Genomic DNA, 71,549 nt, shown 5'->3' with positions numbered 1-71,549 from the left:
CGTTTGCATCAGCAAGAAATACTTTCACTTGGCCAAACTGTTTACGGATGACAGAATTATCACCTGGTACGATATACGGGAATTTCGTTACAGGAAATCCGTTGACTTCGACGGCCTGACTCTTTAATAGTTTGATAACACCGACGCCCTGAATGCGCACGGCCACTGATCTGGTATACGTAACAGCTCTGCTGCCGCGATGTTCGTTGCGGACATGAATCTCCCACTTACTGTCGTTGCCACAGTCCTTTGCTAAGATATACTCGCAGCGACCTTGAAAGTGATGGCCGGCGTTATCAAAGGTTGTATAATGGGGATCTCCCGACGCTTGACACGTTGCGCTGTTTGGTTCGCATGAAGTTCCGTCTCCGAAACAAACATCGCATTCGTCAATAACCGAACCAAGACCGGTCACATTGCTGCGCGCACAGATGGCCTCGTAAGCTTGAACAGACGCGCATGCGCACTCTTCGATATTATTAGGACACGCACAGCTGTCGAACACACACGACTCGAAATACAGGTCGGGAGGAACGGCGTCGTGGCAAGGTCCGTAAGCACCTTGACGGTTTATAATGAAACGACAATAGTTCTCTGCTTTCCTTCTCAGTGCTGGATCCGGATCGCAGGGGTGAGGTGGTGGTTCAATGGGATCAACGCAAGGATCGTTGGCGCTCAATATCAAACGATCTGTTCCGTTCACAGCCCAACTAATACCAAACCAGTTGTACGCTCTCCTAGTCTGCAACGAGCTCGAATAATATCGATGAGACGGATGGTAAATTGTGCCATCGCTTCCTTCCAGGTCGTCTGAGAAATCTCCATTAAAGTTACCAGCTAATCCTCCCAATTTTTCTTTGTAATCGTCAGGAACAGTCACTTCTATAAAGTGATTTCCGTCAAACTTTACGACAACGCCCGAATTGGCCAGAAACACGCGTATTTTGCCTTGCACACGGCGTATCCAAGTACCGTCAACTGCCACATAATGAGGAAACGACGTTATGGTCTCACCATTAACTTTCACAATTTGGCCCTTAAGAATATGAATGACGGCTCCGCCACGTGACTTTACCGCTACATCGCGCACATACGTAACCCTAGGATTTCCACGGTGTTCGTTGCGAACGTGAACCTGAAAGTCTCCGTTTACGATGTCCTTCATAAAGATATATTCGCACTTTCCTTGAAAATGATGACCCGAGCGATCACATGTCAAGTAGTGTGGATCTCCAGACGCCTGCGCCGCACAACCGACGGACACACAACTGAGCCCGTTTCCAAAACACACACCGCATTCGTCCACAACGGTTCCCAACCCGCTTACTTTGAGATTTCTGCAACGCGACTCATAAGCTCTTACAGACCTGCAAGCGCACGCTGTATCGCCGTTGCACCCGCATGTGTCAAAAACGCAAGATTCATAAGCCTGAGTTGGATCGATAGAGTCATGGCAGGCACTGTAGGGCCCTTGAGGGTCTTGAATTACATTACAATATTTTCGAGCAGCATCTCGTACAGCGTTCGACTTTGAGTCACACGGATGAACAGGAGGAATGGTGCGATCAATGCAAGCGTCATTAGGAAGGAGAAGAAGTCTACTGGTGTTCTTTACAGCCCAGCTAACGCCGAATACGTGATAAGCCCGAATCGAGACTTGCGATGAAGATGCGTACCTATGGCTCGGATAGACAACAGTACCATTTGCAAGCTGCAAATCATTTCTCCACAAGTCGTCATATTGTCCGCAAAGTCCACACGTCTTGTTCTTATACTCCGGAGGAACAGTCACTTCAACTATAGAGTCTCCGTCCCACGTCACCTGAACGCCTGAACTTCCGAGCCGAACTTTCACAACGCGACCAACTTTACGCAGCACGGTTCCGTCTGGAGATAGAGTTCTAGGAAAAGAGGTCACTAAAACCCCGCTGACTTGAACAACCGAGTTTCTAAGGAGTTTGATTACAGGACCTCCTGTTACGCGAACAGCTACAGACTTGGTCCATGTTACAGATTGTGATCCACGGTGCTCGTTTCTTACGTGGACAGCAAAGTCGTTGTTAACGCAATCTTTCACCAACACGTACTCACATTGCCCTTGAAAATGATGGCCAGCGCCATCCAAAGTGTCGTAGTGTGGATCACCTGACGCTTGGCACATCGAACCGCGAGGTGGACACGTACTCCCGTCTCCAAAACAGACACCACATTCGTCGATCACAGAACCCAAGTCGGTTACTCCATTTTCACGACAAGCGTCCTCGTAAGCGTAAACGGCCTCGCAAGCGCACGACGATCCGCCACCGCAAGCGCATGTATCAAATACACAAGATTCGTACTGCATGTTCGGATCCACAGTAGCGTGACACGGAGCGTACGGGCCTTGTTTGTCTTGAATAACCCGACATCTTTGTTCTGCTTGTTGTCGCAGTCCAGCACGTGCGTCGCAAGGATGAGGAGGTGGAATAGGAGAATCAACGCACACGACATTGCGATCCACGAGCAACCTCTCAGAGGCAATAACGGCCCAATCACGACCAAAATCATGATATGCTCTTACTGACTGATCAGATTTCGAGTATGTCAGATGACTTGCACTCAGTACAGTACCATTTCGCAGTTCAAAGTCATTCTGTGCATTGCCGTCAAACGTTCCGCACAACCCGCAAACACGGTCCCTATATTCTCCGGGAACTGTGACCTTGACAAAGTCATTACCGTTCCAATAGATTTCAACTCCAGAACTCGCCAAAATTACTTTTACCAAACCACCTTGTACTTGTATAAGAGAACCGTCGACTCCAATAACATGAGGGTAACGCGTAACTTCAAAATTGTTCACTAGAGTCTTTCTAGAAGGCAAAAGTTTAATAACAGCTACACCTCGTACTTTGATGGCAACAGAACGTGTATAAGTAACGTGGTTATTTCCGTGTCGATGCTCGTTTCGTACGTGTACTTCGAAATCGTTGTGAGCGCAGTCCCGAGCAAGAATATATTCACATTTGCCTTGAAAATGATGTCCAGCTCCATCAAACGTCGTGTAATGAGGGTCACCGGATGCTTGGCATGATGCTGGTGGTTTAGAGCAAGAGCTGCCATCGCCAAAGCAGATTCCGCACTGATCAACAACTGTTCCCAATTTTTCCACACCGGAACGGCGACAGGTCGCTTCATAAGCCTTGACTGCATCACAGCCACAGCTTGTATCTCCAGTACAAGCGCATACGTCAAAGACACATGAGTCAACATGTAACCTTGGGTCTACGACTGAATGGCAGAGGGCATACGGTCCTTGGGGATCAGCAATAATTCCACAATATCGACGAGCATCGGCCGCTATTTCATTCCTGCCTTCACAAGGGTCCGCCGGCGGAGTGTTTGAATCAACGCAAGTATCATTGGCACCGAGCAGTAGACGATCAGTGCCAAGTACTGCCCAACTAACACCAAAATTGTGATAAGCAGTCCTCGATGCCAGAGATCCCGAATATTTGTCGTGACTGGCGGTCACATTTCCACCATCCTTGAGCGAAAGATCGTTGGCAGAAGTATCGTCGTAAATACCGCACAAACCACACGTCCAGTACTTGTAAGCATCCGAAACCGTCACTTCAACTAGATGAGTGCCATCGAATTTCACCAAGACGTCGAGAGCCACAATATCCACCTCCGCGAATTGAGTGTCTCGCCTGATGACGGTGCCATCTCCTGGTAGTCGATGTGGAAATGTCTCAACAACACGAGAGTTGACGGTGACTACCTTGTTGGGAAGTAAGCGAATAACACCGACGTTCTTGATCCAAACTGCTACCGCTTTGGTCCAGCTGACGTCCGTTCTACCTCGCTGATTGTTTTGGACGTGAACAGAAAATGTCTTTCTTCGACAATCCTGTGCAAGAACGTATTCGCATTTACCTTGAAAATGATGACCGAGTCCATCGAATGTTACGTAATGAGGATCACCGGAAGCTTGACATGTCGCACCTGCTTTGCACGTGCTGCCATCTCCGAAACAAATTCCACATCGATCAACCACGGATCCTATGGTAGTTATGCCGCGTCGCTTGCATAGCGTCTCGTAACCTTGGACGACATCGCACGCCACACTCGTGTCTCCGTTGTTTCCACACACATCGAATACACACGACTTGAACGCTTCCTCTGGATCACGAGTCGCGTGACAATCAATGTAAGGACCGTTAGGATCTCTAATCCAGTTGCAGTACTTTTCTGCAGCTGCCTTCACGGCCGCTTTGCCAGAACATGGATCCGGAGGCTCAACCGTGGAATCCTTGCAAGAGTCAGATTCATCAAGAAGAATGCGGTCCGCACCACTGACAGCCCAACTAATACCAAAAGCGTGGTAAGCATGCCTTGAGTTTTGTGACGACGAATAAGTGCGATGACTGGGATAATACACGGTACCATCCTTTGCTTCCAAGTCGTCGCTACTATCACCATTGTATTGACCACATAGTCCACACGTACTGTTAAAGTACTGAGTCGGTACCGTCACTTGGACAAAGTGGGAACCATCCCAGTAAACGTTCACTCCAGAATTCGCGAGGTGGACGCGTATTTTACCATCTACTTTTGTGATACGTGATCCGTCAGCAGGAACGTTGTATGGATATCCGGCAATATTCAACCCGTTGACTGTCGTTGGTTGTCCTTGCCTCATGACAATAACGCCAACGTTGGCAATGCGAATAGCTACAGCTCTTGTCACGGTAACAGTGTTTCCAACGTTACGAACGTTGACTTGAAACTGGTTAGCACCAGAGCAATCTTTCACCAAGATGTACTCACACTTTCCCTATAACAATGGTCAAATCGAACTCAGATAAATAAAATTATTACAAAATAGTTAATAAATAGGTTGTAATAAAAATACTAAAACTGTAAGAAAGCAAAATACAAAAAGTAATATACAGTACTTACTTGAAAGTGATGACCGGCTCCGTCGAACGTCACGTAATGTGGGTCGCCCGAGGCTTGACATGTCGCTCCGACATCTACACACGAGGATCCATCCCCAAAGCATACTCCACACTCGTCTATAACTGTCCCAATCTCAGTTACTTTGTCTTGCGTTCGGCAAATACTCTCGTACGCTTGGGCCGATTCACACGCTATGCTAGTGTTGCCATCATTGGCACAAGTGTCGTATACACAGTCTTTGTAGTAGTCAGACGGATCACGAACTGCATGGCAGTTTGCATACGGGCCTTGCACATTTGTGATGAATCCGCAATATTTTTCTGCTTTGGCTCTAACAGTTGGCTTTTCGTCGCAAGGATGAAATGGTGGTGTTATCACGTCATTGCACACCGTACCCGGTGAGAGAATACATCGATCCTCACCTTCAACAGCCCAACTGACTCCAAAATTGAAGATTCCCGCCGACGTTCTAGACTCAACGACGTCAGCACTTGTCAAAAAGTCATCGGCAGTATCGCCAGTGTAGTCACCACATAAACCACGCATACGTTTCATGTAAGTTTCTGGCACCGTCACTTCCACAACGGTATTGCCGTTCCATTTGATGAGGACATCGGGTCCTAACAACCGAACGTAAACCATCCCACCTTTTCTAAAGATTCGAACCGTACGCGACGAATCAGTTATACCAAACCTCTTTATTACAATACCACCTACTTCCACTACCAGTTGACGAAATAAACGAACAGAAGCACCACCGGGAATCTTAATAGCTACCGCTTTCGTGCACGTGACAGTTGATCCGCATGGCTCGTTTTGAACTCGAATTTCGAAGTCACCCTCTACATCTTTAGCTAAAACGTACTCGCACTTGCCTTGAAAATCGTAAGCTAAACCGTCAAACGTTGTATAGTGAGGATCTCCTTTCGCGGAGCAAGTCGCTCCACTGGGAAAGCACGTCGTGCCGTCTCCAAAGCACAAGCCACACTCGTCAACTACCGAACCTAGATTGGCCACTTTGTTACGCCGGCATACTGTCTCATAAGCTTGGACAGAGTCACACGCACAAGAGGTATCTCCACCACAAGCGCAAGTGTCAAAGAGGCAAGAATCGTAATCACTCTGTGGATCAATGACACCATGACAAGCAGCATATGGTCCGTTGCGATTAATAATAAAGCTGCAATATTCTTCTGCACGGACTTTGATAAACGGATTGTCATCACACGGATGAGGAGGAGGAAGATAATCATCTTCGCAGGTCGCATCAGTGGGTAACAAAAGTCGCTTTGTGGTCGGAACGGACCAACTGACACCAAACGTGTGATAGGCATATCGAGACTGGACTGAGCCGGACCCCAAAACTGAGCTTGGAATGAGTATGGTACCATTCTTCTGTTCCAGGTCATCACTTTGATCGGTATTGTATTGACCACACAAACCGCATACAGTGCCATTAGCAGAAGACGGCACAGTAACAGAAACAAAGTGATTTCCATCCCACGAAACAGACACACCCGATTCAGCTAAGTAAACACGAACCTTGTTCACTTCCTGGCGAATGAATGCACCGCCACTCGGAACGCGATACGGAAAGTGATTGATTCTGACGGTGTTTATTTCCACAATACGATTTGCAAGCAAGCGTATAACGCCTGTGTTGGCCAGCTGAATAGCAACCGCTTTCGTCCAACTGACCGCCCTGTTGTTGTATCTGTTTTCGTTCTGCACTTGAATCTGCCACTCGTTATTAGCACAATCTCGAGACAGAACGTATTCACAGCGTCCTTGAAAGTGATGTACAACGTTATCAAACGTCCTGTAGTGCGGATCCCCCGATGCTTGACACGTTGCTCCAGCGTTAATGCAAGTAGAACCATCTCCGAAACATACGCCGCACTCATCTAATACAGTGCCAAGTCTTCTTACACCCTTCTTCTCACATAAGCTCTCATAAGCGTGAACGGAATCACAAGCACACGTCAAAGGAGAAGCGGCCTCACATGCACACGCATCAAATAAACAAGACTCGTAGTGCTCGGTTGGATTGACTTTGTCATGGCATCCACCGTAAGGACCTTGGCGATTAGAAATAACAGAGCAATATTGTTGAACTTGAGCTCTCTTACGCGCACCAGCAGCAGAATCACAAGGATGAGGTTCGGGTATGGCAGGATCGACGCATGGATCGTTTACTGACAGCAACAATCGGTCAATTCCTGTGACCGCCCAACTTCGACCAAATTCGTGATAAGCATATAAGGACTGAGTGGAACGTGACCCATATCTGTGGCTAGCCAAAAGTATTGTACCATTCAAGGTCTTCAAATCGTCCGTCCATACATCGTTAAATGAGCCGCACAGTCCGCATGTTTTGTTCTTGGCATCCAGAGGTACAGAAATATCGACTCCATACGAGCCATCCCATGTAACACAAACCCTAGCACTTGCTAATACAACTTCGATTTTATTGAAACGTTTCCTAATTGTCGTCCCATCTCCTGCCAACCAGAACGGAAATGACGTCACAGCAATATTGTTTACATAAACCTTTGGACCACGGTAAAGCTTGATGACTCCAGCTCTAGCGGCTCGAATTGCCACCGATTTGGTGCAAGTATACGGGCCATTACATACAGCACTGTGAGCATGTATTTGCCACTCGTCGCCAATGCAGTCCTTGGCGAGCACATACTCACATTTACCCTGGAAATGATGACCGGCTTGGTCGAACGTAGTAAAATGTGGATCTCCTTGAACTTGACATGTAGCAGCAGTATCGAAGTTGCATTTGGTTCCATCCCCAAAGCAGACTCCACATTCGTCCAGTACAGATCCTAATCCCTTGACCCCTAATCGTCGACAAGCAGCTTCGTATGCCCTCGCCACGGTACACCCACCATCATATTCGCCATCAGTAAAGCAAATGTCATTTACGCAGCTTTCATAATAAAACGTCGGATCTAACACACTGTGGCAGTTGTGATAAGGACCACGGACGCTATTGATAACATCACAATATTTCCGGCCTTCTGCTTGAATCTGCTGTTTACCATCACACGGATGAGGCAATAACGTTAGATGCTGGACGCAGCTCTTATTTGCGGGAAGAAGACGTCGATCAACACCCTCTACTGCCCAGCTCTTTCCAAATTCATGAGATGCAAGAAAACTAGCTTCCGAACTCGAATTACTCAACGATTTCCAAGTCGTATCGTTACTGGATGTTAAATCGTTGGTTGAATTGCCATCGCAATTTCCAAACAGACCAGCAATGGGATTGCGATACGCAACGGGAATGCCAACTTCAACCAAATTGTTGTCATGAAACACTATAGTAATTTTCAAGCTGACCAAATGCACTGTCACACTTTTTCCCACGCGACGAACAACAACATTTCCTGAAGGAGATTTGTATGGAAAATCTGCAAGCTGGATATTGTTGGCAAACACGAGTAACTCTTTAGTAATAGTGATAACTGGACCATTAACGACACGTATGGCTAGAGCCTTGTTGGAAGTCAAAGAGTTATTGCCATAATATTCATTCTGCAATTGGACGACAAATTCTGATTTGAGATTGTCCTTTGCTAAAGTGTACTCGCAGTTTCCTTGGAAATGATAACCAAAACCGTCAAATGTTACGTAGTGATCTCCAAACACTTGTGCAAACTTAGTCGGTGGAATGCAATCTCTTCCATTTCCAAAACATTTTCCGCAATCATCTACAACAGAACCGATTTTATTCGCGAGGCCTTGCCGTATACATTGATGCTCATAGGCTTTTACGAGATCGCAAGCGCATGCAATGTCTGCATTACATTCACATACGTCGTAAACACAAGAGTCGTAATGCTCCTGTGGGTCGATGTTTTGATGGCAGGCACGGTACGGTCCCTGAGCATCCGATATCAAACTGCAGTACTCTTCAGCTTTCTGTTTAATACGCGGTTTGCCGTCACAAGGGTGACCTGATGCCATAGCTGGGTCACGACATGAAGTATCTGCAATGGGAATGAGAAGACGATTATGTGGTGTAACTGCCCATCCCAGACCGAAAGTGTGCTCGTTTGAGGTTAGGTTACCATCTGGTAGCTCTAAGTCATCATTGGTTATTCCGGTAAACGTTCCACATAGTCCACAAACCCGACCACGGTATGTTTCTGGTACTACTACTTCTACCATGTGATTGCCATCAAATCTGACAATAACAATCGATCCGTTTCGACCAGCCAAATGAACAACAACATATCCGCCCGTTCGAAATATAGCGGTGCTGCCTACATCAAATCTTAAAGCAACGGTTTTATCACCAACTTTAACCACACCACCTTGGAGAAGTTGTATGACATCACCAGATATAGTGCGGATTGCAATGGATCTAGTGCAAGACCTAGAGCCACAAGGCCGATTACGCTGGTGAATGACAAAGTCTTGATTAACGCAATCGCTTGCAAGAATGTACTCACAGAGACCCTGGAAATGATGCCAACGACCATCAAATGTCCTGTAATGTGGGTCACCTGACGCGGTACAGGTAGCTCCGCCACCTGATCCGCCAGTGTCATATTTGCATGGAGGTCCGGATCCAAAGCATATGCCGCACTCGTCCACAACTGAGCCGAGACCATTCACTCCAGCGTTCTCACAAAGTGTCTCATAAGCCTTAACAACAGTGCAAGCACAGTCTGCATCGCCTCGGCAATAGCAAACGTCGTACAAACAGGCCTCATATTGAGATCTAGGTGGAACTGATTTATGGCATGGTGCATATGGGCCTGTTGGATCGATGACATACTTGCAGTATCGTAAAGCAGCGGCGTTTGCTTGAGGATTAACATCACAAGGATCCCTTGGTGGCTGCGGAGCATCAAGGCAGTTGAAGTCTGGATCAAGAATAAGTCGGTCCGTTCCGGAAACGTTCCAGCTCAGTCCGAAATCATGAGCGGTGGTGTAGACAGTTCCATCTGGACCAGTCCAATCATCAACACCACTTCCATCGTATTGTCCACAGAGACCAACAAGCTTATCTCTGAGAGCAACGGGACTGTGTATATGAACCCACCATCTTTTCTGCCAAACAATTTCTATTCCTGAGTTTCCTAGCGTAACTTTCACGCCACCTGACGACAAGCTGATTGTTGTTCCATCGCTGTTGATGTAGTGTGGAAATGTAGTGAGCTCACGATCATTGACCCAAACGTTCAGCTGATCATCGAGCCTTATTCTGGCAACGCCACGGATGCTGATCCCAATAGCTCGAGTGTAAGTTACTGTTTGCCCAATGTTCCTTCCTGTAACAACAAACGAGTTGCTTTTGTCCTTGACAAGGACGTATTCGCATTTTCCTTGAAAGTCGTAATGAACGCCATCAAATGTTCGATAATGGGGGTCACCATAAGCAATGCATGTGTCTCGTTTATCATAACAACTAGTCCCATCTCCAAAGCAAACACCGCATTTGTCAATTACAGACCCAACACGAAGCACACCACGACGGCGGCATAACGACTCATAAGCTCCAATAGCTTGACAAGCACATTTCGTGTCTCCTTCGCATGCGCAATGATCATACACACAAGAGTGATAGTAAACTTTAGGATCAATAACGGCATGACAGTTAGCATATGGGCCTTGTCGGTCACTAATAAATTTGCAGTACGTCTCTGCTTCTCCCTTCAGGATTGGGTTCCCAGAGCAAGGATCATCTTTGGGTGGCTCTTCTACACATGTTCCGTTTGAATCCAAGGTCAGAAGGGCCTCACCAACAGTAACAGCCCAACTCGTGCCAAATTCATGGTACGATTCTATTGACACTTGAGATCCTGAATACATCAAGTCACTAGCGTAAACGACAGAGCCATTGCGCAGTTCAAGATCATTGCTATTATCATCGTCATAAATACCACACAAGCCACATGTGCGGCTCTTGTATAAAGCAGGCACGCGAACTTCCACTACGTGATCACCGTCCCAAATTATATTCACTCCAGAAGACAAATCCACGTGTGTCTTGCCATTTAATCGCCTTATCGTAGACAAATCACGACCAATTTTGTAGTAATCGGTTTTCATTTCTATGTTATCAATCGTTACTACAGAGTCGGCATATAATCTGATGACGGCAACCCTTGGAATTAATACGGCAACAGACTGTGTCCATGTAACGGCATCATTTCCGCGATGCTCGTTACGCACGTTAACTTGAAAGTCGTTGTCCAGACAATCTTTTGCAAGAATGTATTCACAATTGCCCTGAAAGTGGTGGCCCGCTCCGTCAAATGTGCGATAATGAGGATCCCCTGACACCTGACAGACTGCTCCTTGACGACTACAACTAGTTCCATCAGTGAAACAGTTTCCACAATTATCAATAACGGTACCTATATCCCACACGTTTTGTTTCTTGCAGCTTGTTTCGTAAGCCTGGATTGATGGACAAGCACACGTAGGAAGGTTTGCTTCACTATCACACGCACAAGCATCAAAGAGACATCCTTGGTAATGAAGTAATGGATCAACAGAAGCATGACACTTTGCATAAGGACCTTTCTTGCTGGTGATGACACTGCAATATTCTATTGCTTTAGGCTTTAGCTCAGTGCAAGAATCAGTGGGAAAAGGTAGTGGTTGATCAGGTTCTCGGCATGTCTCATTGTCACTAAGTAGGAGCCTTCCACAACCCTTACCTACTGCCCATGCTTGACCAAAGTCAAGATATGCCTGGCGAGATTGTGCTGATGAGGAGTAATGACGATGACTTGCATTGAGATACTCTTTAGTTTCAAAGTCCGTCATCAGATCATTGCGCCAGTATCCATCGAAATCACCACAAAGACCACATATTCGTTTTTGATATCGATCCGGCACAGTCACCTCAACAAGATGATTGCCATCAAACGTGACCACAACACCAGAGCTAGCCAAACGTACAATTGTTTTGCCCCAACGCTTTAATATAAGTGTACCATCTTTCTTAACCACGTATGTAGATTTTTCAATAGCAGTACCGTTGAGTGTTGCCATTCGACCAGCCAATAATCGAATAGTTCCGACGTCAGGAATTTTGATGGCAACCGCTTTAGTATAGGAAACTGCAGTATTTCCACCTCTGTGCTCGTTATGAACGTGAACAGAAAAGTCGTTATATAAACAGTCTTTAGCCAAGACATACTCGCATATACCCTGAAAATGATGACCAGAATTGTCAAATGTTCTGTAGTGAGGGTCACCAGATACTTGGCACGTGGCGCCGTCTGTAAAACAGCTTGTTCCGTCACCAAAGCAAACTCCGCATTGGTCAATCACTGTACTAATGTCAGTGATCCCAGCATCATGACACTGAGTCTCATAGGCAAGAAGGACGTCACAAGCGCAGCTGGTGTCGCCTTGGCATGCACAAACATCATACAAACAAAACTGGTAGTTGACAGAAGGATCAACAGTATCATGACACTTTCTGTATGGCCCTAGTTTGTCTGTGATAACCGAACAATATGACTGAGCTAAGGAGTATGTTTGACTATTTGAAGTGCAAGGAACTGGCGGAGGGGTGTCGTCATCAAAGCAGACCTCTTTGTGTGAAACAAGAAGTCGCTCACATCCCTCAATAGCCCAACTCCTGCCAAACAAAAGGTAACCTAGTCTAGAACGTGATGACCATGACGGTACTGTTACAGAGCTAGGAGTGTAGACGTGTCCATCAGCGGCCTCCAGATCATCTTCAGAAATTCCATTGAACTGTCCACACAAACCACACGTACGGTTGGCATACTCTGAAGGGACCGATATCTCAGCTAATCTCCCAGAAATCCAACGAACAATTACTCCTGAATATCCCAGCCTTACAGTAATTACATCATGAGATCGGCTGATAGTACTACTGTCTGTCGGTAAAACATACGGAAGAGACTTGACATCAATATGGTTGACAGATATTGTTCCGTTGTTCCAGAGTCTGATAACAAAGTTGTTCCTTGGAACAGATATTGCAATAGCTTTAGGCCAAGTGAAAGAAATGCCTCTAGAATCATCATTTTGTAAGTGAATTCTGAAGTCATCCTTCAAACAGTCCTTAGCCAAAGTATACTCACATTTACCTTGGAAGTCATGAGCAAGATTGTCAAAGGTGATAAAGTGCGGATCAGAGTAACATTTGCATTTAGCTGCAACATGATACACATGACAGCTCTCCCCATTGCCATACATGCCGACTGGACAAGATCCGCATCTGTAATATCTCATGTCAACAGCAGTTCTTAAATCATAACAGTCAACTCCAGGAAAGCAAGGTTCATCCTCACATGCCTTCTTCTTAGGAGTTGGTGCTGCATCACATGAGCAGTTGTCGAGCCGTGCTTTTAAATTAGTTAAATTGATTTCGAGAACTTTAATCTCTGCTTGACTATCAAACCTGACTTTCTGTATCTCTTGACGCAGGGTAACATTCTGTTGCTTAAGACTTTGACTATGTTCTTGATATCGAGCCTCTTCCTTTCTTGTGCTGTCAGCTATTTTCTGAGTGTTGTTATCAACACGTTCTTTCAACAGCTGATCTGCCTGTTGAAGCTTCTTTATGGATGCATTACATTTTCTCTCCAATTCAACCAAATTCGTTGTAAACTTGCTAACAGAGCCTTCTAAACCTGTCAACTTAGCATTCAAAAAGTTAATATCGTCCACAAGTTCATCTTTCAACTGCTCTAAAGATTCATTATGAGCGGCAGCTGTATCAATGAGAGTTTGCGAATGATTCTGAAGTTGAATATCATGGTCTGCCGCTTGCCTTCTCAAGCTATTAATCGTCACGTTAACCAAACTCAACTGAGAACGAGTTTTAGCGAATTCATTACGAAGAGCTTGTAATTTAGCTGAATTAGTGTCTGACGTGGACTCTAATTTCGTCGCCAGTGACACTAGCGATTCATTCTGCGCGCGTAAGTTCTTTTCAAACGTCATCTGCTCTTGTTCTAACTTCATGACACTATCTTGTGTCTTCTGCAGACTACTAGACAAATCCTTCAATGCATCACTACTAGCGAGAGTAAGGTTGCGCATTTTCTCTGTATTCTGGATTAGAGTGTCTATTTCAGCATTCAGTTCATCATCCCTCGTCCGCAGAGCGTTAACGTTGTCTTGGTGTCGTACTTCAACAGCAGCGACTCTCTGATTTGTCATGTTCTGAAGTTTTTGCAACTCTCTGCTTGACTTACTTTCTATAGCTTTTATTGACCTATTCAGTCTTGAGAAATCTTTGTCCTTGTCATTTCTCAGATCAGTCAGTTTCTTGTCAATCTAGAAGGCAAGCCATGGCATCATATTAAAAGAATCTATTAAAACGATATCAACTAAGAATATAATGCATCATTAATGTTAGATAAATGAAACCCTAATCATTTGATATATATAGTAATCTAGTCAAAGTAGTTTGTGATATCAGTTATGAGTACGAGACGCGCACTGCTTCCTACATTTTTACTGATTTCACTCATATCTGGTTCATCCTTCAACGAACCGATGATCGTGTTAAGATCACCAATAAGTTTTAGGGTTTCAATGTTCCCAAAATTGTTGGAAGGCGTTGTCTCTTACAGATAGCAATTTGACTGACTTTTTGCAACTCCTCAAGAAACTCTCTGAGCAAATCTCGATAAAACAGCAGCAGACTTCTTCAAAGTCGAAACGCACAAGGCTGGCACGAGGAGAAGCAAGTACGCCGGAGATCTCCGAAGACGAACAGGACGTCGAACGGCCAGCTCCTCGACACACACAGACAGGTATTACTGATATCAACCACTATCCTAAAAACTGATGAACCCGCAAAGTCTCAAGTTACAAAATTGTAGTCATAACATTAGGATGGCAGAAAAATTACCAAGATTGTAACAAAAAAGTTCTAGTCTAACAACAAGAACAATAGCGAGCTTGAAGAAGCAACTGTCAATGCAAGTTCTTCAACAAGCATACAAATCCTAATCTCAATTTGGCATGTCGAAATGTTGCAGCTTCGGATATAAATACGCTGTCACTGAATCACCTTACACATTGCGGTAAGTTTGTAGTAAAGCCATATAAGATATATATGTGGCAAATAACGTATTAACCATAGTGTCATCTTGGATATGAGCTACTGCGCAAAATACATCTGATGAACAACTACACATTGATCCCCACACTGTACTTTTCGCAGTGAAGACTGCAAGCCTGCCAGTATTTTAGTGTAAAGGGCAATGATATAAAACGATATCACTTATCTTTAATAGAAACAGTCACTGTGACTTGATGCCGTCTTATTCAACAATACCACATTTATACATTTGCATGCTTACCTCGCCTGATAGAACATCAAGTTTTGCATCCAAATCACCTTTGGTAGCTTCACAAGTTGAGTTAATTCGACGCTCTACAACATTTGAGTGCCATATCACATACTCTCTGCATTCAATAGGGCAGACCGCACTCTCGGTTGCAGGCTCAAGAGACGGTGAAGGTACCTGACCCGTTGTTGCTAGTGCTTTAGCTGTTAGAACCGCTGTTGTGTCATGATCAGTTGCTGTTGCCTCTCCAGTTGTTGGAGCTGTAGCTGTTTCTCGATCAGTCGTCGCAGCCACTGTTGTTGCTCCTTGAGTTGTTGGAACCGTTGTTGCTTCTTCAGTTGTTGGAGCTGTTGCTGTTGCAGCCGTTGTTGCTACTTGATCAGTCGTTGAAGCACCTGTTGTTGCTTGATCAGTTGTGGCAGCCGCTGCTTCTTCAGTTGTTGGAGCTGTTGTTGCTGCAGCCGTTGTTGTTGTTACTTCTATTGTTGCTTCCTCGGTTGTTGGAGCCGTTTTTGTTGTATGATCAGTTGTCGCAGCCACGGTTGTTGCTCCTTGAGTTGTTGGAGCTGTTGTTGCTGCTGCCGTTGTTTTTACTTCTGTTGTTGCTTCTTCGGTTGTTGGAGCTGTTGTTGTTGTAATATCAGTTGTCGCAGCCACGGTTGTTGCTCCTTGAGTTGTTGGAGCTGTTGTTGCTGCAGCCGTTGCTTTTACTTCTGTTGTTGCTTCTTCGGTTGTTGGAGCTGTTGTTGTTGTAAGCTCAGTTGTCGCAGCCACGGTTGTTGCTCCTTGAGTTGTTGGAGCTGTTGTTGCTGCAGCCGTTGTTTTTACTTCTGTTGTTGCTTCTTCGGTTGTTGGAGCTGTTGTTGTTGTAAGCTCAGTTGTCGCAGCCACGGTTGTTGCTCCTTGTGTTGTTGGAGCTGTTGTTGCTGCAGCCGTTGTTTTTACTTCTGTTGTTGCTTCTTCGGTTGTTGGAGCTGTTGTTGTTGTAATATCAGTTGTCGCAGCCACGGTTGTTGCTCCTTGAGTTGTTGGAGCTGTTGTTGCTGCAGCCGTTGCTTTTACTTCTGTTGTTGCTTCTTCGGTTGTTGGAGCTGTTGTTGTTGTAAGCTCAGTTGTCGCAGCCACGGTTGTTGCTCCTTGAGTTGTAGGAGCTGTTGTTGCTGCAGCCGTTGTTGTTACTTGATCAGTTGCTGGAGCCATTGTCGTTGGTACTTCAGTTGTTAGTGGTTCCGTAGTAGGGCATAGGCAGCTACCACTCACACAACTACAATCTAGTGCACAGCTGAAGCACATAAATACAGTTATATACCAAATACATGAACGAAAATAGTGCCTCGTACCGAGAGCAATTATCGGACGTGCTGCAAACGCTTCCAGATGAAAGATAAGCTACACATTTCCCAACGACTCTTGTATTTATCATGGCATCGTTATGTATTACAGTAGCATCCTCAGCTGTCAGTTTCCCTTTCAATATTCCAACCAACGCCATTCGGCCTCGAAATATATATCTAGTCGAGCCAAATCGACTACCAATTGTCATTGTGCCTGTCTGCAATACACGTAATCAAAATGTTAGAAACATAACACAATTACATAATACTTGAAATAAAAAATAGAAAACATATTAATCTTGTACTGTAATAGCAATTTCCGTTTAGGATTGCTTCATATGTATGACTGCTAAAAATAACCACCCGCAAACCTATAGTATATCTTGTTGAGTCTTGCTGACTGATAGAAGACGTGAAAACAACACCAAATTGAGATTTATTACTCCAATAGTACAGTTTCAAACAGAAAAATATTGAGAAGTCTACCATACAGTATTACACCTGTTGGCTGCATTGATATCCTTCTATGCTATGCTCAACACTTTTTAGATTGCTGGATCTGTAAACACGATAAACCTACTTTCATCACACGAAGCAGGTCATGTTTGTATCACATGTAAACCTTAATAGTTGTGAAACTCAATACTGACGTTCTGTGTGCAATTTAGTTAATTCTTGAGTCATTATTAATATTAATATAAATTACTGATATAAATTTTTTAAATCTTTCCACCCTATAACTGAACAAGTCATAAAATAGCTTTCAAACAAAGGTGTGCAAACCTTATCTTAATGAAACAGATAGTGAACTGAGAAAGATACCTTTTACCAGTACTTAGATAAAGCAATGAAAAAAGTCTCACTGTTGCCATGAGCCTCTATACAACTGTCTAAAGTTACTGTAGGATTTGAAGCGTCCAACTCAATCAGTGACAATAGAATAGAACTACTGGACTTTGCATATGCCTATAACTGATATTCATCAATGCTCAATTTAAGGACAAAAATATCCACATCATCTCTTGGCTTTATCCAAATGCACTTTAAAAAGACCAATTTTTGGGGGACTATGTTCTTATTAAACAGTTGATGAAGACAATGACTCACAAAACTAAAGAGACAAAGGATTCACAAAGCTAGAGAGCCAAGAAGGATTCTAAACTTTTTGAACTCTTTTTAATCAGATCACAGTCTGGTGTAAGTTAGTTGCCCAGACTAAATGCTGGAAAAGACCCCCTTGTTCTAAAGATCTATATTTTGAGAGCCCTCTCGATCAATGCAACCGCCATTGATCTGCCTTGCCATTAACGTAGAAGCTAATATATGGATTATATTTTAGTCAGCAGTAAGTGTTTCTGTAGAAGAGCAACTACCCCGTGCTCCAATCAAAAACAGCTGGACAACATAGGGTACTATGCAATTGATTGAAAAGAAACGTCTATGTATCGCTTTAATAAGAGCTCACCCAAATATGGAAGTCAATGCACAGTTAAGTCAAATAGTAAAAGCTTGCAGTGAAACAAGACAAAGGAGCACGGCTTGTTCCAAAAACAGGAAGAAAGTGCAAGAGATATAATACAAAACTTTACAAATACATATTTGATTCTAAAAAAATCAGAAAACTGACAGAATTGATGTTCAACTGATTGATGTTCAACTGATTGATATTGTCTTGGATGGCAACGCCCCAAAGTTACTCACAGAAGAAGCAAGCTGAGCTGTTGCACATAAAATACGACTGCACGAGCAGATTTTGATAGTGAGACAGATTATGCAGAAAGTCATAAAACACAGCTCTGTTGGACAATTTTTGTTGAGCTATTGAAGCATTTGATTCAGTTTCCAGGCATCCTTGTTTTCAGTTGCTGAAAGAATAGAGTAGAGGAAAGAGGCGCTAGACTGAAAATTGATTGCTATTCACAACACAAAAAGGTATTGTGAATAGCAAAGCAAGAATTCAGAGAGATGCAGTGACTACACGTCTATGCAGGGCTGTTGCTCCCTTAATATCTACAGCAATACAATAATTAGTACAGATCTTTCTGGTTGATGGGGTGCCATTAAAAAGACAGAAGGCAGTCTGTACAGGAAAATGCAGAGTGACTACAGGTGCAATTAAGGGCTAGTGCTGCTTCTCACTCAATATCCATATCAATACAATAATAAATTAGTAAAGCTTTTTTTCTAATTATTAGGGGTGGCATTCAAATTGAATATGTACATAAATTACTGTATCAGCCAATGGTCACACCAAACTGGAGCAGGAATGTACGCATATAATATTGCCACATCTCAATGTCTCCTACTTGTCTTTAGAAAGCAAAAGCAATGTCCTTCTTTACCGTAAATTGCAATAAAACTCAGAGATGAAAATATTCATCATGGTTTAGTGAGCCAAACACATATTCATTACAGAATTTGGAGAATGGCAAGTGCAGAAGAAGAAGTACTGAATGGTCATGGCCAATTTGCCTATCCAGCATTGCTATGCTAGTATAATGTGCAAATAATCCTAGTTATTTGATGCAGCATGTCAACATTCCACTAATCTAATAACATTTTATGTTTAGCATTACCTCAAAATGCCAACAAGGAAAACACATAGATATACTAAAACTTTGTAATATCAAATGTCTACATAATAAATATGACACCATTGTAGTGCCTTTCAAATACCCTAAAATCACATTAAAGGTGATCTCTCACATGAAAGCTGTCCCTTCATGACACAACCTATATTGCAACCGTTTACTGCAGACGCTTACAGCATTGAAATTACTTGTGTGGGCGAGTATAGTACCCACTCATGCCATCAAAGTAACTCTGACTGCTGGTTAGCAAGGAAGACCGATACCTGTGCACTTTCAAGGTAGGAATTGTGAGACATCTGGTGTCAAGTTGTGGTTTATTGACTAAAACAAACTGAGACCCCAAACTTATCATGCAAGTATCGACTGTCAAAAGGAGACCCTTCTTAGATTAGTTCATAGATCATGTCTCGCTGCATTTAGGTTGCATTAGGAGCACTTGATATGGCTAAACCTAAACTATTTACTTCCAAACGAGGACAGAGACTAACTCTTCGTGCTACATACGGAAAATCATTTGAACAACTTGTGGCCCATTCTCTGCTTCTGTGACTGGCTGGACCGTAAAGCTTCCTGCAAGAAGATAATGGGCCTTGTATCTTTCTTTCAGCAAGTTTTGGCATTTGGTGAGTGTTCTCCTCTAATAGAGCATCTAATTATTATACACATTTTTATGTCTGAAGCTGCACAGAGTTCAAGTTATCCTAAACCTTGCAATGATCTTTAAGCATAAACGTTTGCAGTTCTAGACAGCCTCTGAAGATAGAAGCAAACAGTCAAGCACAACATTAATTAAAGTAATGAAAATGAGGCAATGCTAGCTGATATCACAGCCAACTTCAATCCAAATTGATCGTCAAATTTAAAAATACAACAGTTAAATACATGTACACATTACTTAACAGTTTTACTTATTGTATCAAATAATCTCACCGTAACGTCATCAGTGAAATCATTTTCAGCTGTGCTGTAAGTGCCAGACAGTTGTCCATCGACATAGAAGTATAAAGTCTCAGTTTCCCGATCAAAGACAAGAAGAACTGTATGCCATTTATTGTCGTCTATTGGTGGCTCTGTATCAATCTTTGGTTTGTTAAATGTGCCATTTGACGAGTAGAACATACGAAGTGTGTTATGGCTTCCCTTGAGATAGATGCCATAGTCAGTGCCACCAATGTCTCCTTTAAAAAGGAGATCCCCTTGATTTTTCGGAACCTGTCTGAACTGACCAAAGAAAGCAAAGCTGATGCCATTCAAATTTGGGTGGTAAGTTCGGTCAACATGAAACTGCGTTCGCCCATCAAATTCAACACTGAGTCTGTTTGTTTCATCCAGGGTTGGAGTGATTGGCTCCAAAATGTGGTCTGATGTAAGCAAATTGAGAAAGTCATATCGGCAACAGTATGCCGTCTTAGAGCAATCTGCATCATTGGCACATCCAGTCTGGCCAACTGAAACAATATCACAATATTAGAAAATATAAATTATTCAATTGATATAAGTATTAGATATCATTAAATTGATATAAATATTAAAAATATAAATATGGATAAAAACACTAAATACTAAACGATGGAAATTCTGAAATATGATAACAGTCGACACAGTAAATTGCATGGCTAGAACTATATTATGGCTTACTGTACTTTACAAACTACGCAGACGGACTTGTCCGTAAAGTGTTGACGACGCAGTAAAGGGAATGAATAGTACACGTACGCTGCAGCTGTCCTGCACATGCTCCGCATATTGATTGATCAATGGTGGACGACGTCATCGTTATTTGCTCGCATAGCAATTTATTAAGACCTTGTCAATACTAAGTATCAGGCGTCTATCATATGGAAGTCCGACGTGAGTACACTGTACGTACACAGCAGGATCCTTGCTCATGAATGACGCGGCGGGATCGTGTAGTTGTGTAGTAAAAGTACGGTACTAAAACAATCGACATGCTGGCTGTACTACAATAGTGCGTATGATAAGTAAGAATTCGGTGCCAACAAAGCCAAAGTCGCTAAAAATGGAGTGTCCCATCACGGTCTAGAGGATTGTTAGCTACGAAGATAGTGCTACTGTACACCAGTGTAAGAAGAGGGGAAGCTGGGGTAAAATCCCCCTTGCTCAATGAAGGAATTGAAATTTTCTAAGGCAGTGACTTCTGCAAATCTGTTTATATAATGGTCTGGCAAGCGTAGCAGGAACTTATGTATATACAGACTTGGACAAAATTATAGGGACACCCCTCTGTGGGTATGTAGTAACACAATAATTAGGTCACAATATACCAACTATAAATATTGTTAACAACTTAATAGTTACCGCGTTGATTGTTAGGTTCCTTGAGAATACTGTAGACCCTAAATTGCTTTCTTTACGTTTCGCATTGCAGAAAACGAGACCTAAAAGTGTATGACGTCATGACTGCGTACGCGTCGTAAGTTAGACTCTCTCTGATTTTGTTTAGTGGCTTTCAAAAAAGCCGGATTTAATAACGCGAAGGAAAATTGAAGATCTTCACCAGTTCCTCAGTACCGAGTGACCCACCTCTTGCCCTCCTGATTGCGTCCAAATATCTTCTGCAAAGTTCGGACACGCGCCGCTGGAATCTGCTGCCACGCCTCTTGTAGAGCATTCCAGAGCTCAGCTGCAGTTCTCGGTTCGCGACAATTGGCAGCAGTTTTGAGTTGATGCCTCAAGTTCTAGATTGGATTCGCATTAGGCAATTTTGGCGGCCAGTCCAACAGTGTGACGTCATGCTGGCGTAGCCATTGTCTTGTTAACCGGGACGTGTGGATTGGCGCGTTGTCCTGCTGGAAGACAAAGTCGTCTCCTATTAGTGCCGCTGCGTCTGTAAGCATGTGCTCTTCCAGAAGCTGTTGGTACGCCGTGCTGTCCAAACGACCTTCCAGTTTCACCAGAGACCCCACACCATGCCAACACATCGATCCACACACCATCACACTAGCCGCGTGCTGGACCGTACGATCACAACATTCAGGGAGAAATTCCTCACCTTTGCGACGCCAAACGTACAGAGCACCATCCTTTCCTATGCTGAATTTTGACTCATCTGTAAAAAGAACAGATTTCCAGTCATCCAAAGTCCATTGTGTGTGAGTGGTTGCCCTTCCCAGTCGCAAACGCCGATGGTTTCTGTTAGCAGTGGGTTTTTTCTAGGCCTCCGAGCGTTCACTCCTGTCTCACTGAGACGACGACGGACTGTTCTACTTGACACCTGCTTGCCGGTTTCATCAGCCAGCTGATACGAGAGCAGTCGTGATGGTGCTCGTCGGTTCTGCAGTGCCATTCTCTTCAGTCGATGATCTTCCCGGATTGTCGTTGCATTCCCACGTCCAGATCGTTTTCATAATCGCTGCTGCCATGGGAAAGCCGTTGCAGGCACTGATGAACCGAATTCCTGAAGCGGCGGACAAAAGCTGCGATCTGACGCACAGAATGGCCAACTGAGTGAAGGGCTTCAATTTTCCCTCGCGTTTTTGGACTCAACTGTTTGCCTCGAGGCATCGCTGCAACTCGTGAAATATCGCACGGAACAAGACTCTGCAACTGCGTGCAGCTGAACGTTTCGTTTAAGTTTGGCGGTCTCAAGAGCAGCGGTTTTAGTGCAGCTGACATTTTGACGGTAGCAGTTTGAGATTTTGCTACGTAAAACGTGGACCGGAAGTGGCATGTCAATGTTCTTTTGTTGCTATAACTTTTTTAGTTTTTGTCTTAGCAGGATTTTTTGTAATTAATTAGTGTAGCATGATTTTTGAATACGTCGAAGTTTGTTTATTGATTAAAATGGCAAAACAATTCAAATTGTGATGACATGCGCGAAATCAATGCGCAAAAACAGATGATTCGCCTCTCTTTCATAATGTTGATGAAAGGTCCCACAAAATTGCTTTCACTCTCTACTACAGAGCATTCTTAGATTGTATGCCAAGAATGAGCATCCAAGAGTGATGAACGTGTACAAAGACAAGAAAAGTAGGAATGGCCGTCTTCCTTCTTCAAAGCAACTAGATGCGCAGTAGGTAGTAAGTACAGCTGCAGTCTTGAACACAAGCTATGTTACATACTAACAATGGCGCAATCCATGAAAAAAGAAATTCGAGAAACATTTAGTTTTGGTAAAGAAAAATTCAGTGCCAAAGTTAGACTTGACACAAAAATGCCAGATGTCCCTATAATTTTGTCCAAGTCTGTATATATATATATATATATATATATATATATAAACAGAGAGAAGATTTAGGAATCTTCAAACAGATTTATCAGAAGTGTATACAAAGAGATACACATTTAAAAGTCTGAACACTGTTGTGCTGGAGCACAAAAATTCAAAAGTTTTTCTTCCAAAAATTGGTGCTCAGGAGGCTGAAGCTAGTGTTCCGGCAACGACAAGTTTTTCGACGCCACGTAGGAATCCGCCACGAGTTAGGAAACCTCCAGACCGTTTGGAAATGTAGTGCACGTATAGATGTAGGGACACGGTCTTAGTTAAGGAGAGAGCGATGTAGTCTACTTAGGTAATTAGTGGGTGGAGTCAATTAGAGTGTGGTATACACTGTACTCGTAGTGTATATTTCAGTTATCAATAGCAGTTGTGTTTGGGGTGTACTCGAGTCCACGTGTACGCGTATTCCTCTCTGTCTAAAGGACATTATATTACATTGACGACGAGGATGGCAGGGAATGCTGGAGCAGCCCCTCTACCATGGGGAGCGGCTAAAGTGAAGGAATTTGAGCTTCACCAGCAGCATTGGTCAGCGTATGAGGAACGTCTTACGCAGTATTTGTAGCAAATGGCGCTACAGGCGTGGAAGTGGAAGGTGGCGATCTTCTTGACCACTATTGGTCCCAAGACGTATGGAATTTTGCGAGATCTAGTCGCCCCGGCGAAGCCAGCCGAGAAGTCATATGCACAACTCACAAAGTTGCTTGCGGACCATTTCTCACCAAAGCCAGTGCTTATATTGCTGAACGTTTCAAATTTCAGCAGCGGAATCAGCAATCATGAGAATCTATCTCTGATTACATTGCTCATCTCCGTAAACTGATGGAGCACTGTCGATTTGAAGGGCCGCTGTTGGAGGGCGCTCTGCGAGACGCGTTCGTGGCAGGCATACGCAGTTCGTCCATTCAGCGTAAGCTGTTGTCACAAGTTGAGTTAACACTCAAGGACGCAGTCACGATTGCTCAAGGCATGGAGGCCATTGAAGGCTACGTCGGCGGTGTTGAAGACTGTCATTGGTGAAAAAGTACCAGTATTAGGAGAGTTAGTGATATCAGTTCGACACAACGGCCAGGATCTCGTCTTACCGTTACTTTGTCATTGATGGTAATGGTCCCACGTTGATGGGCAGAAATTGGTTATTAAGTATCAAATTAGATTGGTCGCGTGTCTGTCATATGGCGCAACCACAAAGTGTCAGACAGCTGTTGTCTCAGTATGACGATTTTTTTCCAGCCAGCAATTGGAACGTTACGTAATTATGAAGCCAAATTGGATGTGGATCCAGACTCTACGCCAAAATTCCTTCAAGCCTAGAGCTGTGCCCTACTCATTGAGACCTACAATTGGACAGGAGCTAGACAAAGTGGTGAGCATGGGAATTTTGGAACAAGTGATGACTAGTGAATGGGCATCTCCCATTGTCCCTGTTCCTAAAGCAGACGGGTCAATACGTATTTGTAGTGATCACAAGATCACTATAAACCCAATCCTCAAAGTTGAGCAGCTTCCCTTGCCCAAGCCTGAAGATTTGTTCAGTACACTAGCAGGAGGCCAAAAATTCACTAAGTTGGATTTGCAAATGCATACCAGCAGCTGAAAGTGGATCCCAGCTCCAGAAAATACTTGACTATTAGCACTCACAAGAGTCTCTATCAGTACACCAGGTTACCTTTTGGTGTAGTCAGTGCACCAGCCATTTTTCAACATGTCATGGAGCGAATTCTGGATGGTGTTCCTGGTGTGTGCTGTTATCTCGGTGATAATTTAGTCACACGAGAGTCTGATCAGGATCACTTTCAGAATCTACAGGAAACTTTACAGAGACTGCACCCGTCTGGTCTTCGGTTAAAGAAAGTCAAATGCAAGTTTATGAAGGACTCTGTGCAATATTTAGGCTACCGGATTTCTGCAGCTGGTATTCGAGCTGCCAGGGAAAAGATAGAAGTAGTGCTAAAGGCTGCCACACCTACCAAAACAGGAGAGCTACGATCGTGTTTGGTTTTAGTGAACTATACGGAAGATTCATTGCTAATCTCTCATCGATTTGCAATCCTCTAATTGTCTGTTGAAGAAGTCAGCTGTTTAGAGCTGTTCATCAGTATGTGAGTCCGCATTCCGATGTTTGAAGCAGAGGTTAGTTTCAGCAGAAGTACTTACTCATTATGATTCTTTCATGCCATTCCGCTTGTCTTGCGATGCCTCTTCCATGAGAATTGGTGCTGTAATTGCTCATTGTTTTCCGGATGGGTTGCTGAGGCCTGTTGTGTATGCATCACGATCACTTTCTAAATCTAAGAATAATTATTCACAGATGGAGAAGGAAAGGTTAGCCATAGTGTACTGGTTGAAGAAATTGTCAGTTTTTATATGGCTGGTACTTCACCTTCGTCACTGACCACAAGCCTCTGGTCACTATTTTTGGAGCAAAGCAGGGTATTCCACCCATTGCTGCGGCACGCTTTAGCGTTGGGCTATCATTTTGTCAGGATACCGGTATAATATTCAGTTTCAGAGGACTCAAGACAATGGAAATGTGGATGCTCTCTCTCGTTTACCTTTACTTTCTGGTGTTAGTGGCCCAGAAGTTATGAGCAATGCGGAAGCCAGCTTGTTTGACTTGTGTCAGATAGGGACATTGCCAATTACAGCAAAGGATTTGGCTCCTCATATTCGTAAGGACTCGATGTTAGCCAAAGTTATCTATTATGCAAATGAGGGGTGGCCTAGCAGTATGGATCGCTCAGATCCTTTTTATCCTTATTTCTGCAAGAAAAAGGAACAGTCTGTGGAGTGTGTTTTCTAATGTGGGGGCGGAGAGTTGTAGTGCCCCAAGCACTTCGTCAGCAGATTTTGAGTGCATTACATTCAGGTCACCTTGGAATTGTGAAGATGAAGTCGATTGCTCAGTTACATGTATTGTGGCCAAAGATTGACTCAGATATCGAGACATTAGCAAAGTCGTGTCATTGTTGTCCGCGGGAAGGTATTTCTCTGCCACAGTGCATTGTTCATCCATGGGTTTGGCCAGTCAAGCTAATGCAGCGTGTTCATGTGGACTTTGCAGTTCCGTTCATTGGTCGTATGTTCTTTTTGATGGTCGATGCACATTCTAAATGGGTAGAAATTATTGAAATGAAGTCAGCAACAACGACAGCCACTATTGAGGTACTTAGAGGATTGTTTGCTTCATATGGTCTACCGACTCAATTTGTCGCGGACAATGGGCCACAGTTTTGTCAGGAGAATTTAGCCAGTTTGTAAAAATCAATGGTTTTAAGCACATCAAGTCTGCTACCTACCATCCGGCTAGTAATGGACAGGTTGAGAGAGCTGTGCAGACTTTTATGAGCAAACTCAGATCGATGGAAAAGGAATCAGGAACTCTGTCACATAAACTCTGTAGGTCCATTTTGCACTACAGATACTCACCTCATGCAACTACTGGGATCTCTCCTAGCAAGTTGTCCCTGGGTCGACAGCTAAGGACAAGGCTGTTTTTATTAAACCAGACGTCAAGGAGTCAGTGCGAGAGAAGCAGGCCAAGCAGTTTTTTGAAAGAACCTGCAATTGCACGCACAGTCACAGTTTCGACCAGGAGGTATTGTCTGGGCTCAAGACTACAGGTCTCAATCAAGCAAATGGACAGAGGGCGTTATCGACTCTGTTTTAGGTCCAGTAACCTTCCAAGATCGAGTAGAGAACTACTTCTGGAAACGACACATTGATCAGTTGAAGGCTAGGGTACCTACTGATGTGATAATGGAGGAAATGATTTTCATTCCAGAACCTTCACTCAGAGTCCACCTCCAGTCCAGGAGTCAGTTGTCAGTTCAGGCACAGAAGCTGCACATCCATCCACTACTAAATAGGACAGGAAGTTAGAGCAACCCCAAGAGGTTTCTCAGGAGGCTGAAGCTAGTGTTCCAGCACCGACAAGTTTGTCGACGCCACGTAGGAATTCGCCACGAGTTAGGAAACCTCCAGATCGTTTGGACTTGTAGTGCACGTATAGATGTAGAGACACGGTCTTAGTTAAGGAGGCGGTGATGTAGTGAATTGTGGTAATTAGTGGGTGGAGTCAAGTAGAGTGTGGTATACACTGTACTCGTCGTGTCTATTTCAATTAGCAATAACAGTTGTTTTGGGTGTACTCGAGTCCACGTGTACGCGTATTCCTCTCTGTCTAAAGGACATTATATTACAGTTAGCAGTTTTGATCGTCAAGTTGGGGTCGTTGCCCCCTCTGCAGGCCCCCAAGCTCCGCCGCCAAATTAATGAAACACATCAGCATTTCGGTATGCATGGTGAAGGCTACATGAAGCAACTGTTGAAACGAGTCGCAGTGGGCCAAAGAGGTGCAATGATGTCGTCGGTACCACATGACACTAGGGCTAAGCTGACAGTTTGGTAACATAAGGGAAGCAATCATGGCGCTTTTGCTTGGTAGGCCTACAAAGATTGGAAAGGCTTTAGCCTATCTGACCACAGAGCCGTATATTCACCGGTCACCTTCGGGCGCGACGCTACGCCAGTGGCTAAGTTAGACAACACGTGTACTGTACCGGAGCACGTGAACCTCGAGTCTGCCGCAAATATTAGACGCGACCGCTTTTCGAGTGGGCATGGAAGTGAAACAAAATTACGGCTTCTATTGCATGGCGGCTTTACGGCATGTCATCTCAACCAAACTTCCAGTGCAAAGATAGCGATGCAACATGAATCAAGGAAAGAAGGCTAACAGAATTTCAAAAGAATCGACTCGAATAGCAAGCCAGCATTTTCTAACATGAAAGTTGAACTTGAAACACAAACAGATATGCCAATACAATTTGATATGTTAATAATCCAGAAATTGCATTTACGCCCACTGCATTTGTGTTTGTACAACAATAATGAAAGTAAGTCGGCAAATGCCAACAATCATTAGAAGAAAACGTCAGAGTCAGATTCCAAGGCATTAGAAATAGCTAGCAGCTTGTTCTAATCCTAGGAAATAGCCAAGAACGTGGCAAAAGACGCATTTCATAAGTAAGCAGAGCCAATGCCAATGTAGCTATCAGAGCAACAAGACAAAACAACTCATTTCAACCCGTACACCATACCTGACAAAGCTGCACTCTGTAAATACAACAGAAGCCCAAGAGTGACGCTTCTCCAGCCTCCCATTGCTGGCAAACGCCTATCAGATACCAAATTTTAAACGAAACCAAAGTTAAATAAACAATCTAAATGCAGAACGATACCTCAATTCTACAGACCGTAGCACGAACGTTTCCCAACTGCAGAATGCTCGAAAATCCCGGGAAGAACGGGAGTGAAATCTTTGGGATGCTAGCAGCTTATCAGCTCACGTGCATGTCCAGCTTATCATCACGAGGTCTAAAGTTAGCTCAACATCATATACACTACATTCTGTATACCACAAAGCTGTGCATCTCTTTTGTGCATCACCGGTGTCGTAACGTATGTTCTAGGTAAAGATTTCATCATCAGACTGCTTGCGCTTACTCAACTCGTTATCATACACGAAACACATGACGTGCACATGGCTCCAATTGCCATGCACTCCCACCTGAAACTGCCAGGAGGAGACGTTCCGGTCCAGCAACAGCTATTATGTGAGAGGACAAGTGATAGCAACCAGTATGCGATCGTTCCACAGTCACCGGCAAAGTAAACCTCCCACTACAAGTTGGTAACTAATTGATGCTCACATTAGGTCGACTTTTCGCACTTGACTGGGACTGATTTCACAACCTGCTACATTTTCAACCACCTAGACGAGTGGGTCTACATACTTTGGCTATCGTATCTTATTACGTACGGCACACGCTTAGAGATACGTGCACATGAAGTTGTAACTAACGGTGTTGCGTAACCTAAATTACCTACCGCCGCTGTCAGCAATTACTAATTTATTAACTAACGAATATAGGAGATAAAGTACGATCCTACAGGGCACAACGATACAGTTGTATAATTATTAGATACACGGGGTTCAGGTGAGCGTGAACGAACCAGCGAGCCACTTCAGTAAGAACTCGTATACTTCTGTATAGCTATGACCAATCGGCATACAATGTTTGCAACAATGTAGAAGCTGTAACTGCTGAAGTGTTCCCCCAACGGGTCTCATGCACGTTCCAGATTTCTAGAGGCATGCATGCATGCATGACCGATATCGATCTAAGCAGCTATATTACGACTCCAAGAATTCTTGGCGAAAAGTGTGCAGTACTCCACTTACACTTTTTATTAGCAATGTCTTCCAATAGGTCTAGAGCCTTGTAGATTATGCCTAGCAGTTGTTGTGACGACAGTAGAAACACTACACTTGCGCGCAGATGTTGTGGGAACACGAGGCTAGTAACACACAATTTGAAGTTTGGCTCCCCAGCCTGGATGCCATCCCTACGCCACTGCTAGACGTAATTATTAGCGAACTATAATTATCCAAACACGTGCTTCTGTAACTAGAACAATTTAGACCGGTGTTCTCGACTGTTTACGTCGATTTGAACGACTTGGATTATTCAAGCGGTAACAATTTGCGCTATTTGATCGCGATCATGACAGTCTGAAATCTACCCAGAACTATGCAATGTCTACAATGTATACGGGTATTTCCTTCTTTAAACGATAACCCGGATAGATTAGGAGTGAAAGAAAGAATGCGGTGTTATGACTGAAAGGTGAGCAAAACTACGATAATTTGGTCTCTTCCTCACTTGAATTTCTTTGTTTGTTTATAATGGGTTCTGAGAAGGGTAACTTCGTGTGTATGGTTTAGTTCCAGGCGAGGTAGACGTGTACCTTTGTATTTGTGTTGCAGACGTGAGTGTGGACGTGCAGTCTGACTTGTCTCTTCTACTCGATTGTCTCAAACTTCAAAATACGTCTAGAGACGCGAAGAAACAAGCACTTCAGACCGTGGCAACCATTTGCTCTGACAATGGTAAGTTCTGTAAAGAAGTTGAGTATGCAGACAGACGGTGCCGTGTACATGTACCTTTAAATCCGTTGTCTGTTACATTTCGGTGTAAGAATGATTCTCCTCAATACTTTAGACAGTTTTAGGCCAACGGGTTGTTCTTCAACACACTAAATAATTTTGAAAGCTCAGAACACGGAAGAGAAATACAAACTTACTATACAAACTTACTATAGGTACATTAGTAGCGTATATCTCTTTTAATTAAGTGTGAACTTACTATACAAACCTACTATCACATAGACTTTGGATAACATGCCGCAAAAATACAGTCGAATGGTCGGCTTATTTGGTATTTCTAGAGATATGATGACTTCTTCACTATAGCCAGTTCCATTGATTGTTGAGTTGAAAGCCATACAAGATAGTAAATAAAACGTCTGGCAAGCATTATGATGTTTATTTTTCTATTTTTGTCTTTTGGAATTGAGGCATCAGACAGTGGTAGAGAGTTGGATCATGCGCAGTTGCATTAGAAGAGCCAAATAAGGAAACAATCAGAAGAGAATCCAGCAGAACTTGAGCAGTCATTGAAATGTAGAGATAGCCACTAAAGTGGTAGCTGTTGTATAACAAAATAAGATGGGGAAAGTTGATTTTGCACTTTACCTAACATATCTGTCAATTACATGAGAATGGTCTAGAGCTAACGTGACGTGACTTCTTCTCATTTGCTCTTTCATCTTGTGGCTGGACAAGCCAGAATAGGTATTGTGACTTTTCCAACATTTTCAAAAGAAGGGTAGAAGTAAAGAAACATCTAGAAGGGAGTGTGCGACTGTTTGAGTTTTTCCTATGAGAACGGAAGAGACAAAGATGTATGCCTAGAATGTGCTGTTTGCAACCTTTGTGTATCTGACAGATTCCTGAAACTTTGATATCTTAATCCATTCAACATGGTTATTTTCATTAACTTGGACGTATGTAAGCCCAAATGTAGACTAGAGACTTACACAAATCCATACACAAAGCCACACCTTGGTTTACTGAAACAACTTCAGAAAATTGTCGTATACTCAGTGCTTACAGATTCTGTCTTACTGGGTCCTCTTTATTATTACCAGGTTTAGACATTTTGCTGATCACAACCTAGCTAGTTTGTTGTTAATCACAGTTGGCAAGACATTGAAGAACTTCTGTAACTCATGTTGCCTGTGTGCATTTTCGGTAGCACTGTAGCAGCATGCTGTTAAAGTACAGCAGAGTGAAACACATGCAGTTAGATGCAGCTCCCCATCTGTCTGTCTGAGAAAGTCACGGAAACTAAAAAGAATGGATGTGAAAGGAAAGCATGCTATAGGCTATCATACTAGTTTAAAAACTTGCTGACATCACAGTTGGTCAGGTTACATGAAGTTGACAATTATTTTCAGTGAAGCCTAATGCTTAACTTTAATTTTGCCTGTACAACAGAAATCATGTTAACAGTGAACTACAAACCTGGCGCTACAGCATTTAGCATCTGGCTGAGTTTTGTATTAGAGAAATGCACTAAACTTTCCATTTAAACTATAGAATTGCATTTTGAATCATGTTTATTTGTTCTATTGTTTTGTGTCGAGATTATGTGTACCAAATGTAATTTCTTTATGTAGAAAAGGCAAGAGGTTTTTTCCTGGTTCATGGTGGTCTTCATATCTTGTTGGAGTTGCTCTTTGAGTCTGTTGACTGCTCCATGCAGAGAATCATTATGTTCACTCTGGGATGTGCTACAGACAGCAACAGTAAGATGACATAGTTATCAGTTTATGATATCTAGTTTCTCAGCAAAGCTGTTGGGAAGTTAATGAAAAGGGAAAGTACATTGGAATGCACTTATCTCTAGTAACATGTCAAGATCTGGCAACTACAGAGGTGTATTGATCGCCACGTCCGACCACTCTGAAGTACTAAGAATATGGGATAATCAATTGTTTGTTTGCATTCTGGAATGTCATTTTACTACTATGCCCAAACCACTTTGTTGAACAGTTGACTGTACTAGAGATGTCTTAAAAGCATAGACTGTTAGTTTTGTTTCAATTTCAAACCACTCATGAACAGTACAGTAATTCCTATCAAATTTGCGTGACCCTTTAGCAGGGTTCTCGCTAGAGATTTTGGGAGCGTGTTGGGATGGGCGGGTCCACGACGCATGCAATCTGCCCTACAGTCGGACATGCTAACTGGAGCCGATCTCAAGTGAGGTAGACTGCGTTGTAGCTATTGCGCGTAACATACATTCAAATGCCCTGGCAAGGAAATCAACTTCGATTTCTAGTTACCCCTTTTCAGCAATATTCATAGATTGCGCATGCGCAAGGTTCGTAGACGAAACTACAAAATCGAAAGTCTGTCTCGTCAGGCGTTGATTGACATGGCCACTGTTGTTTCTTCCCATAAAGCCATGACTATAGTCTAGAGTAGATTCTAGGTGCTACGTACTTCTCGGACAAGAAGTGTGCTTTCCGGGTTGTATCCGGGACTAGAATCAGGGGCACCACATCTGGGACTGCAATCAACACTTGTGCATATGTTTGGAACGAGGCCATCATCCCGCGGTGTTTTGTCCTTGGATTTACGGCTATTGTCACCTTTACTAAGTAAGATAGTATTTTGTTTTTAGTAGTATGGAATTCTCAAACATTTCTTAGCTGTAAGACTTTGGACTCCTATCTACCGTATCTGAGCATGGTGCACTTCTACTGGAGCGTGGCACAGCGCCACGTTGCCGCACTGTAGCGAGAACCCTGCTGTAGATAGTGTTATATCCAAGATTCAAGGCATCTGTCACAATGATATTTTTCTAAATTGAAATTATCTAACTCAGGAAGATTTTGAACTATCAACAGTTCAAACACTACACAATAGTCCACACAGAAAAGAGACTTACTCTTTATTTCGAAATGTCGAGGTCGTTCATTTTGGAATGATTATTCTCTCTATTCCAGAATGATAGAAACACGCTAATCAAATGCATTCCAGTTAGCTATGTAATTGGTCACGTTTTGTCAGACCTAACTATGTGCATGAGCCAAGTGTAGCGCATCTGCAGTGTGAAAGAGAACATCATTGATTGTTGACCATATCTATATTTAATTAAGTGAAATGTATTGTGTTTAAGACACAGACAAGAGCAGTGCAGTGCATTATTTTATAACTTTCGAATATTCCCAGTGCCACTGTAGTGAACATTTGATCAGTGACGTGTGTACTTTGTTATATATTTGGATATTTTTGTTTATGCAGCACTATTCTGTGTGTTTGTCTGTCTGTGTTTCTTTGTCTGCATGTCTTTATGTAACAGTATGTATGTTGGATTGTTGGTGTCTGTCTGTCTAATTGTTTGCCTGTCTGTCTCTATGTCTGTCTGTCTGTCTAAATGAAAATATTCAGAAGAGCTTGTTCTAGGAGGATATGTATCAAGACATGTTCCTCTTGTGATAGAACATTTTGGGAGCTCTGGCACAAAGGCAGACAATTTTTGCAGCATTTGTCACAACAGTCAGCAAATCCAGAAGCCAATTTTAATGGTTCTATGGTCATGTCGTATTGGAGAAAAAGATTTTCTACAATTCTACAAATGCAATGCCAAAGTTTTTCTTAGAAACTTTTAAAACTGTCACCTAGTCATGGTGATTTAGATAGATTATTTGAGTTTGACATTCAAAGTCAAGTCCATTAGTTAATGACTTTGTTGTTTGCTAGGACTGATTTGTATTTTAGAAATCCTAGCTTATGTACAATTAGAATCTATATGAGAATATATTATTTGTCTGTCTGTCTGTCTGTCTGTCTGTTTGTCTGTCTATCTGTGTGCCTGTTTCTCTGCTTCTTTATCTTTGTGTCTCTTTTATGTATTTATGTCAGATTGTCGGTTTCTGCCTGTCTAATTGTTTGCCTGTCTGTTTATATGTCTGTCTGTCTGTCTGTTGTCTGTGTCTCAGTGTGTATGTCTGTCTGTCTGTCTGTCTCCGTCTGTCTCCGTCTTTTTCTCTGCTTTTGTATCCTTTGTGTCTTTTTGTTTGTTTGTTCATTAGTCAGATTATCACATGCAGTTATACAGAGATACTAAGGCCGTGTTTCCACTAGCTGCACCTTAAACTAGGGCGCGTTTCCACTAGTGCCTAAACCGGTTTAACAAGTGGTTTAAGCTAAACTGGTTTAAGAATTCACCTGTTTCCACCTGCACTAAACCAGTTCTATTTACAACGTAAACCGCTTTCCTAAGCCCACTTCAAAGTAGGTTTAGCAAAGTGGTTTAGGTTTAACTGTCACATGACAGTAGCGCGCTTGTTTAGATGGCTTCCGACAATGTCGTTTTGATGATACTGACTATTTTGCTGGGATAGGATTGCCCTAAAAGATGTAAGGGTCGTTAACTAGGGGAAAGAAATCAGTAGCTATGGAGAGAGACAAGACGGTGTCCTTGGTCATCGTCATGCAAATTCCTACTAGCAGATGCTGAATCAGAGAAAACCAACAGCTGCTCTGAGTCGGCGACAAAGCAGTCCAATACTTCAAAATAAGGCGTTCCAAGACTGTTTGTTTTGCACATCCCGGCTGTGCAAGTTCCTAGTGGAAACAGTCGCTTTCTTGAACTGGTTTAGTTCTTAAACCTGTTTAAGCTAAACTAGTTTAAGGTGCAGCTAGTAGAGACACGGCCTAAGATTTGTTAGTTGAAAATGGTAAATATACGCTATTTCTTGTGGCTAAACGTTCTCTTGTTTGTCAAGGTTGTTCTCAGTCGGAATTGTGTAGTTCCAAATTATTTCCATTCGTAGAAGGTCTACTTTGTGATGAGAACAGGTCGGCAGACTGTTGCACGGCTGCTGCATACCTTGTTGGAGTGACAGTAGCAAAGAACAGTAAGAAGACATTAAACACTTAGTGTCTATCTGAGCATTGGCTATGTCTTGTCGCATCTTATACAGATTTGGGACAAACACAGGCCAGAGACAGCGGAATACTGAAATCTCTTATTGACATTGCAAGGTCAATTGTTACTGTAGCGGCATTTATCTGTAGCATATATGTGGTACTAAATTTAGGAGCGGTGATGCAGAGCAAGTAGTTGACATACAGTATTCTTAAACAGTAGTATTGTTGTGAAGGGTTTTTGCATATGACCGGTTTTGTACAAGCAAGAGATGCTACTCTTGTATAAACTACTGTCGTCGCTTGATTAGTACCCCACCCGTAATGGTCGGCCAGAGACAAAGGTCAATACGGGACGGAGTCTTTCTAAAAAATAGACACTTATTGTAGTCAATTGGGGATGTGATTAATTTATTAACTTAACTTAAACAGCATGCTGCTACACATTAATTAATACAGTTTCAAACCACTCCCACTACCTAATATACACTGTAACAGAATCTTGTATCCAAGTCTTCAAGACTTTTAGCACACGGTCAACAGTCATGCACAAGCTGCAAAATGTCAGCCTTTATAAAGGCATGAATCAAGCAAACTGTCATTGTGGAAAGCACGAACTAGCATTAAGAGGACTAAGAGGTGTGAAAATCTTACGGGCTTGGCCAAAGTAGGGGCTGGGGCTTACTTGAGCTCTGGAGTAAGAATCAAGCGATTACCGTACTCTTTTCTATACTCATGTTGTAGCAACTGTTAATATTTTTTAATAGAAGGGTATCTTATTGACTTTTAGCTGTAGTTCGTGCCACCAAAACAGGTTGCACTTTGTGAACTTAATTTTTTCTTTTCTCTGTGTCAGTACATTTGTGTAGCATTTCTGTATGTTAATGCCAAACTCGGATGTCTGACTGTGACAGGCAGAGAATCTGGTTGAAAAGATAAAGAAAGACATCGGAAATGGCTAACTGTGAATGCAAAGCTGACACTTGTCTGGGGTTGTTTGTTAGCTATTACAGTAGCTTATCAAACAAAGTTCTGTTCAAATATTTTATGCTCATTGCATGGTGATTTAGGTGGCGATTTATGAGTTATTATCATGTGCTGTGTGCATAATACTGGCAACTGGTAAACAGAGCCTATGTGTTCAATGATTTATAGAGTTAATAGTTAATGCAGTAATCTATTGAGTTAACAGTAGTGGCCATGTGGAGAGATGTGAATAGACAAAGCAGTGCTTTTTGTATGCTGTGACCATCTTACAAGGTTTCATAGTTTTTGATATGAAGTGTGATCTACATGTACTTCTAATTTGTAACTGTATATAGATTAACGTGGATTGTTGTTTTTATCTTTCCTAATTTTACTGGTTATTTTGCATTATGTTTGACAGCTGTCCTAATGTTGTCTGTAGACGTCTGTCGTCAAATGTGATGCTCCATGATGAAAGAAACAAGTCTAGTCAGAGGTTATGGGATGGTGTAATGGCTGCATTGACTAACTGCATGAGCAATCCTCACAATGGTAGTCATGTTGTTTTGTGAGTGAGGAAAAGTTTTTGAGTACAATGTATTTTGCTCTACATTTAGAAGAGAACCAGAAAATGTCGTCTCAGGCGTTTCCGGCTGTAGTAGCTGTTCTAAGCCAATCAGCCGGGTACAGCAAGTCGTCAATTAGCCATTCTGCATCATTTCTAGCTGCGTGTTGCAGCTCTAATGGTAAGACAGTTGTAGACTTAAGCAATTGTTTTAGGGATTAGTCACTACTTAAGCTACCATATAGTTATAAAGGGTAACTGCAATGCAAAAATCAAAAATTGTATTATGTTGGAAATCGATAGTTGTAGTTGCATTCATGACAGGAAAAATAGTTTTAGATTTTTAAGTTCAGTCTTCTCTTAGAAATAGTAAGTCAAAATTGCTTCCGGTTCTTCAAGTTCCAGTAATGGGCATGGTGTAGTGTACATGTTACAGAGGGGAGACTCGTGTGCGTCTGTGTAGTCAGCGGCTTGTAAAATTACTACATCTTCATATCCAAGGCAACGCTGCTAGGGTAGAGGCAATGGCAGCAACAGCTACTCTTCTGAAGAGCTCTCTGGAGGTTTTTACGTGATGTTAACGTTCCGTCATCGCATGGATCGCAGAATGAGGAAGGTCTCCTGGGAGCCATTATAGCGATTAGACCACACAGGTTCGAGCTCAGTGACAGTGTTTCTGAAGCTTTGAGAATGTGTGCTGCCTTCGAAGCAGACAGGGAAGATGACAGGCTACTGATAGCCTGTCATCATCGCAAGTAGAAATAGGAGTAGCAAGCGTAATTGATGCATATTTGTGAGATGATGGATACGTACTCGTGTGGAGTGCGTGTGCTGTCCAAACGTATTTGAGGTTGTCTCAAATAGTGACGTGATAATACCTTTGAATACTAACGACAACAGTGGCACAGTGTACTGGTGAATTCATGCAAAACTCTAGCTATTGCTGTGAGAAAGAGAACAAAATGAGTTGAAGTTCACGTTGAATTCACATTGACACAAGGGTTGACGTCACTGTACAGTATACTGTAATGTATACGACTGCATGTACTACTCATGATGTTCAAGCACCTAGACGCAAGTCTATATATATAGTTGTCAAGAGTCTGACCTCTCTTAGCCATTTGCAGTAGTTATTGTCTTGCACGAGAGTCTTCCTTATTGTCATTTTTCCCGCTTCTCAAATGCAGCTCTCCTTTCCTTTTGCGAAGGTTCCAGAGTGCTGTGATCTTGAAGTGTGGAGGCTGGTAGATGGAAAATGGTGGCCTGAATTTTGCTCTACAACGCAGACCAAGTTCTTGAATTGACCTGGCTGTACGTGTCTCAAAGCAATCGAGCTAAAAGTGGCTACTACAAACTTCTGTCCACTTATTAGGACGCATCGTACTCAGTAGTAGTCGCCCGAACGACACATACGTCTCTGCAATTGTCCTCCTTATTTGCGATTTCCACTCTTTCTTAGCCAGGGAAATCGAAACACACTTGTGCATGACTTGCGCGAATTGATGCATTCTGCAGCCACGTAACACAGAACCATTCTTTCGCCACTGATTTCTTTGTTGACAGTACATGCTAGTGTGGAGTCTCCTCTCTGTGACGTGTACACTACATGCCCGTTACCTGACTTGAAGAATCAGAAACAACTTTGACCTGCTATATCTCATCGGAAACTTAACTTAAAAGTCTAAAACTATTTTTCCTGCCATGTGTGGAACTAGAACTATCAATTTTCAATATAAAGGAATTTTTGGTTTTTGCGTTGCAGCTATTCTTTAATATTACCTGTTACGTTTGATTCAGTTACAATGTAAATCCACTGTATACACTGTATTTCTCTGAATAACTGCTTGGCAAAGAAAAGTAATTCTTTCAGGTCTCTGCCAGCAGGGGAATTAATCGAAAGAGGAGATTATTTGAGTAAGGGAAATATTGTTTTGTATTGCATTCTCATGACACACTGCTAGACGTGAAGTGTCTCTTTCTTGGAGGGCATCACTCATGTGGTAGCACGATGCAATGGTGCAAACACGTCCTTGGTGAAATTAACAGCAACAAATGTGGTTTTGTCACATTTTCTCTCGTACCAGTACTGGGAGGGGCAATTTTTGGGAGAGGAAATTGTATTATCAAAGTGGTTTAATGCAGAGGAATTATACGAGTGGAGTGTGGAATTGAGTATGGGGAATTATTTGAAGAAATTGTAGTCGTAACTTTTTCAACCTCACAATATTTCCAGTCATCAAGGAGTTTATAACTTTTACATATATTTCATAAATATCAAATAATGATACTGGTTGTTCTTGCAAGTAAACGAAATCTCAAAACTTCAGAGCTCAGGCTGACCTAGGTCATTTCACAATTGTACTCTACAGCATAAAACAAAAATTTATTGGGTCCACCATAGCTTGAGTGACTTTGGTAGTGAAGATGGCAACCTTGCTGGTATAATTGGTTGTCATCAAATGACAGCTTGATGACCACCTTTTCTAACACCATCTACACCATTTAATTGAAAACCTATACGGTGGTTTCACACTAATGTCATGATGAGCATTAATGTTTACAAAGCAATCTTTAGTTGCAGTTTATTTATTAATAGTATACATGACCCGTCCTTTGTACGGGCAGGATACTGTAGTGTAAAGTTAGGTCTGTGGACACGTCACACGCAATCTTTGTTGCGAGGTTCCGGATGTGCTGAATGAATTCGAATCTTGCTCTTCACGCTTGTTTCGATAGAAATCGACATACTCCACGTGTAGCGCTTGCTGCAGAAAACGTGTAGGTTGGATTTGGTGCCAATGCAATCAGAATTTGGAGAGAAACGAAAGCGCTAGAAGAGTAAGTTTCGTTGGCAAGAGATATTCGATTGCTGGAAGCTTTGCAAAGGACGACAATGCATACAGTCTACACAGGACTGGTGTGGGCGTGTGTTTGAATGAAATGGAATGTGTAGTCTTTGCATCATCAAGAAAGTTTACGCGGGGGGTCGACCCCTCGAGGGGGGACCCGGTGCATAATTTTTTTAAATTTTTCTACACAAACCTTGCCCTGTGCATGCTGAGTGTGCATGCCAATTTCGGTTGCGATCAGTTAAAAGACGTGGCCGCGTATCGCAAACACACAGACAGACAGACACAGACAGACAGTTTGAGCTTTATATATTAGATTTGGTTGATATTCACAATTTGTCTACTCTAACATGGTTTTGTTGGATGCGGTTTGTGTTTTATTTTTAGAACGTAACCAGGCACGTCTCAGTTTGGTGGGAGGTCTGGAATGCTTGATTCACTTACTGCAAAGCATGTCATCTGAAAATGGTCCTTGTGGTTTGTCTGACCTCAGTGTGATTGCATCAGTGCTTAACACTCTAACTGCAGCTGTAGCTGGCAATGGTATGTACAGTTACTGTACTAAGGCTAGTAATGAATGTTTCATTTTACTGACTGTGTGGTTAGAGAGGAGCTGCCAGTCTGTGACTGATCTACAGGTCATTCCACTTTTGATCAAATTTCTAAGTGTGGACGCAGATGAGCAGTTTCGGTTGCAAGTGGTTCTTACCGTTGGCTACTGTATTGAGTCTTGTGGTGAGAGAAAGTAGATGCTACTGTATTGTGTTTTTGCTGCATTTTGATAGCCATTTGGTTGTATGCAGAAAATGCTCAAAAGTTGTTTATGTCAGCTGGGGGTCTGGGGCAGATAGTGGAACATCTTGCACATTCGAAGGTTTGCTATAGCATATAGATACAATGATCTGCTCAGGCTAGCAGAGTGGGAGACATGAGATAAATAGGCAGCCAGATTAGTGAACATACAGACTAACTATATCCTACTCGCTTGATTATTATCACACCCCATGGTTGGCCTGATTCAATGATCAAGTATGGGACGGGGCCATTGTCAATAATTTATGCCTAAATTTGTTAATTGGCTGAAGTGATTGATCTCTTAACTTAAACAGCATGTTTGTACACTAGTGGAACTTTGGACCATGACCAGTGTACCTAAATGTAGAAACCTATTCTTCTATGGTATCAGAGTTATCAAAAGTCATCAAAACCTTGACTGGCATTCGCAAGTTAAAGAATGTCAGCATTTGTACAGGCACAAAATCTACCAAACAGTTACCATGGAGAGTGCCAATTAGCACTAATTAATAAACAAAGAGGTGTGAAAATCTTAGAGCTTTGAATAAAGTTGGGGCTGGGGCTTACTTGAGCCCTGGAGTAATAATCAAGTGAGTACAGTTTTGAGGGCACCAACTTGACCAACAACAATCACTAATTTCAACGACACGAAGCAGGCAGGCAGTGAACAATATACTGAATGTCTTCATTATGCATACGTGTATAATCAATACAATTGCATTTAAGTAACTTGGATTAAGTCATGTTTAGCAGTGTTCAAAATTTGCAAAATTTCTTAGCAGCCACGCTAAAAAGTTTGGAAGTCCCAATGTGTGCATAAATTAATATTAATTTATTTTAGTAATTGTTAATTACAATAAAACTAAGTAAATTCGTTTTTAAACTTTTAAAAGTTATATTGTTTGTTTTGAGAGATTGTATGATACATACTAAATCAGGGTTCGAAAAATCTAAGAAACGTTGGTCGGCAAAGCAATTCTTATTATGCCACACCCTTCAATAAATGTACGCGAGGCCACGCCTACTTGTGATGCTCAGAAGTTATTAGTCAGTCTCTTCAATTAATAGGCTTATTATAGCTACTTACTTTTTGTTACACTCATCCTAGTTTAATAGTATGATGTGGCAATGTAACCACATGCAGGCACCGAAGGCGCTTCATTCTCGATTAATATCTAGGTTTCAAGGGTTGGGACATCTTACAGTTTATATACTGACCAACTGACCAACAGTTTGTTGCAATATACTTTCAATTAGGAATCACATGATGCGTCGGTATGAAGCCTAAATAGTAATGGAGACATAAAATACTTGTAGGTTAAGGCCACGGTCTCTTTGTGCGGACGTCATGCACACTAAACAAATAGATCGTGAAGCCAGACTTCATTGACACTTTGTCAGCGCGTTCCTTGCAGCAACCGATGTAATTGAGCATGAGCTCAAGAACGGTGCGAAGCCGTAGTTCTTGATGGCAATTTGCAAAAAGCAAAGAATGGCACGATAGAGGCAGTTTCCGTCTGCACCCACAGCTATCAGATCCCTAGCCAGCAAATCTAGTTGGCACGGAGACAAGAAACTAGTAACTGGCTTCTGGGAATATTGGTACGTGTATTCGCCGATCTCAGCTAGAATTGCTCTGGCTTCAACTTCTGTTGCACATTTCAAGTTTCGTAAGTACTGAATGCACGCCATTGTGCGGGAAGCCAGTCAAAATTGAGCTTATTGTGCAGTTTCTTTAATTAATTAATTATGTAAGTGAATCCCAGGCGCAGGTAAATGTCAGTCCTTGTGCACGTGCTTCAGCACATTAGGATCGTGGACAATTTGCATTCATATAGACAGCAAAGTTGAGGTTTTTGTGTACCCAGATTACGCCGTACTAGTTTTCAAGCTCCTACTAAACTCGAAAATCTGGATAGTCTATCTTCGTCACTGTTTACCATTCCTACAGCATGGCGACTTCCTACGCTTGGCTTGTCGCCATTCCTGTGACAGAGATCGCCATTTGGCGACTTGGCGACTGGTTTTTCGAACCTGGTAAATTTATTTCAATGTTAAACTATGGTAGCTACACACTTCTCCTTTTATCTAATTATTTATTAATAAACAAGCAAGATATAATTAAAAGTTAGTACAAGTGATAACCGTCGTTTCAACCTGTTGACTCATTTGTCGAAGTAGCCAGCAGCTGCTGTGCTTTGCTGTAGTGATGGATTGTAACAGAATCTGATGTAACTACTAGACTTATGTGTATCACTGATTGACATTGTTTTACAACCAAAAACAGTATTAAGTGCATTAGATTTTATTTTCGTCCACGTCATCATTCTTGCTTCTTTGTTCTAGACAAATTTTTGTCATAAGGTGTAAGGACGCCTTTTACATGTAGGTTGCCCCGATTTGACCATGAAGAAATAGCCTGTGTAGGATCAAATGTCTCTAGCTTTATCATCATCAATTTAGTCACTAACTGTAGACTGTTGTAAACGGTTTCTCCGGTCACTTTTAACTGGAATAGCCAGTGAGAAATTTCTTTTAATGTCTTCTGTATGCATTGGGAGAACCAGCATCATTTGGACTAAAGTCAAAACATTCTTCATATTCGCAGCATCATTGCATTCAAGAATGCTCTGCCACATTGCTATAAAGTCTTCATTTCATTGTGCTTGATGTAATCGTTTACAAACAGCTTCAACTCTCCCCACTCCAACCTGCAAATTGTTGGGCTAAAACCTAGCTTCGTAAGTGGATTTGAAAAGTGCTGTGATAAATACTCAATTTGGACATCACCAAAATCTAAATGTTGATCAGAACCACAATGTTATCATAACATGCATGTAATTAGTTAATAGGTAAAAGCTAGCAGTATTAGACATTAATAGTATATGACAATTGCAACAGACAAAGATTTCTCAGAACAAGTCCAGTGCTCGAAATAAGGAAGAAAAGTTGGCCGGACGTAAAAGTCCGACCAAAGTAGCTTTTGACCAGACTTCCACCAAATTTGATCGGACGTTCACAAAATGTACAATATCATAATATAGCATATAATGTAATACTGTATAATATATATATATATATATTCATAATGTATCCATAAACATAAAGAGCTGTTGTCGCTGCTCTGTGGACTTCATGATGCAGCATTATGCACATGTACACTACATGTACCTCTTTGAGCCCTAGCAACCAGATTAGTAGGTGCCATTTAGGGCATAAAGCCCACTGCCTTACTGGGATAGCGATTTTGTTTCAGGTAACTTGAATTAATTTTAATAATACCTTGGCACTCTTTCACTATTTGCATCCATAATTATACTATTATATAATGCAATGAACACAAACACCTAGAAACTGATCAGCATAATACTCTGCCGTTTTCATTCAAATTTTATGTTGGTTCTCTTCTACAAATGCGAAAGCGCTTGCTGACCAAAAGAGGCAATTCCCAACTTTTCACCATTACTGGTAGGTAAATAGACGGTGATTCTTCCGGCAGAATTGATGCTGCAACGTTTTCCACTCTGAAGGAACGTAAATCAATCGTCGGGAACTCAAAAATGAAAGACAAGCTTTGAAACTAAACTAAATGATTTGTGATAGCCCATAGTAGCCTTGTCCCCAGACTCTCTCGTGCTAGTCTTGTCCGGTGCCCGTATGCCTGGAATTGTCATATGGGCACCAGACAAGACTAGCGCGAGAGAGTCTTGGGACGAGGCTAGCCCATGGCACCTATCATCAGCATGTGAAACTATGCCAATATGTTAAGCCTGCTACAATTGCATAGAAAGAGATGGGCAGTGGCCTAGTTGCAGGACTACACTCAACGGATGGCTGGCCAAAGAATGGGATGGCTAGACACATTCAAGACCTGCAACTGCCAGAAATATGAATTCAACCCAACCACATGTTAATTAACACAACACCTAAAATGGCAACATCAGCTGTTTATTATTGTAAAACACCTAAAGACTTAAACGTGTTACTTTCACCTGTGACCACCTGTGATGCAGCAGACATAGGATACTGCCTTGTGTGTGTACACGCTAAAGTTAGATGCTCAACAGTTTGCTCTAGCTTGTTCTAAGCTTACATTGGTTAACAAAATCAAGATTCCTTGGCTACAGTTCAGATTGATGACCGGACTAGGATGTCTGCGCATAGATTCAGTTGCCCGGACAAATAGCTATATTGATTGGACATTGCCCGATGTCGGGCTGTTATTTCGAGCTCTGAAGTCATCATGCATGTCTGGTTTCACAAGCAAGATTTTGCAGCCGCAATCTCTAGACTCTTCCACAGCAGGTTCCTTCAGCTATCTATTTGCGGTGGCTTTTAGTTGTTTTTTATATGATAAGTGTAAATGAGATTGCAGTTTTAGCAGCTGCATTTAGCTATTTACTGTTTTTACCCCTTGCTGATTTAGATAGTAACTATCCTTTTACAATGACAACTCAAGTACAGTTATAATTTTATCAGATTAGGTAGACATACAACAGCCAACGTCTGCCACACAGGTCAAGTGCCAAAGTACACATTAGCCCTACAGCATACATGTGTGAAACTCATCACCTCCTGACTAAAATTAGGTATACTCCTACCCACTTTGCCGTTAGTCCCACAAGTGGACAGCTAGCTTCCACTCGCCGATTTTGATTTCAACTCGCCAGTGTCGAGTAGGCAAGTGGGAATTTCGAACACTGTTTAGGTAATGCGGATAACTTGCAATGAGATTTATATGAGAGGTGACAGAATGGCAGACATGATGACAGAAGGACAAATATACAGACAAGTGGGTGTGCAATAGCACTAAACAGAATAGTTTTGATATATGTAAGCACACCTACAAACCCAGGTTGCCCAGATTAGTTTATAGGGTTACTAGGTTGCAATGGTGATATGGTTTTGTAGCTTGGAAATGGCTTGAAGATTATATATAAAACATTTACAGACTATGACTCATAAGTAAATAGAAATTGCTGCTGCTGTTGCTGTTAAGTGCTTATCAAATGGCGTTATTCACATTGATTTTAGGGTGCAGCTCTTTTATGTTTGCAAACAGATTAATTAGCCAACCTCCAACAGATTAATTAATTGATTTTACTAGGAAATGTATGCTTTTGGCTACGGTCCTTTTAATGCTTCTTTGGGAATTTATTAATAATTAATATCCTCTTCTTTATTGACAAACATCTTGAAATACAGACACCAAATTATTGTAACAATGATATTGTCATTCTATCAAAAACTGGAGGTACTCTACATCGAGTGACCTGTAGAAGCAGATAAATGTTTATATCCTGCACCTTTGTTTGTGACAGAGTGAGCAGTTGAAGTTTGCCATAACGTATATATTGCAATGCTGTCTCAAATCTTGTGAAGGTGACAAGCAACACATTTTGCACACCTTCTCAACTTTACAGTTTATCGCAGATTTCTTTCTCATTTTAGGTGATGCAGATGTCAACGCCGTCGTCCAACAACAGGGGGATCAAATTGCTTCGCTACTTACTGATGCTCATACTGCACCTTCATTGTTTAACGCTCCACCATATCGGTCTTCAAACATAGTCACTATGAAGGAGCCAAGTCAATCTAGAAGTCAGAGCTTATTCAATGTCCCCATGTTTGGTACATTGTCGGCACAATCATATGACAAAGAAGAACCTGATGTACTGCTCTCTACAGCTGTCCCGTCTATTCATAATCAAGTCCAGAAATCGAGATCCTTGCCTTCCAACTGCTCAACCCCAATCTGGAAGCGAAGGAAGACAGAGTCTAGTACACACCTCTTTGCTTTTGCTACCCCTCTGCACTTTCGAAAACATCCATGTGTCTCTACTCCATCTTTGCATTCAGCACATTATTTGCCCTTTACTCCTGTTCACTCTGCATTTGGTAGCACTAACATAAGGATGACACCTAATTTTCGAACAAGCACTCCAAAGCTGAATCTCAGACCTCCTTTGAAAGAGCTGCAGTTAGAGTCTCTGTTTGCCTCTCCCTCGCCACACTCATGCAATTTGTCAGCTGAAAACAATGTCCTGTCAGTAGATGGTGACAATGATCAATGCCCTGCTTGTACACCGCAAGCAAATAGACCTCTTCTTGACAGTTGGAACTTTGTCCATGTTCTTAAGTCAAGTTGCCACACATGCTCTGATCATCGTCAGATGGTTGAAGATCATAAAGAAATGGCTCGGCAACTCAGAGAACATTCTACAAGAGACAGAATCTCGCATGGCTCGATGAACAAACACAACAAGGCATCAGTGTTTGATTTTCCTATGGACTCAGATGAATCTGTATGCCAGGTTTGCTTTCTCATTTTTTCATTTTTCTTTTTTAATTGTCCCAATACGTAGCCATCTTTTGTGCCTTTCTCGAAATGGGAGCTACAAGATCTAAAACGTGGTGTCCAAGTGTTTGGTCAGCGATGGCAGGTGATTCTGAATGCATTCAACTTTCACAGCTCTCGCACTGCAGCTCAGTTGAAGGACAAGTATCGTATGTTTCAGGTGAGATGCTTGCCATTAGGAAGACGGAATATTGCTGTATGCACATGGAGTTATACCTAAAGCCTGATTTACAATATGACTCGCTGTGTGAGCGGCTGCCAGTAGTTCAAACATGCTATCTTTTTATTGGAGCTGCTTGTATTGTAACACGCAAAAACAGCTGGAGAGTAGCGGAAGACGGGCGTGCTGCTCAGACAACAGACAGCTGCTCAGACAACGGACAGCCGCTCAAAATATGATCAAGTGCTATTTCAGCAGCAAGGCTAGCATCTACCACTGGACAGCAGCCAATTATTCGTGAACTTCATATCACCTGTCTTGGGAAACATATCTCGAAGTTTTCACAGAATTTAGCGTGCTTAATTCTTTAGCACTCACGTTACACACAACCCTTGTCCTGCACTGTTATATTGTAAACAGGCTACAGCAGCAGAAAGAGAGAACAGCAGTCCATTCGCGCTACCAGCAATCACTCACACAATTTGCTTATATTGTAAACCAGGTTTTATGCTTCATAACATGTTGATCACCTATCTATCTATCTATCTATCTATCTATCTATCTATCTATCTTTCTATATATATATATATATATATATATATATATATATATATATATAAGATGTTTCTGTCTGTCTGTCTCTGTGTGTATATGTGTATTCGTATGTAAAATACGATTAGGAGAAGGAAAGTCGTAGCGCCAACGAATTTGTCTTGCATGTGCTGAATCCATGCAGCTCGACAGAGAGATTGTTGTCATCTCAGGGCTAAAAAAACCTAAGAAATGTTGGACGGCTAAGCAATTCTTATTATGCCATGGCGCTAAATAAATGTACGAGGGCCACGCCTACTTGTGATGCTCAGAAGTTATTAGTCAAACAGTCTTATAGCTACTTACTTTTTGCTAAACTCATCCTAGTTCAATAGTATGATGCGGCAATGTCACCACATGCAGGCACAGAAGGCGCTTCATTTTCTAGAGTAATATCTAGGTTTCAAGGGTTGGGACATCCTAGAGTTATAAACTGACTAACTGACTAACAGTTTGTTACACTAAGGCCACGGTCTCTTTGTGCAGACATCATGCACACATGCCATATTTTCGTTGTCTCACACTTGAAGTTCTTACCATAAGTAACACTAGACAAATAGATGGTGAGGCAGAGAGAAACCAGACTCCATTGACACCTTGTCAGCTCGATCCTTGCAGCAACTGATGTTATTAAGCACGAGCTCAAGAACAGTGCGAAGCCGTAGTTTTTAATGGCAATTTTTGTGCCCCGGAAAAGGGAGGCAGTTTCCTTCTGTGCCCAGATCTAGATTTGCAGGAGCATTGTCTGGTGTCAGATCCCTAGCCATCAAATCTAGTTGGCAACGAGGCAAGAAACTAGTACCTGGCTTCAACTTCTGTTGCACATTTCAAGTTTTGTAAGTGCTGAATGCGTGCCATTGTACGAGAAGCCAGTCAAAATCGAGCTTATTGTGCGGTTTCTTTAATTAATTAATTACCTAAGTGTTTCCCAGGTGCAGGTAAATGTCATTCCTTGTGCATGTGCTTCAGCGCACTAGGATCACGGAACACACGGGTGGACAGTTTACGTTCATGTAGACAGAAAAGTTCAGGTTTTGTGTACCCAGAATATGCTGTACTAGTTTTCAAGCTCCTACTAATTCCAGAAATTTGGATTGTCTGCCTTCGTCACAGTCGCTAGTTTTCAAGCTCCTACTAATTTCAGAAATTCGGGAAGTCTACCTTTGTCACAGTTTACCATTCGTACGGCATGGCAACTTCCTAGGCTTGATTAGTCTAGAGATTGCCATATGGCGACTTGGCGACCGGTTTTTGAACCCTGCATCTCCCAGACTTTTATGGGGATGATGTGATTTTCTGCCAATCACACCTGCCTCCAGTTATGCGTGAACTTTTCTGTAACGACACATCGGATCTTTACCTAATTTAAACTGGCCATTCGTGACCTCAGACTGTATGCACAGAGCATATCGTTTGTTGCCGGAACGTTGAAGAAGGCAAGATATCTTTTGGCTGGGCCTTGAAATATATCTTGATTCATCTTTGTACGCATGTCAAAGAGCTGTCATGCTCGATATGCTTATTCCCCACAACCCCAGTAATGTCTTTGAAGTGACAATGTCTCAAAGTGACTGTAGAAATATTGACAAAGCAAAATCGGCCTATTTTTGCTCTTTGAGTAACTGCCACGTTTAATACACCTTTCCCTGCAATGGCAGCAACGTCTGTATTGTATATGTATTACTCTCTTGGTATACACCTTACTCTAGTGTACAGCACTACTACTCACGTTGTGTTCATACACTCTACTCTACAGTCAGTGATCAATATTAATAACTCTACTAATTACCATACATCCTTCTTTCTTTAAAAAAAAACAAAAAACAAGTGAACCAAAGTATATGTTACTTTGTTACATAATCCTTCAAATACTTAGGAGGTCTGGTTGTTCTTCCGCTCCTGGTGGTGGTAGGCTTCTGCTGTAATTGTGGTCTTGGTTGTGCAATGATAGACTTGGTAGTTGGACTAGATTTGGTCACTGCATCTGATTGTTTTCGTGTTACTGCTGGATCAGCTGTGCTGGTGTTGTGATCTTCAGTTGTAGCTCGTAGTTGTCTTCTATTTCGTCGTACATAAGTTCCACCCTCTGTTTCAACTTCGTACGATCTTATTCCCACTTGCTTAGTCACCATTGCTTTTCTCCATGTCTTGTGTTGTCCAGATGGTTGTGCTCTCACTATCTGTGTCAGCTTCAATTGTTGCAAATCCTTGCTTCCCTGGTTATAGTAATGTGCTTGTTTTAGCTTTTGTCGTCTAATAGCTTCCGATTCATCATGAATTTCAGGTCTCAACAAACTTGTTGGGGTTGGTAATCTCGTTTTCGTTCGTCTTCCCATTAGTCTCTTCACAGGGCTTGATTGTAAACCTTCAGTTGGAGTATTTCTATAATCTAATAGACATAACCACGGATTACTGCCTGTTGCAGCGCCTTTCTTCATCATTCTTTTGACTGTCTTGATCGATCCTTCCACCTTGCCATTGGATTGGGAATAGTATGGGCTTGTGACGGTATGTTGAAACGACCAATTCCTGGAAAACTCAACGAATTCCTGAGACAAATATTGCGGTCCATTATCGCTGACAACTGTGTCAGGGATGCCATACCATGAGAAGTGTCTCTTCAAGCATTTGATGACTTCTTTTGAAGTGGCCTTTTCCAGGCGATCGACTTCCACGAAAGAACTATAATAGTCCACAGTCATCAGGTACTCATAATCTTGAAAATGAAAAATATCAGTCCCAACTTTTGCCCATGGTCGTAGAGGAAAAGTGTGACTAATCAAAGACTCCTTGGGCTGCTTTACATCAAAGCTTCTGCAAGTAGAACATCTAGATACATACTCTCGTATCTCCGCATCCATGCCGGGCCAGTATATACACTCTTTGTCTTGTCTCAGACAGCCGTTCATGCCTATATGAGCATAATGAACTCTATCTAGCATTGCTGCTTTCAAGCTATGAGGAACAATGACTCTATCACACTTAAAGATGATACCATTCTGATATAACAGCTCATCTCTAATATCATAGTACTGCCTAATTGACTGTGAAACATTGTTCTTGTGCTCTGGCCATCCATTCTGAATCATATTCTTCATCTGCATCAGTGTTTCATCTGTCTGTGTTCCTTGCTGTAACATATCAATACTAGTTCGGGTCATAGGTAGATACTCTGTTGCATCCTCATCATCCAGATGTAGCACTTCTCCATCAAGGCATGTATCACTGCCTTCATCAGCTACATAGGCTCTCGATAAGGTATCTGCTAAGAACATGTGCTTGCCTTTTCTGTAGACTACGGTCACATCATAACGCTGCATGCGTAGAAACATTCGTTGCCATCTTTTGGGAACGGAGTGTAGCGGTTTCTTGTGCAAAGCTTCAAGAGGTTTATGATCTGTTTGTATTCTGACTTGCCGTCCAAATGTGTATGTGTCAAACCTCTCTAGACCAAATAATATTGATAGCAGTTCTTTTTCTATTTGCGCATATTGCTGCTCCGTAGAAGTTAAAGCTCGACTGGCATAAGCCACTGGTTGTCCTCCTTGCATTAGTGCTACTCCAATTCTTAGTCCCGAGGAATCGCACTGAAGAGTTGCTCTTTCCTTGTCATTAAAGTACTTGAGAACTGGAACCTGTGTGATTGCTTTCTTGATACTGTCTATCGCTTTGTCATGTTCATAAGTCCAAGTCCACTCAACATCTTGTTTGGTCAGCTGTCTCAAAGGCTCTGACATAGTAGCCAGTTGTGGCAGAAATTTTGCCAAATATGTGACAATACCAAGCATGCGTCTAACTCCTGCAACATCAGTTGGTTTCGGCATCTGATGTATCGCTGTTATCTTCTTAGGATCTGGTTTAATTCCTTCATCAGTCAGTAGATGACCCATGTATGCTACTGATCTTAATTTCAATCGAAACTTATCCTTGTTCAGACAAATCTGTTTCTTCTGACATTGTTTCAAAAACATCTCAAGTTTCCTGTCGTGATCCTTAACTGCTTCTGCATAGGTAATGCCATTGCCTGCAATGAGTATGTCGTCTGCAATTGCAAACACTTCATCTAGACTTTCAATGGCCTCTTGTAACTGTTGTTGAAATATTTCTGGTGCAACTGAGATACCAAAGGGCATTCTTCGCCAACAGTATCTCCCAAAAGGTGTACCGAACGTGGTGAGTTTCTGCGACTCTCTATCAAGAGGAACATGCCAGTACCCATTCCTGACATCTGCAACGCTGAAGACTTTCGCATTAGCCAATTGTGGTAATAGATCTTCCAACGTTGGGAATTGATAATGGCTCCTTTTCAAAACTGCATTTAATGGCTTTGGATCCGAACATAATCGCAAACTGCCATTGGGTTTCTTGACAATCACTAAACTCGATACCCATTCTGTAGGCTCATCAATTCTTCCAAGTACACCAAGCTTCTCAAGACGATCAAGTTCTGCTTTCAACTTTCCTTTAATAGCAACTGGGATGCGCCTCACTGGCATCTGGACTGGTTTCCTTGATCGGTCTACATCTAGATGTAGATCATTTCCTAGAAGACCGACTGCCTTCTCAAATACTGTATGGTACTTCTGCAGCATTGGGTGTGTGTGCTCTTTGCTCCTCGGCTTAACCTCTTTGTCAGTGGCTATCTTCTGAATCATCTCATGGTGAACAGTTAACAAACCCATCTGTTGCACAGTAGCTGAGCCCAAAATTGAATTTTGCGCATCTTGTATCACAACAAATTGCACACCATACGTTTTCTCTATTCTAGGATTTGTCATTTTCACTTTGCATTTGCCGTATGGCTTAACTCTGCTTCCATCATACAAAGTTATCATCTGTGCTGTGGACATAATCTTGGTCTCTCTTGGAATGTCATTCCTTTTAAGCACGTTGCACGTGGCGCCCGTGTCAAGCTGGAATTTGACACCTTTTCCATTGATGTACATGTTGGCATAGACCTGGCGCTGATAATTCCACCCATAGTTGTCTCTGCATTGCATCACCTGAACATCCTGTTGAGGCGGAGTCAGCATAAGAGTCAGGCATTCATCATCTTCTTCGCTTTCATCTCTGTTGGTAGCTACAGGTACTCGCTGTCGTGTATTTCTCTGTCGCTTTGATCTGCACTTCCGAGCAAAATGATTCCTCTTGTGGCAATACGTGCATTCTTTGCCGTATGCAGGACACTTGTCTGCACCTTGTTCATGTGTCAAACCACAATATTGACACTCTGGTTTGGGCGTGTTCTGACTCTGACCCGTGAGAGTCCTCTGTGTTTGTTTACGTTCCTTGTCTGATGACTTCCTAGAGTTCTCAGGCTTTGTTCGCCGTTTACTCACGGAATGTACCAACTCTTCTCCTGTCATCACTTTCATCTGCTGTGTGGTGGCCTCATAGGCTCTACACATGTCTAGGCATTCAGCTAATGGCAAACCCTTCTTTTGTAATAGTTGCTTTCGTAGCACATTCGGTTTCACTCCATAGACAATCTGATCTCTCAAACGTTCATCTACATTTGTTCCAAACGAGCATGTGCGAGCAAGATTTCTCAGTGCAGTAACATACTGATCAATCGCTTCGTTGTCCTCTTGCTGCCTCCTCTGGAAATTGTAGCGCTCGTATATCGTATTCGTTTCTCCTATAAAATTCTCTTCCATTAGACCAAGAACCTTCTGAATGTCCTGCGCATCAGCTGGCGTCTCAAACGGGAGCGCATTGTATATTGTATACTTCCAGAGCATCTGGGCCAATACACGTAATGAATGTGGCAACTCTGTACTCACCTGATTGGCTCTTCAATCCTGAAACCAACTCATGAGTCCCACACTTGCTTCCACTGCCTCCACTGCACCGACACGTTGCCTGTCATTTTGAGTTGATGCGGCAACGGAACATTGCTTCGTAGTACGGGCATAATGGCTGTAGCTTGCGCTGCCATTTCCACAGGTGGCAACTCAAGCTCGTTCTCTTCATGTTCAGACATGACTCACTCCTGACACCATGTATCGTATATGTGTTACTCTCTTGGTATACACCTTACTCTAGTGTACAGCACTACTACTCACCTTGTGTTCATACACTCTACTCTACAGTCAGTGATCAATATTAATAACTCTACTAATTACCATACACGTCTTCGAAGCGACGACGTCCAATGGGACTGTCAAATGGCTTTGAGACGAGATGTTTGATTGCGTTATATACGAGTGAGTAAGAAATAACATTGACTTTCCATTTGTTCTGCCTGGATAAATGTTACTCACTGCCACTTTTTCGGAACAGAACGCTCAGTTAAGTAATTTCTCAGAATGGGACTCTTGATTACGTAGATTATCATTGGTCTTCAACGAAATATCCTTGGTATACATGTATATATGGGGAACAGATTATTCGGGTGAGGACATAACTGCATTTGACTATCAAGTTCCTGCTGCCCGGATTTTTACAGATTTTTTGAAGGGGAACTTGCTTACATTCTCATTTTTCTTTGACAGGATATGAACTAACAATCAATAATCCAATCAACCTGAGTGATTAACAGGATATGCTTATCTTCTCAAGTGAAGCAGGTCACACTAACAAGTTTCAAACTGACAAACAAGATATTAACTAACAATCAATAATGCAATCAACCCAGGCAAAGAACGGGATCTGTAACACATGTATATTCTACACTGTACTTTGAGATAATTGATCTCAGAATGGGATATTATTAAACGGGATACATGTAACTCTGAAAGAAATTCTTCATGAAAATTATGTCCGGCTGCTAATTCTTCAGAATGGAGGAAAAATGTGTGTGAACGAGATATACACGTGTACACTTAAGGATAAATTCTCAGAGCGGAATGTACTTTCAACAACATAAATTTGCATTCAATGTTAAATTAATTAACTTTATGAGATTTCTGCTCTCAGCTGCTAATTCTGAATGAGATGTACTTCATGAATGCATACAACAATAAATTAATTAACTAACAGCTAATAATCTAAATGGCTTGTGCAGAGAACGGGCCAATGGGCTAGTGGTCTTATATACTGCTCTTGCTTGATTAGTACCCCAGGGTTGAAGTAAGCCTCGCCCCAACTTTGTTCAAAGTTGTTAGTTTTTTACTCTGTTTAATTCTTAATTAGTACTAATTGATGTATAACTACTCCACAGTGACTGTTCAGTAGATTTGCACCTTTAGAAATGTTAATGTTCTTCAACTTGTCCTTGGCTGGTTACCACGTGTTGAAGGTTTAATTTAGCGACTCAGATACCTTGTTGAAGATTAGGTTTCTATATTTTAGGGAGTGGTGATGGCTTGAAGCTGTACAAAAGTAGCAGAATGCTCTTTAAGTTAAGTAAATCACTCTTGCCAGCTACCAACTTAAGTGTCAATTTGAATATAACTTCAACTCATACTTGACTGCTAACTCTAGCCAGTCACTGTGAGCGGGTACAATCAAGTGAGTGTAGTATAAAAGTGATCTTAAGGAGGTACCTTTTTATGTGTATGTAATATGATCCAAGTTTTTCGGATTAGTATTCAGTCTGTCTAAGTGCTGACATCACATCAGAGAGCAGAAAGTAATGATGTACACTAACCAAAACCAGCACTAAACCTTATTACTGATGTTCCTACACCATCATAATAGCAGACAAATAGTTACAATACCTCTGGGACACATGTGCAGTGAGGATGTAGTACTTTTCCAATTTGTTTACCCTCAACATTATACCCATGTCTGTACTGTATGTAGTGCTATGATTTGATGTTTATTCATAAAAGGATAACTGAAACTCCATGGATAAGGAAGACCGGTACAAAAATGTAGCTGCTGAGATAGCTACCAGTAACCTGGTACGCATAGGGAGACAGTAAATCTGCACACATAGACGTGGGATCATGACAAGGCTTGATACATTGGATACTTGTTGCATTCTGGCATTCTCTAAAGGAGCACTCCGGAAAACTGCGCAGCTTTAGTGCACAGCCAAAATAGTGAGGTTTGGTGATTAAGGGAGTTCGCTGAAAGTGTTCCTGCGTACTGATGAGTGCTTTGTAGACTGTTAGAATACAATCGACGACAGCGTCCATTGCCTTTAACGCCAAAGAATCTCACAAGACACCAATTCTCTTGAATGTTGCCGGAATTACATCACATGAAAAGAAGATCAGTCTGCATATAGTCTGAAAATAGCACGAAGGTTTCCATCGCTCTTGGAGCGACAGAAACAACAGAGAGACCATTTCCGGGAATGTGAACACATCAGTATGACTCACGTTATCTGATGGTGTGCAAAAACCCCTTCATTTGGAAGATGAAACTCTTCAAATGGCCCTGTCAGCTTTTGCTCTGAGATAGCGACCAGATACCCAACTTGGTTAGTATAGATTTCCCATTAGCAAGAGAAGATGGAGCCAGCAGCTACACACTGTAGCGCATATCTCCAGAATGCTCCTTTGAGAACAATCTTTTTTTTACTCAAAAGAGTTCATTGGCAGAAAAGCCACTTGCTGCTTCCATGTTACCATAGTTGCTTGACTATTACCCCAAGGTTTCTGTGAGCATCCAGCCTCGACTTTGTCCAAGGCTGTTAGTCTTTAGTTAGTGGTAATTTCCACTCTCACAGTGTCTAGGTGTTTGCTAGATTTGTGCCTGTTGAAATTCTAATATTCTTCAACTCACACATCCTTGTCAACCATGTTTTCAAGATTTTTATGACTTGCATACAGTATGAAAGATTTTTTTGACTATTTTATTTAGTGACGTTGGTTTGAAGCTGTATTAGTATAGCAGCATGCTGTTTACCTTAATCACTTCCACCAATTAACTTTGGGTGTCAATTTTTGAAAAGTCCTTATCCCATACTTTACCTTTGACTCTGGCCAACCATTGGTGTGAGGTAATAATTAAGTGAGTATGGTAGTAGAAAAGGGATGCAATTGACTTAGTGTAAGCCACAATATACCTAATGCTTGCTGTCTTTTCTTTTATGTTTTGTCTTGTTGTCTACACTTGCTGCATTTCTTTTTGTTGTGTGCACTTGCTGTATTTCCTCAACTAGAATGCCATGGTGTTTATCATGTTTGGAAGAAGACCCTCGAGTGGCGTTTTATTAATGCATGGTGTTGTATTAGAGCATGGCGCTCTATTTTTGAACATCTCTTCTGAAACAACGGTGACATATTTATCAGTTTATCCATAAACATGGACAAATACATGTATATACCATTAGTCAATTGAAGCTGTACACGAAATTCCCAGAGCTGCCACTCTATTTAAGCATGGCATTCTATTTTTAAGAAAGACACTAGCAAGGTGTTCTATTCGAGCATGAGGTTCTATTTTAGCATGGCGTTTCATTGAAGGAAATACTGTAATTTTTCCTTTTGAAACTAGATATTTTGCAAATAGGCTGTTGTCATAAGGCACATCAAGATTGGTATAATTTGTAGTTGCTTTCCTTCAAATCGTAGAAGGTTCTCTTATTGTTTATTCGCTTCGTTTTGTTACACATGTTGTATCACATCTACTGTAGGAAGACACCTGTGTAACTTTGGCATTGAAACGTTCTACAACAGTCAACTCTTTCTCTAACTAAAATTTGATCTTTAGCAGAAGTCATCGAAAGATGTGGCAACTACTAGAACGAGAGTGCCATTTACTGAAGTTGAGGAAAACAAACTTCGTTTGGCAGTGTCTCATTATGGTCATCGGTGGTCACAAATCAAACAAGACTTCCTATTTAGTCACCACAGAACAGCTTCAAATTTGAAAGACAAATGGAGAAATATGAAGAAATCTCCAGTTAAGAAACATTAGTGCATGTCAGTTTTGCAAGCACAAAACATTCTTCTGTTATTCATTCAAGAGACACATGTATCTGTACATCTCCAGAGTGAGGCAGACTGTAACTATAGATGTTTGTTTATAGTCTAACTGTACTCAATATTACAGTTATATTGTAATTTTGCCATTTATCAAACTACTTTTATGTGTATTTGTGATGTGTGTTACCTATTTTCAAATTAGCTAATTTGTTTATTTCAGTTGAGTAACACTACGATTTATAGGCCATGGTAACTATTATGTGTGTATGCATGTTAGTGTGCACACACAAATGGACAAAATAAATGGACAAATGTTAAGCCCTTTACGTCATTTGATGTTGACCTTAGGTCAGGTGTGGAGATAGCTTGCCTGCTTCTACTGTATGTGGAGACTTTAGGTGATTGCTACATTCCACCTGGAGCTTTACCGGAGTAATCCAGGTGCACTGACAATGGCACAGCTCTAGTGCTGGGCACCAAGGCCCACAGGTACCCATTCGCTGCCTGATGTCACTGCCAAGCCAACGGTCATGTCCATCCCAGTCAATGAACAGGTACTCATTTATACTCTTGAGTCGAGAGAAGCAATTGTCTGTAAGTTCCTTGCTTAAGAAAATTATGCCATAGATCGCCATCACTGTGGCTTGAACCTGCAACCCTGCCAAATCCCAGATGTTTTCATTCTCCAAATGCACTCTCTAACCAATTAAGCTACAGCACCACATATGTGCACACATACCCACTCACACACCCTAATAGTCCTAAACCCAAATCATCAGGAGTTGCCAATTTATTGGACACACACTTAACTAGCAGCTGGACTCACGTGACCTACTCAGGAAAAACTCTGCCTACTTTAGCAATCTCCTGGAGCTAGTTTGTGTAGCCATCCCCTCCTTTCGACATCCAGACAGCAGGGAAGGGTCTGTTACAGTTGCTTTGATGTTGTCGTGTTGCCGCTTTGCCAATAAGCGTTGAATACTTTGGTGAGCTAAGTGGTCATTTAGTAGTCAGGTGACCTTGGGTAATTACAGTGTGATGGGAATGCTGTAGCATTCCAGAGCTCGTCATATGTACAAGACACAGGAGCAGCAGTGACAGTAATTAGTACCACAATGTACAAGACAATGTGTGGGGCCGTCTCCTCCACTTTTTAGAGAGAGTGCCATCATACTGAAAGCATATGGAGGCAGCGTAATTAGAGGGTTGGAGACTATCGATGCTTCTCCTAAACAACTGGAGTTACATGTGGTGGAAAGAAACAGACCTAGTTTGTTGGGTAGAGATTGGTTACGACACATACAGTTGGATTGGAAGGTGCTGTTCAGTGACGTGCACCACATTATGTTCCATATTTATGAAGAATTAATCAGCTATTTGCAATCATTGCTATGTATGCTACCACAATTCAGAATCCTTTTTTCTATATCTGTCACCCTTAGAAATTCTCGCTCATCAACTTAACTACAATTAACACATCGGTTGCCACATTTTGAAACGCATTATCAGCTACTGAAACCTCCTTGAGGTTGATAAACTACATTAGATTAGTCTGCTATGGTTCAAACACATTTGTGAATTCTTAGATGGATCCAAAGGTGACGTAAGCCAGGGAACCACAGTTACTTGGAAGAGCTTTCTAACTGCAATGCTAAACCCGCCAGCAAATACTCTACTGTATCATCACTGATGAGATATAGATGTTCTCAGCTTACATTCAAACTTTTCGTGATCATATATTAAGAGATTACTTGCAGTGTCAACACATATAAACAAGCCAAGCCGACAAAACTCTTTGCACTCCATCATTCGACGTGCATGCAATACACCTATTTTACAAATATCAGCATTATCCATTGACAAGTATTTACAAATGACTTGCTGTCACGTACGTGGCTGTCTGCACAATGGTACCACAGTCTCTTTTGACCGTCATGAGGTATACCATTACTAAGAAACTCGATAGATCAAAGATAGCTAGTCTATTAAAACAGTAGAAACATTAAGTCAGAAAGGCATAAACAACAGACCAACAGACCAACGGACTTGATGAAATGGTTTGGAATTACGGGATTAAAATTAAAGAGGAGTGGATGCATTCAGTCATGCACATAGAAAAGACTAGACACTGTTACAGGCTATACGATACTATCCTGAAACAGTTGCAATGACTATCAGGTCGTGTATCAACATCATAGTGTGAAAATTGCCTATCATCCCAAGTCTTCTGGACGAGTAACGGCTACGAGTCCAAAAATGCAACTGAAAAAGGAAACAACGCAGACTTTTGTTCCACTTTACCTCATTCTGATGACCAGAGTTGAGAGTTGAGCACGATCGATAAATTCTTTAGTTCCGATTTACTTTAATTGACAGAAACGTTACCTCGATATGATAACTGGTTGTCGGGTCTGCACTAAAGTCTGTCCCAGAATTAAAGTCATAATGGGTTTGGGGGAGTAACTTGGGAGTGGCTGAGGAAACCCTGCACCTTGTAAGGACCATATGCAATGTTGTTGCAACAATCAATTATAGATCCAGTTAGCCTCAGTTTACTATCCCCTCCAGGTAAACTAACACAGGTACTAGATAAGTAAGTGTTCCCTGTACGTACCCACAACATCCGAATCTTTTAGCTACAGTAGCTTGGCTACAAGAAGTTCTTCAGTAGATCTATGTGGTGTGCAACTTGGGAGGGCCTGCCTAATTAGCGGACATCTGTCCTTTGCAGCTGTGTAAAAATAATTGCAACGCATTTTCTTTTACGCGGCTGGTTGGAACTCAATAAGCCCCATAACTGTTACAGTCCAAGTTCTAACTTAGTAGTCTGCAGTCAATCAGAACTCAGATGCATTTTCAGAAGCAAAATGATAACAGTATCCAAACCGGAAACAGACTGTGTAGTGCAGGTGACGTAACAAGTTTATAGCAGTCACCAGAGATTCCATTTGGAGGTCCCACGCATTGCCTACACCCAACGCTCTCTGCATTGTCAGTTTTGGCTTTCAGTTTTAATTCTGGTCTGCTAGTGTTTGAATATTTTCTATCTATTTTCCAATGGCAACACAATCAGGAAGACATATAAGAAGTATAGAAAAGTCAATTGTGCTTTCCGTGAGAGATTTCTTTGTGAAAGAAAAGGAGGATGGCCCCATCCTTCTGGACAAACCGATCCAGAGAGTAGCAGAAGCAACAGGGATGCACCAGAGAACAATCTACAGAATCTGCAGAGAACATAAAGATAAGGGACATATTGAAAGTCCAAGGAAGAGAGGGAGAAAAGAACACAGTGGACCAGTTAGAGAGTACACAGACAATTTTCAAGAGGCTGTAATCAGGAGAAGAATTCATAAATTCTACACTGACAAAGTCTTCCCCACATTAACACTACTCCACGCTGCTCTAGTAGAAGAAGAGGAGTTTCCATATTCAAGGGCAAGTTTGCATAGGATCATTAGCAGAATGGGCTTTCGACATAAAACTATGAACAGAAAAAAATGTTTATACGAACAGCACCGCATTGTGGCCTCACGAGCCCAATACCTGAAAGAAATCAAACGATTTCGATCAGAAGGTAGGCCTATTATCTACCTTGATGAAACATGGCTAAATCAGCACCATACAGTGACAAAATGCTGGACAGACTATGACGGGAAAGGTGGCCTCAAGATTCCTAGTGGTAAAGGAAAACGACTCATAATCCTTCATGCAGGTTGTGAGCAAGGGTGGATTGATGGAGCTGAACTGATTTTTGTTGGCAAAAGAGACTCAGGCGATTATCACAACGAAATGAATATTTTACATTTCATGGAGTGGTTTAGAGAGAAGCTGTTACCAAACTGTCCACCTCGATCTGTGATTGTGTTGGATAATGCCAAGTACCACAACGCAGTTGTTGAAAAAATACCAACCAAGTCAAGCAGAAAACAGGATATGTTAGACTGGCTTGCAAAGCATAAAATTCGCCATGAAAAGAAGATGTTAAAAGCTGAACTATATTTCTTAATTTGGGCAACCAATCCTGTTTCTGTATACCAAACAGACGTCTTTGCACAAGAAAAGGGACACAGCTGTTTGCGTCTCCCTGTTGGTCACTGTGAACTAAATCCTATAGAGCTCGCATGGGCACAAGTCAAAGGTTATGCAGCTAGAAAGAATACAGGGATCAGTGGTTTTACTATGGAGAACATTTTGCAACTTGCCAGAGAAGGAATGCTGGAAGTCACACCAGATCGATGGGCTGGCTGTGTGGAACATGTAAGAGAAAAGGTGGAGAAGCACTATTGGGAAGTAGACGGACTGATGGACGACCTAGTTGAGCGAATGGTAATAGAAGTAGGCCATGGCGACACCTCGAGCTCTGAGTCTGAAGAAACTGTTAGCGATACAGAAAGTGACTAACTGTTGACCTTTGGTATTGTACAGGGCGTAGCAACAGCAGGTAGCTAATTTATATGTCCATTAGAGTATCAACTTCAGTCTCAATTACAGTCTTTATCTTAAAGAGTTGAAACTAATTTGGCAAGCTATGCATTTAGAGAACGTTGATTGACATAACTCCACCCTCTATCTCATTATATTTCCAAAGTGTGCTGTATCTCCTCTCTAATACACCCTATGAACAACACGTTGCCATAATTGAATAAAGGGAATCAAGAGCTATCCAATGATGCCCGTATCAATCCCGTATCTTCCAAAGTGGCCCCTCAGCTGCCCGTTTTCGGTTGTGACTTTAATGCTGGGACAGACTTTAGATATAGCTAGTTCATTCAAGCAATTCAAAAAAGGCAATGAGTTAGTACGGAAAGTACTAGTCCAATACCTTCAGTCAAGCAGCTTGTTCGGAAATCAACACATCAAGTCCCCGCCTTCACAGATTATTTAAGCTTAGGTGATAGTGACAGGTTCGTCTTTGGAGTCCTACCAGGCACTATTGTCTGGTTTGCAGCAACATTGAATCAGTTGAGGAAATTTCAAAACTTGCTTATGAAGCCTAGGTGCGCATGCGCTAACGTTACAGTAGTGTTCTGACTGGAAACGACGGAAACGACCACCGACTCGCACTCTAACAAAAAGAAATGGGCTTCCACACACACAATACGTTTCGACATGGAATATTGATGTTAATAAAGGAACACATCGAGACGGTTGTTAACTTTAACTGGTTTGGACCCTACTTCATGCGTGTAAAGAAAATCTACTACATAATCTTGGGCATATAACTACGAATGACGCAACCAAGGCAAGTGCCTCTGTTGAAAAAGTAGCCGTACTATTAAGAAAACTTTTTATTGGTCTTGTTAATAAAAAATTTCTAAGTATTTGTGACTTAGCCAGCAGGCTTCAAGACCATCAAGAGAACATAGGTGATTACTCGGAACAGGTAATTATAGACTTGGTCAGTTGTCTCTAGAGTTTGGTATATTTTGGTTAAGGCTAGTTACACCCTTGATAATGTATATAGTGGCAGACGCATTTGATATTGTGTTTTCATTATAATTAATTATAATATAACTTTGTACACTCGAACCTTCTTTATCCGGACACCACGGGACTTACCTTGTTCATAAATGGGATACGTTCGTATCTCCCAGAAATATTTCACTGCCTCTTGTTCCTCAGTTTTGAAGGTTGCATGCAAATCAGTACAATTTCTTTTGGTCTTTCCAAATCTTGCTGACTGTTAACTTAAAAGCTATAAATTTTTGATAACACGTCTTTGAATACTTTCTTGACACTTTGAACCTGGTCTTGTAGACTCATACGCACGGAACGTTTTCATTTCCGAAAAGTCCAAGACATTGATGTCATTTGGACTAGGTGTCCGTTAGAGGAAGGTGTCTGGACAGGGGAGGTCTGGACAAAGGAGAGTTGTGTTTGTGTGTACATCTATTCATTAATTTAACAAGAAAAACTGATCAATAGAACATTGTGTTGCTTCATCCAACGATCCAACCATCTGTTAGAGTCTGAAAGGAACCGTGTTCCAACTGCTCAGCATACATGAGGGCTCGTTCTTGGATTATGCGGCCACTTATCGGAATGTTCTTTGCCCGCGCTGAAGTGAACCACTCCCAAACAACTCTGTCCAAATCTTCATAGCACAACTTTCTGACCTTGCTGTATTTCTTCTCTGGTCGACTTTCGGTTTCCCATTCCTGTCTAATGCTCCTTTTTGTTTCTTACAATTTCTTGAAGTTGTGTCTTACTTAGGCTGAGATCATCAGCGATTGAGTGACACGAACGGCTTTCGTTTTTGTCTTGTCCAGCACTGCTATCCTTTCATGAAGGGCTAGGATCTTCCGTTTTTGAGGCGACATTCGACTACCTGCGTACGCACACGTGCTACTGTACTATGGTTGATCATGAGGACACTCCTTTCATTGTACATACCCGGATGTATCTGTTCAGTGGCGGAGACAGGCAATGCTACAGTAAGTTGTCGTTTAAGACGGGGACACGTGACAGCTTTGAGCTTACTTTGGTGGTTTCTGGTCGCGTTAGATGGGTGGTCGCTGAAGAGGGTTACACGCAATGCAAATTTTGTCGGTGCCAAGCCAAACTGGTCGTAAGCAAGAGGTGGTCACTCACGAGGGTGTTCTTCCAAGAGGTGAACTATTGTAGTATATAGCCACAGAAGTTTATGCACAGGAATCTGAAGAAAGTCAAGTTGATCTACCAACTTCACATGTGGAGCTTCCTACAACACGTCAACTTCCGGATTGGCTACATACGCCAGAAGGAGCTCTTTGCCCTGAACATGTGGAGCAACAATTTATCTCTGTTGCATTGTCTTGCCGTACACTAAGAAGCGTGAGCAGAGCGAAGCAACAGCAAAGCCAGAGAGCTCGCCACATCCTTCTACGGTGTCCGAGAAGTTACTCAATCTCGTTGAAATCGAAAAACAATTCAAAAAATTTATGTGTATGGGCCGACCCTGATCTCCGAAAGAATTGAGTGGCATCTAACCTACCATCTTGCCCACCACCCTAATATTAGGACCATTGGAATGTTTGAAGACAACACATTCTACATATCAAAGATATCAATAATGCGGCCAATATCCACCGCTGTTAACATTGCTCAATGACCGTTTCCCAAGCCTGTAGCCTTCAACGGCACATCAAGCTGTGTAAGGCCACTCTAACTCCAACTCCACCTGCCAAGCCTATCCCAGCACTACCCACAAACCCATTCATGCTCCACATGTGAGACCCATTCCAGCTCCATGTGTGAAACCTATAGCAACCTGACGCTCAAAACTAATCTCACATTATATATGTACTAACCTGTTGTACATGCGTACATTTCACGTTTACCTGATTCAGATGAAATTATCATTAATTGACCAAACGCTGTCTGAATTGTTCTACACGTAAGTGTTGCAACTTGCAAGTGTTGCAAGTGGTTATCCACGCCCATTTCGTTTCTTATATATAGCAGCTGCCCTACTACAACTCATTCAGAGTCAAATCTGCGTATGAAGTATGAAGATTGTGGTTTGTTTTGTCCTGACCATGTTTGCCATTGCCAAGTCTAACCTCTTGCGTAAGCCAGACAAAGAGATGCTGATGGGAATTGGTCAGAAAGGCTGAGAGGTACTGAACGGGAACCAATTTTGACCTCGTGAAGCCAGAGAAGATGTTTACCCACGGTTTGGTGTGCCAAGACGGTGTCTGAGTTTGACCTCTTTATTGTGTACTTGACAAAACCCCTTGTTGCTGCCTTTCGCGATGTGCTCCTTCTTGTAGCGATTGCTGCAAACCACCAATTGACTTCCATGAAGACGACTTCACCTGTAAGACCAAATGCAGTAGCATTGGCGTCGACATAAAAGGGCATCACAATGGACATTGACAATATAAACCTGTTTGATGAACCAGTTGATAATAGTCTCGAAACAGTGTGGTATACGAGAATAAAGTTGATTGTTGATGTTTAGTAGCTTGGAGTTGCACGTTTAGCTACAAAATTGAGGTAAACTTTCTACTTAGAAAACGATGTTGAGGAATGCTGTAAGACTACAGCTAAGTGCAATGAATGCCGTACGAGTTGATGCACATCAATATTTGCATTGACGCAGTGCTCTGTGGTTTGGGCTTACTCAGACCAGGCCAGAACTGTAAACGTTACGTAGCCTTTCGAGCAATTCCGGAGGAGTATGTATTTTGTTTAGCAATGGCACTGCAACCATGCTTCAAGGGAAGTGAGTGTGTCAAGTGCGTTCAATGACGGCACTTCGCCATCTGGAGACATCCATCCTGCAGAGAGATGTTGTAACTTTGTCTTCAGTCTTCCAAGTCACCCGATTACTGTTTTGAACACCTTTGTCAGCGGTGCATTATACTCTCATTGTTTCACCTGTTAACTGCATGCAGAGAGTCCTCGTCACAATGCTTATTCCTCCTGTCTGCTGCATTGTGCACGCTCTGTTAATTCATTGAGCCTTGAGAAACACTCGTCTGTAGCAAAACCATCCAGAAATTATTTACGTCAGCAACGTCTCTGGTGTGCATAATCCTGAGATAGAGTTCTATGCAGCGTTTTTTGCTCTTCCTCTTATCGGATCCTGGAGCATGTACAAAGTAATTACGACCCGTTTGTTTTAAATGTCTTGGTGTTGTGGATGACTTTCCCCAGCCTGTGTTTGTCTATCTCAACACCACTTTGATAGCTGTAATTACGGTAATTTCTTGGTCTTACAGCGATCTTTTTTTGACTTGTAATAAATTAGAAGCACATGCCGCAATCACAAGAGAGGATTCTGTAAAGAGAATCAAAGCAGTACACATACAAACCCACCTGTCGATCACTTGTAACATACGACGCATCAAATCATGACAAGTCGTCGAGCTTGGTACATGTACTGCAAGATTCGGAAGTGCTCCATACGACAATGACAATATTCTTTCTGTGATTTTTACATCACTGTGTTTGTTTTCTCAACGCTTGCTGAAATTGCTTTGTCAGCTAGTTTACTCTCCTGATCTTATAAAATTGGCAGCATGTGCAATATCCAGGTCTCCAAACTATGTCATGGGTGACGTTCAGATTGTTGTAGTTGACTTCTTTCGTGGAATTGACTATTGACATACGCACTTAGGAATTCAGCAATGAGAAAATGAGAAAAAAAAGTAAACAAGTAATCTATGGAAGGTCCTTTATTGTAATATACCGAACGATACAGTACAATAAGCGTCTACAGGACTGGTAGCACTATAACAGAAGTAGAGTTCTGGAGTGCTATGTAGAGGTCCAGTCGAAGACTATACATCACAAATGATTAAAAGCAGAAATTACAACAACAAAAAAACACTTTTAAGTTAAGAGATGTTGTCTCTTCTTGCCAACCAGCATCGAAAAGAGTCTTTCAGGGTGGAATGAATGACAGCTTGAAACAGATCGTCCAAGTCGCGTTGAAGAGGCTTGCACAACATGCAGACTGCTCGTCGAGTTTCAGGAAAAATCAATCCTCTCGACCCAACCAAGAGATGCAAAAGCTCCGTCTTATACTGATGGTTAGCATCTTTGACAAGTTGGGCATAGCGGCGTTCTTTCCGGGCCTTCGTTTCTTCCACGACTGTTTCGAATGGGACCGACAGCTCAAGCATCCAGGCCTTTTTGAGGACGGCATTCCAAACAACAATGTCTGGACGAAGGCAGGTACAGGTTATATCGACAGGAAAATTGTATACTGATTCTGGTAGGTCGGCTACTATGGAAAACTGTTGACTAAGATGACGTTTTAGAAAGTCCACAAATAGTCTCAGCGTATTGTCGTGTCTCTGTTTGTACAAACCTCGATCAAGTAGACTGGGACATGCATTTAGCACGTGGCACAGCGATTGGGGTTGGTGACAGAGAGGACATTGATTGCACGAAATTTTCTTCCACAACTGTAAGTTGGTTGCTGATGGGAGGGTGTCCTGGAGCCCATTTATTGCCCATTTGAACAAGTCATCGGGTAGAGATTTTAGGGACAAGGCAAAGTGCTCAGCTTCCACGTCCTTGAATCGAGCCGCTTGACCTTGTACAGACAGGGAGGTAAGATGTGACAAATGACGATTATTTGATGATTCCGTAATCGTCTTTTTGATGTTCTTTATTTTTGATTGCAGGCACCCAGGCGAAGTATCAAGAGTTGCCAAGAAACTGCCGGCACTAAATCTGGTTGATGACAACTCAGTCTCTCTTGAAATCTTTATAGTTGCCAGGGCTCTCAAGCATTCGTCATTTGATTTAGTAAATCGAAGCAGGTTGCAAGACTGTAGTCTCTTGAAAGAATCTGACGGTTGGCCAAGTTGGAGGCCGCCGTTCTTGGTGTTAAGGAAAAGGCGAGAGACAGCTGCTGAATGAGCAAGACCGACCCATTTTTTTAAGAATTTCGTGACTACACTGTCCAATGATTGCTCGATCCATGACAAAGGAATAGATGCAATGCTCAGTAACCATGAAAGCCGCGGTAGCACCGCTCTCTTATAGAGAAGACATTTATTCATTCGGGAAACGGCTGTTTGATCGACTTTATTCAATAAATTCTTAGTAGTCTCCAGAAGCTCTCTTGAAATGTCGGCATGAGACAGATCAGACGCAATTGGAAGACCCAAGTACTTGTAGCTTTTCTTGTGTGACAAGAATGGAATCTTTTGCCCTTGTATAGAGATTTCCGGGTCAAAGACAGTTGGATGAATCAGCCTCCGACGTGAAAAAGTTGAACATTTTGCTGCATGGACTTCTAGGCCAGACCATTCGAGGAATTGGTCTGTTCGCTTGCACACAGCATTAATTTCATGTGGACCTCTTGTGACTACGACAGCGTCATCAGCAAAACTACACAAGAAAGAGTTTTGAGCCACTGACGAAAACTGATAGGCACAAGTTGGAGCGAGAGATTCTAAAGCATCAGTGTAAAGGTTGAAAACCATGTCAAAAATAGCCACTGACAGAGGATCCCCTTGAAATACACCGACCTCATAAGGAAAATTGGAAGTACACCAGTCAACCGGCGCTGTGGCCGAGTGGTTAGCGACAGTTGCTTTCTATCTTGACTACGTGGGTTCGAATCCACGCCGGTACAGTAATAATGAAACTTGTCCTTCTTTATCTTTCATTGTTGGTTCTTTTATGAAGGAATGAGACTTGTTTCACTCGTATGGGGAGCTTCTGTGGTCTGGCGAGGTTTGTGCCAATGTTGACTATACGGACTTGATCCGGGAATTCTGGATTCCCCGTATTGTAGTTGGCCTCTCCGTGACTATAGCTATGGCTTGAAAGAGCTGTGTCTGATCGCCGTGTGGACTGCACAGAGGCATGTACCTCACTGTGCTTACCTGCCGGGTCGGTGGGCGCCCAGTGGGGGTTAAGACCCCTCTGCACCCTCTGAAGGGTTGCACCGAGACATAATAACCCTACTTGCCGATCATGGAGGGGCATAGCGACACATAATAGTAATAATAATGATCTATCTATCTGTCTATCTATCTATCTATCTATCTATCTATCTATCTATCTATATATATATATATATATATATATATATATATATATATATATATATATATATATGACTACTCTTTGCTTGATCTGTAGAAATGCTGATTAATTAACAGCAGTTTGCCGAGTCTATATACTTACACTTCAATCAGCAACGTACATCTTGTAATACGGCATATTACAAAGAGAATTTACTGAAACTGTTATTTTGCACAGTGTACAGCAAGCAATGTATTCAGAAGTACACTAAATAGGTCAGACACCACACACACACACACACACACACACACACACACACACACACACACACACACACACACACACACACACACACACACACACACACACACACACACCACACACACGCCTTGAACCTTAGAACCTTGGACCTTAGGAGCCGCCCATGTTGCAAAGCAACATAATAGCGGTGTTTGAGTATACCTAGAATCAATTGTAATTGACAGTCAAAAATTATCGACCACAGAAACGATTGTGTCTACTTTGGTTTCCTTCACCTACTGTTTAGTGTCATTCTCTTGTGCAAAAAAGATGAATGAAATTCTGGTTTGCATGACCAAAATTGGTGAACTGCTCTCAAAGTCTGGAACTACTCCTCACGATACATTGACAGGAGTTTGCCAATATTTCGCCACGTATGCAAAATTGCAAATGTGTTGCCAGAGATCATCACATACGGGACTTAACATTTGCTCCACACACACACACACACGCACACACACACACACACACACACACACACACACACACACACACACACACACACACACACACACACACACACACACACACACATTTGAACCTTGGTCCCGCCTAAGTTGCAAAGAACATGATAACGGTGTTCTGAGTATACCCAGAATCGATCGCAATTCACTGTCAAAAATCAACGACCATGGAAACGCTTATGTTTAGTTAGCTAGGTCTCCTTGTTGACGAATTAAGCTTTTCCCACATGTACATGAAAACTACTTAATTGAGACTGGCATTGATTGGACATTCATATCTCTGCCTGATCTTTGACACTTTCCCTTCGTTTGCCACAAAGCTTGAACCAGTCTTCTCGGTTTTGGCACATCTTGCACCACCTATCTCCCACGTCTACCAATAGCTTGCATGCCTGATTTAACAACATCTCTCTTTCTCTTCACTCCATCATGAATCCATTACATAGTCTCTCTTTTCTCAACTCTCATATAACTTTTTCGACAGCCTCTTTTCATCCATATGACCCACCCGTGCCAGCAATTTGAGTGGCTGTGTCATAATCAGATCAGATATGACTTCCTGCATGCCAAATGTTGATACTAAAATTCTGATTGATATTGTCTCCTTTTACTTTTTGGATCTTGTCACGCCTAAGATAGCTCTCACACAAAAATAATTGCATGAGTTCAAGTGTTTTACTTTCGCTTTCAGTGCCAGATCTTTGCCTTATATAGCAGGACTGACAATACTATACTGCTCGATGGACTGGTCGCTATGTTGCTACAGATAGGTTTCTTTTTAGAATTTGGATCTCAGCAGGCATCCAAGGCTCGATATGCTTTAGCAATCCTACAGTCTATTTCTATCATGATTTCTTCATTACTAGAGATGTTAGAACCAAGATACGCAAAGTTATCTACAATATCCAGACTTCCACCTTTCTCTTGCTCTGATGTCACAGCGAGATCAACCTCTTGGCCAGCTGCCATTCCTTTTATCTTCTTCACACTCATGTGAAATCCAAAGTCGCTTGCCACTTCCTCACATCCTACTGCTGCTGACTCAAATGCAGTTTAAATGTTGCATACAGTGCTGCATCATCTGCAATCTGTGTCCCATTAACTTTCACTTCCTTTATTCTATATTTAACAGACCTGTTGCCCACTAGTTTTCTCGAATCCTTATGCAGTACATTTACTCCCAATTCTTCATACCTTTCAGTTCACTTAACTACAACAGCCATAGAAGAGTATATGTGCCAAAGTGCATCCCTGTCTGATTTCATTCCGAAGTTCAACCTTTTCTGTTATATGAGAGTCTACTCTTACTTTGTCATGCGTTCTCTCGTGAATTGACTTTTGTTGCAGCAGCCTTGGTCGCATGCCACACTTCTCCAGGACTTTCCACAATGCTCCTTTTGCCACAGAATCATAAGCCTATTCTATTTTAGTCAACAAATGACATGTACAATGTGTCATATTATGCTTTCAAGTTTCTGCACACGCTGTCTAGTAGCAGAGATTATATTTACACAGCCACAGCTTTTCCTACACATTGACTGTGGTAAGATAGTATCAGTAAATTCATTAATCTCTTCTTCACTCTTCTTGCCATTTCTTTCTCTACCACATCCAACAGACCTATTGCACGCCAATGGTCATATCATCTAAAATCATCCTTCTTTGGAATTGGAATAATCACACTATCTTTTCAATCATATACTGCACCTCTTCTCTTCTATACCTGTTCTATTGTCTTCAATATTCTATCTTCCAACTCACAATCTCCATGATGTACTAATTATGGGAGAATGCCAGACATCCTTTTGCCTTCCTTTTTTGAAATGACTAAAGGCTTGTGATAGTTCTTTGGCAGTTGGTGAGTAATTCTACGTGCAAACAGTTCGTACCTATATGCTCTAATGTAACATTGAGGACCTTCAAGAATTGTTG

The 71,549-nt window shown here is 42.0% G+C and overlaps 7 protein-coding genes across 8 annotated transcripts in view; 4 read left to right on the top strand and 3 right to left on the bottom strand.

The window, feature by feature from the left end:
• LOC134194536 (uncharacterized) overlaps positions 1 to 11,072 on the bottom strand; it is a 23,057-nt gene extending 11,985 nt beyond the window's left edge. Inside the window, exons 1-2 of the mRNA XM_062663480.1 lie at positions 4,945 to 11,072; positions 1 to 4,819 (exon numbers count right to left, since the gene is read on the bottom strand). The exon at positions 1 to 4,819 is cut by the window's left edge and continues 7,869 nt beyond it. Of these exons, the coding sequence (XP_062519464.1) occupies positions 1 to 4,819; positions 4,945 to 11,019 (10,894 nt within the window). The 5' untranslated portion in view covers positions 11,020 to 11,072. The remainder of the gene's footprint in view (positions 4,820 to 4,944) is intronic.
• A 14,066-nt stretch (positions 11,073 to 25,138) lies between these two features.
• LOC134194535 (uncharacterized) lies at positions 25,139 to 26,231 on the top strand. The gene is made up of 2 exons (XM_062663479.1): positions 25,139 to 25,426; positions 25,935 to 26,231. The coding sequence occupies exons 1-2, from the start codon at positions 25,139 to 25,141 to the stop codon at positions 26,229 to 26,231; spliced, it is 585 nt and encodes a 194-aa protein (XP_062519463.1).
• Positions 26,231 to 26,689, top strand: LOC134194534 (uncharacterized protein K02A2.6-like). The gene has a single exon (XM_062663477.1). The coding sequence runs from the start codon at positions 26,231 to 26,233 to the stop codon at positions 26,687 to 26,689; it is 459 nt and encodes a 152-aa protein (XP_062519461.1).
• A 3,455-nt stretch (positions 26,690 to 30,144) lies between these two features.
• LOC134194854 (telomere repeats-binding bouquet formation protein 1-like) lies at positions 30,145 to 54,395 on the top strand. Of its 2 annotated transcripts, none has more exons than XM_062663832.1 (14): positions 30,145 to 30,195; positions 30,261 to 30,383; positions 32,015 to 32,143; positions 35,135 to 35,266; positions 35,333 to 35,393; positions 36,685 to 36,794; positions 36,860 to 36,988; positions 40,044 to 40,199; positions 40,263 to 40,391; positions 40,460 to 40,530; positions 45,773 to 45,833; positions 45,903 to 46,756; positions 46,817 to 46,969; positions 54,055 to 54,395. In XM_062663832.1, exons 1-14 carry the CDS (start codon positions 30,180 to 30,182, stop codon positions 54,064 to 54,066), a joined length of 2,136 nt encoding a protein of 711 aa, XP_062519816.1. In that variant the 5' UTR covers positions 30,145 to 30,179; the 3' UTR covers positions 54,067 to 54,395. The 2 variants fall into 2 exon arrangements, with proteins under 2 accessions (XP_062519816.1, XP_062519815.1); XM_062663831.1 differs by having other exon boundaries at positions 45,903 to 46,765.
• On the bottom strand, positions 49,228 to 53,543 carry LOC134195202 (uncharacterized protein K02A2.6-like). Its single transcript, XM_062664203.1, has 2 exons — positions 53,388 to 53,543; positions 49,228 to 53,301 (listed from the first exon to the last, which is right to left on the bottom strand). Exons 1-2 carry the CDS (start codon positions 53,541 to 53,543, stop codon positions 49,405 to 49,407), a joined length of 4,053 nt encoding a protein of 1,350 aa, XP_062520187.1. The 3' UTR covers positions 49,228 to 49,404.
• Positions 54,396 to 59,803: 5,408 nt separating the features above from the next.
• On the top strand, positions 59,804 to 62,104 carry LOC134194899 (uncharacterized). Its single transcript, XM_062663879.1, has one exon. The coding sequence runs from the start codon at positions 60,439 to 60,441 to the stop codon at positions 61,780 to 61,782; it is 1,344 nt and encodes a 447-aa protein (XP_062519863.1). The 5' UTR covers positions 59,804 to 60,438; the 3' UTR covers positions 61,783 to 62,104.
• Positions 62,105 to 66,537: 4,433 nt separating this feature from the next.
• Positions 66,538 to 68,353, bottom strand: LOC134194857 (uncharacterized). The gene has a single exon (XM_062663836.1). It carries the CDS (start codon positions 68,304 to 68,306, stop codon positions 66,705 to 66,707), a length of 1,602 nt encoding a protein of 533 aa, XP_062519820.1. The 5' UTR covers positions 68,307 to 68,353; the 3' UTR covers positions 66,538 to 66,704.
• Between the last annotated feature and the right edge of the window lie 3,196 nt (positions 68,354 to 71,549).

Source organism: Corticium candelabrum, chromosome 19 (genome assembly GCF_963422355.1).
Source record: "Corticium candelabrum chromosome 19, ooCorCand1.1, whole genome shotgun sequence".
In the NCBI taxonomy this organism is placed as follows: domain Eukaryota; kingdom Metazoa; phylum Porifera; class Homoscleromorpha; order Homosclerophorida; family Plakinidae; genus Corticium; species Corticium candelabrum.
This window is presented reverse-complemented; position numbering and strand designations above follow the sequence as displayed.

What these genes read in the sequence shown, in the direction of transcription:
- LOC134194857 (XM_062663836.1), bottom strand. Translation starts at nt 68,306, where the DNA reads ATGGTTTTCAACCTTTACACTGATGCTTTAGAATCTCTCGCTCCAACT.
- LOC134194535 (XM_062663479.1), top strand. Translation starts at nt 25,139, where the DNA reads ATGGAGCGAATTCTGGATGGTGTTCCTGGTGTGTGCTGTTATCTCGGT. An exon ending in GAGAGCTACGATCGTGTTTG is followed by an intron (nt 25,427 to 25,934) that starts GTTTTAGTGAAC and finishes TATAATATTCAG; the next exon opens with TTTCAGAGGACTCAAGACAA.
- LOC134194534 (XM_062663477.1), top strand. Translation starts at nt 26,231, where the DNA reads ATGTGGGGGCGGAGAGTTGTAGTGCCCCAAGCACTTCGTCAGCAGATT.
- LOC134194899 (XM_062663879.1), top strand. Translation starts at nt 60,439, where the DNA reads ATGGCAACACAATCAGGAAGACATATAAGAAGTATAGAAAAGTCAATT.
- LOC134195202 (XM_062664203.1), bottom strand. Translation starts at nt 53,543, where the DNA reads ATGTCTGAACATGAAGAGAACGAGCTTGAGTTGCCACCTGTGGAAATG. An exon ending in AGTGGAGGCAGTGGAAGCAA is followed by an intron (nt 53,302 to 53,387) that starts GTGTGGGACTCA and finishes GTATTGGCCCAG; the next exon opens with ATGCTCTGGAAGTATACAAT.
- LOC134194854 (XM_062663831.1), top strand. An exon ending in AGTGACAGTAGCAAAGAACA is followed by an intron (nt 35,267 to 35,332) that starts GTAAGAAGACAT and finishes CATCTTATACAG; the next exon opens with ATTTGGGACAAACACAGGCC. An exon ending in TGCAGCTGTAGCTGGCAATG is followed by an intron (nt 40,200 to 40,262) that starts GTATGTACAGTT and finishes CTGTGTGGTTAG; the next exon opens with AGAGGAGCTGCCAGTCTGTG.